Below are 71,215 nucleotides of genomic sequence, written 5' to 3'. Positions count from 1 at the left end.
CATAAAGTTGTGCAATCATCACCACTGTCTAATTTGAGAACCTTTCATCAACTCCCCAAAAAACCTCATACTCTTGAACCCGGGAGGCGGAGGTTGCAGTGAGCTGAGATCGTGCCACTGCACTCCAGCCTGGGTGACAGAGCGAAACTCCGTCTCAAAGAAAATAAAAAACAAAAAAAAAAACACCTCATACACATTAGCAGTCACTCCCCATTTCTTCCTCCCCCAGCCCCTGGCAATCACTAATGTACTTTCTGACTCCATGGATTTGCCTATTCTGGACATTTCACATGAATGTAAATGGAGTCATACACTGTTGGCCTTTTGCAACTGGCTTCTTTCGCTTAGCATAATTTGTTTTGTTTTGTTTTTTTAAGACAGAGTGCTCAGGTGATCTTGGCTCACTGTGACCTCCGCCTCCCGGGTTCAAGAGATTCTCGTGCTCCAGCCTCCCAAGTAGCTGGGATTACAGGCGTGTGCCACCATGCCTGGCTAATTTTTGTATTTTCCGTAGAGACGAGGTTTCACCATGTTGACCAGGCTGGTCTCGAACTCCTGATCTCAAGTGATCCACCTGCTTTGGCCTCCCAGAGTGTTGGTATTATAGGCTTGAGCTACCATGCCTACCTGTAGCATAATGTTTTTAAGGCTTATCCACATTGTAGTATGTATCATACCAAATTTGTTTTCATTACTCTGTAATATTCCGTTGTATGAATATACAGGTTGAATAGACTTTACTCAAAATGCTTGGGACCAGAAATGTTTCAAATTTGGGATTTTTTTTTTTTTTTGAGACAGAGTTTCGCTCTTGTTGCCCAGGCTGGAGTGCAATGGCACTATCTTGGCTCACCGCAACCTCCACCTCCCGGGTTCGAGCGATTCTCCTGCCTCAGCCTCCCAAGTAGCTGGGATTACAGGCATGCGCCACCACACCCGGCTAATTTTGTATTTTTAGTAGAGACGGGGTTTCTCCATGTTGGTCAGGCTGGTCTCGAATTCCTGACCTCAGGTGATCCGCCTGCCTTGGCCTCCCAAAGTGCTGGGATTACAGGCGTGAGCCACCGTGTCCGGACTCAAATTTGGGATTTTTTTAAAATTTGGGAATATTTGCATTATACTTACTGGTGGAGCATCCGAAATCCAAAAATCAAAAATTCTAAATGTTCCCAATCAACATTTCCTTTGAGCATCATCACAGTCTCTCCCCAGGGCCCAGCACAAACTAACAACCAGTAGTGGTTTGAGAGATGAGTAAGTGAACAAATAAAAACATAAGAGTCTTTGTGTCACGTCTGAGTCTTAAAGTCACTCCTCACATCATCGAACGGAGGTGTCTCCAGGTCTACTGACATGACTATTATTTTCCTTGTTGCTTAGGAAAAATGTTTTATATTCTTATTAATTAAAATTTGAATAATTGATGCTATTTATTCTCTGAACTTCTTTCCATTTTTGTCTTTTAGGAGGTCATGAATCAATTAATCCATCAAGAATAATGTGATTTGTGGTCACCTCAGAAAATAAAAACATAAGTTATTGATAATTAGATGATGTTGAACAGCAATGTTTGAAAGCATATGTTTATATGTTTATATATTGAATGTTTGAACATTCAACATATAAAAAGAGCATCATGTCCGTGCTCAAAAAGCTTCAGATTTTATATTTCAAATTTTCAAATTCGGAATACTCAACCTGTACTACATTTTATTTATCCATTCATCTGATGATAGACATTTGGGTTGTTTCTACTTGCTGGCTACTGTAAATAATGCTGCTATGAATATTCGTGTTCAAGCTTTTGCGTGGACATAACGTTTTCAGTTCTCATGAACTAAGAGTGGAAGTGCTGCTCTATGCATAGGATTGAATAGTAATTCCATGTTTGACTTTTGAGGCACTGCCATACTTTTTCCAGCATGTAAGTGGCTGCACCATTTTACATTCTCAGCAGCAATGTATGAGAATGTATGATTTTTCCTTGCCTACGCTTACTATTGTCTATATGTCTGCTTATAGCCATCCTGGTGGATGTGAAATGGTAGTCCATTGTAATTTTGATTTACATTTTCCCAATGATTGTGTTGAACATTGTTTGATGTGCTTATTGGACATTTGCATTCTTTATTTATTTAATTTATTTTTTGAGACAGGGACTTGTTCTGTTGCCCAAGCTGGAGTACAGTGGCTCAGTCACAGCCCACTGCAGCCTCGAATTTCTGAACTCAAGCCATCATCCCACCTCAGCCTCCCAAGTAGCGGGAACTACTGGCACCAGCCACCATGCCCAGCTAATTTTTTTCTTTTAGTAAAGATGAGGTCTCACTATGTTGCTCAGGCTGGTCTCAAATTCCTGGTCTCAAGGGTTCGTCTCTCCTCAGCCTCCCAAAGTACTGGGATTACAGGTGTGAGCCACTATGCCCTGCCCCATTTGTATATTTTCTTTGTAGAAATGCCTGTTCAAATCTTTTTAAATCGGATTATCTTTTTTTTTTTTTTTGCCTTGCCTTTGTCAGGCTAGCATTGTTTTTCTACTGTTAAACTGTCATTGTTCTTTATATATTTTGGACACGAGGCCACTGTCTAGTAGATAATGTACAAATATTTTCTCCTATTCTGTGAGTTGTCTCTTCTTGATGCTTATAAATTACAGGATTTGATTTTCCAAGTTCAAGCTAGTTTATATTTGTCAAATTTACTCATGCTATACTGTGTGGTTTGGTTTATCCGATTTTGTGTGGGATTTTTACTTAGGTGCTAATGTGTTTTTCTCTCTTATTTTAAGGGTATCCATTTATCATATCACATAACAAGACATCCAGACATAGATGGGCTTAGAGGCCCTTTCTCTGAAGTTCTCTGGGCTCTTCCGCTTTCCAGGAACACACTTTTCTTTTCTTTTCTTTTTTTTTCTTTCAGCTTCAGACTGTTTGTTGTCAGATAGAAGTACTATCACTCAAGTCTACCCACGAACCACCCGGACACAGCATGGCTGGCAAGCAGATCTCAAGGCTCAGCCAGTGCAGCTGTCACGAGGCATCGATGATCAGGGTAACACCACGCAGGAGAGAGACAGTAAAGGGTGGTGTCACCAATGCACACTTGCTGAGGTCACCAGCATCTTCAGCTTCTGTGAAGGGGCTGGCGGGCAGGCATGCTGCACCTCTGCAGGCTGCCCTGAGTTTGCCCAGGGTGGCAGTGGTGGGAAGTGCCAGCCAGCACAGAATGAGGGGAACCCAGGTAGCAATTAAGTGGGGATAAATAGCCATTACCAAGGAGGCCTGACAACTGCAGGAGACCGCAGTCTATTCACAAGCAACTGCTTATTTTCCCATTGATCCTTGGCGGGATAGGTCCTTGCCTTCTGCAGCGCCCCAAATAACAGGCTCGCAAAGCCCAGTGCTAAGAGGTGGCATCTGAGAAGAATCCGCTCAGGTCTTCCTGTCTGTTTCATCTTAAGGCCTGCCAGGAGAAGAGATAATTACGGGTCTGAGATTTTGTTCCATCATAGACAATGGAGGGATCAACACATGCCTCTCTGAAATCAGATTAAAAATTTTTTAAAAGGTTTCAGCTCAGGAAGATACCAGCATTTCCCACAGGTTTCAGTTGGATGAAAAAGGAGAGATTGAGAAAAAAGAAAGGAAAGAAGGGAGGGAGGAAGGAAGGAAAGGAAACTTGACAATTCTAAAAATAGAAATCATCAACATGGAGGGTGCTAAAGAGACTTTGCTTTCCTATTGTCCCATCCCCTCCCCCCAGAATATCTTTCCCTTGGTTTGTCACCCAACCCGAAAGGCACCCATTCAGGACTTATTCCACCTGGAGCCAAGGATCCCTAGTGAAGCCCAAGCTCTCCAGGGAGGTTTCCCTGGATGTTAGACCCTCTGCTGGACCTGCCTTTATCCTTCAAGGTCGCTACAAGGCATGGTTTGGGCCTCTTTAGGGAGGCGGTACAGTCTAGAGTTAAATGCACAGGGTTCAGAATCAATTTTCTACATTTGACTAGAGTCCTGTATTCATTAGTGTTGACCTTGCACAGACTACATGACCTTGAGCTTCAACTCCCCATGCCCTTATCTGAAAAATAAGGAGAGCAGTGCCTTTCCTCTAAGGCTAGTCCCTGGGATCTGATGACATACTACATGGAAAGGCACTTAGTTCATAGCAGGGACCTGTAAATGCCAGCTGGAATTTTCCTCCACCCCAATGAGGGGAGTAACCAGTCCAAGGATGAGGACTGAGCGTACAGAAGGGGTTGTAAACTCACATGGCTTCAGGGGTCCAGTGATGATGGAGACTAGTTAAGCAGGCAGGATGTCACTTTTTCTTTCTTTCTTTTTTTTTTTGAGATGGACTCTTGCTCTCTCACCCAGGCTGGAGTGCAGTGGTGCGATCTCAGCTCACTGCAACCTCTGCCTCCTGGGTTCAAGCAATTCTCCTGCCTCAGCCTCCTGAGTAGCTGGGACTACAGGCATGCACCACCACACCCGGCTAATTTTTGTATTTTTAGTAGAGACAGGGTTTCGCCATGTTGGCCAGGATGGTCTCAATCTCTTGACCTCGTCATCCGCCTGCCTCTGCCTCCCAAAGTGCTGGGATTACAGGAGTGAGCCACCAGACCCAGCCAGGTGTCACTTTTTCAACAACAACAACACTTTTTACAGCAATATCATGTAATTTGTTTCCATTGTAAATGACTCCCTATGAAATCAGAGGCATTTACCACTCCAAATCTAAGTCATAAATGTTTATATTTCTTTGGTTTGGTTTTGTTTCTACAATAAGAATGTATACTTTTACAATAATTTTTAAAAAACCAGTGAAGATTTAGGCTTGCTTCCACAGCACATATACTGAAAATTAGAACAATACAGAGAAAATTAGCATGGCCTCTACGCCAGGATGACATGCAAATTCCTGGAGTGTTCCATTAAAATAAATAAATAAATAAAGATTTGGGGTAATGAGAGAGAGAGAGAAGGGGAAATTGAGATGAATAAAACCTAGTTTAAGCCAGAAAGGAAAAGTCTTTTCTGTTTCTTTTCTTTCCTTTTCTTTCCCTCCCTCCCTCCCTCCCTCCCTCTCTCTCTCTTTCTTTCTTTACTTTTTTTGAGACAGGGTCTTGCTCTGTCACCCAGGCTGGAGTGCAGTGGCATGATCTCGGCTCACTGCAGCCTTGACCTCCTGGGCTTAGAAGATACTCTCACCTCAGCCTCCTGAGTAGCTCAACTACAGACTCAAGCCACAATGTCCAGGTAATTTTTGTATTTTTTTGTAGAGACATAGTTTTGCTATGTTGCCCAGGCTGGTCTCAAACTCCTGGGCTCAGGGGATCCATCTGCCTCGGCCTCCCAAAGTCCTGGAATTACAGGCATGAGCCACCATGCCCAGTCAGAAAAGTCCTTTCATATTAAATGATTGTTTTCAGCTTTATTGAGGCATAATTGAAAAATAAATATTGTATATATTTTAGGTGTACGATGTGATGTTTTTATATATGTATACATTGTGAAATGATCACCATAATCAAGCTAATTAGCATATCCATCACCACTCATATTTACTTTTTTTTGTTTTCGACAGTTTTTTTTGTTTGTTTGTTTGAGACAGAGTCTCGCTCTGTCGCCCAGGCTGGAGTGCAGTGGCGCCATCTCGGCTCACTGCAAGCTCCACCTTCCCGGGTTCACGCCATTCTCCTGTCTCAGCCTCCCAAGTAGCTGGGACTACAGGTGCCCACCACCACGCCCGGCTAATTTTTTGTATTTTTAGTAGAGACGGGGTTTCACCATGTTAGCCAGGATGGTCTCGATCTCCTGACCTCGTGATCCGCCCACCTGAGCCTCCCAAAGTGCTGGGATTACAGGCGTGAGCCACTGAGCCCGGCCTGTTTTTGACAGTTGAAAGGAGTTGGCGGGGTGCTGTGGCTCATATCTGTAATCCCAGCACTTTGAGAGGCCGAGGCGGATGGATCACTTGAGCTTAGGAGTCAAGACCAGCCTGGCCAACATATTGAGTGTCCCTCTCTACAAAAAAACAAAAACAAAAACAAAATTAGCTGGGCATTGTGATATGTGTTTGTGGTCCCAGCTACTTGGGAAGCTGAGGTGGGAGGATCCCTTGAGCCCTGGAGGTCGAGGCTGCAGCTATTGCATTCCAGCCTGAGCAACAGAGTGAGACCCTGTCTCAAAAAAAAAAAAAAAAAGAGAGAAAAGAGTGAAAGGAGTTCGCCGGATGTGGTGGTTCATCTTAGCAGGTTTTTTGGGGGTGATGTCCAGTCTACTCAGTGTACTGGGAAGTGCATTGGTTGTGGAACAGGTAAAATGTAACAAGAATAAATGACTTTTATTTGTATTATTTCCATCAGAATTGCTGCACTATCTCGCACAATGCCTTGCCCCAACAGCTATTTGGTGAATTAAAATGATTCTGATTAATTTCATCCTATCACTCTCTGGTAAGCAACTATGGTGGTTTCTTACTGGCTGCAGGATACAACACAAGCTCCTCTTCAATCTTCACACCTCTTTCTAATCTGGTCCCACCCATGTAAAAATTAATAAATAAAACTTGAAGCCCAGGTGCAGTGACTCACGCCTGTAATCCCAGCACTTTGGGAGGCCGAGGCAGGTGGATCACCTGAGGTCAGGAGTTCGAGACCAGCCTGACCAACACAGTGAAACCCTGTCCCTACTAAAAATGCAAAAATCAGCCAGGCGTGGTGGCACACGCCTGTAATCCCAGCTACTTGGGAGGCTGAGGCAGGAGAATTGCTTGAACCTGGGAGGCAGAGGTTGCAGGGAGCCGAGATAACGCCATTGCACTCCAGCCTGGGCAACAGAGCAAGACTCCATCTCAAAACAAACAAACAAAAAACAACCAACCAACCAACCAAACAAAAAAAACCTTGATTGAGGTATAGTTATGTATAGGACAGGGACCCGTTTTGGTAGTCAGTTGGCTATGTTTTGGTACTTATAAAGCCATTTACCCACCACCTATTCAAGATGTAGAACACTTCCTTCACCTCACAGAGCTCCCTCCTGCCCCTTTGTGGTGACTGTTCACCCAGCTCATGACAGATCTTATTTCTGTCACCACAGATCAGTTTTGCTTGCTACAGAACTTTATGTAAATGAAATACACAGTGTAGTCTTTTTGTCTGGCTTCTTTCACTCAGCATGATAATTGTGAGATTCATCTGTGTTATTGCATGTATCAATAATTCAGTGTTTTTTTTTCTTGCTGAGTAATATTCTACTGTGTAGATGTACGTCAGATTCTTTATCAAGTCCCCCATTGATGGACATTTGGTTGATTTCCAGTTTTTGGCTATTATGAATAAAGCTACTGTTTAATCTGTTTTTGCTGCTATAATATTAGAATGCTAGACTGGGTAACTTATAAAGAACAGAAGTTTATTTCTCAGGGTTCTGGAGGCTGGAAAGTCCATGATCAAGGCATCAGCATCTGGTGAGAGCTGCTCTCTGCTTCCAAGAGGGAGCCTTGAACACTGCATCTTCCAGAGGGGAGGAACACTGTGTCCTCACATGGTGGAAAGTGGAAAGGAAAAAACGGGTCCAATTTCCTCCATCAAGCCCATTTATAACAGCATTAATCTACTCATGCAAGCAGAGCTCTCCTGATCTAATCACCTCCCCAAAGGCCCTACCTCTCAACACTGTTGCATTAGGGATTAAGTTTCCAAAACATGGCCAGGCATGGTGGCTCACACCTGTAATCTCAGCACTTTGGGGGGCCTAGGCGGGAGGATGGCTTGAGCCCAGGAGCTCAAGACCAGCCCAGGCAATATAGTGAGAACCTATCTTTACAAAAATTAAACAACTAGCCAGGCACAGTGGTGTGTACTTGTGGTCGCAGCTACTCAGGAGCCTGAGGCAGGAAGATTGCTTGAGCCCCAGAGGTGAAGGCTACACTGAGCCATGATGGTGCCACTGCACTCCAACCTGGGCAACAGGGCGAGATCCTGTCTTTAAAAAATAATGATAAAATAAAATAAGTTTCCAATACATGAATTTTGGAGGGACACATTCAGAACATGGCAGCTACAATTATATAAACATTTATATAGAAGTGATTTTGTGGACATCCGCTGCTACCTAGAAGTGGAATTTGCTGGATCGTAATATAGGTGTTTTTGTCTTTTTTTTTTTTTTGAGACAGAATCTCTCTCTGTTGCCCAGGCTGGAGTGCAGTGGTGCAATCTCAGCCTACTGCAACCTCCATCTCCCAGGTTCGAGCAATTCTGTTTGAGCAATTCTCTGCCTCAGCCTCCCAAGTAGCTGGGATTACAGGCACCTACTACCATTCCCGGCTAATTTTTGTATTTTTAGTAGAGACGGGGTTTCACCATTTTGGCCAGGCTGGTCTTGAACTCCTGACCTCGTGATCCACCCACCTTGGCCTCCCAAGTCCTGGGATTCCAGGTGTGAGCCACAGCACCCGGCCGTGTCATTTTTATATGAAACTTACAATCGGTGTTCAAAGGTGGTTGTACCATTTTACCCTCCCATGATCTGTGTATGAAGTTCTCATTGTTCCACATCCTTGTCAACTCTTGTAATTATCGGTCTTTTAACACTTAGCTATTATTGTGGTTTTCATATGCATTTCCTTGATGACTCATGATGTCAAACATAACTTCATGTGTTTATGGGCCATTTGCATATCTTTTTTGGTGGTTTCTAGTCAAAATTTTGACCATTTAAAAATTGGGTTGGGGGCTGGGCATGGTGGCACACGCCTGTAATCCCAGCACTTTGGGAGGGATTCTTGAGACATTCTCTGAACCTTTTTGAATCTCACTTTCTTTGTCTCCAGGATGAGAATACAAGCAGACACCTCACGGAATGGTTGGGAATATTAAATGGATTATATGCGTGGAAATCACACATATAATATCCGCAGAAGCTCAAGTGATCCTCTGGCCTCCACAGCTACTTGGGAGGCTGAGGTGGGAGGATCCCTTGAGCCCTGGAGGTCAAGGCTACAGCTACTGCACTGCAGCCTGAGCTGATCACTTGCAAGGCAAGCAGATCACTTGAGCTCAGGAGTTCCAAAACAGCCTGGGCAACATAGCAAGACCTCATCTCAAAAAAAAAGGGTTGGTTTTCTTATTATTAATTTGCATGAATTATTATTATGAATTAATTTACTTATTTATTTTTGAGACAGAGTTTTGCTCTTGTCACCCAGGCTGGAGTGTAATGGCATGGTCTTTGTTCACTGCAAACTCTGCCTCCCAGGTTTAAGCAACTCACCTGCCTCAGCCTCCCGAGTACCTGGGATTACAGATGCCCACCACCACACCCGGCTAATTTTTGTATTTTTAGTAGAGACAGAGTTTCACCATGTTGGTCAGGCTGGTCTCAAAATCCTGACCTCAGGTGATCTTCCCGCCTCAGCCTCCCAAAGTGCTGGGATTACAGACATGGGCCGTGCGCCCAGCCTGAACTATTTCTTATTGGGATTAAAGACATTTGCTACATATGCACGTTGTGAATATTTTCTCCCAGTCTGTGGCTTGCCCTTTTATTATCTCTGGAGAATAGAAGTATCTATAAAGTCAAATTTATTTATTTCTTCTTTAACATTTTTTGTGTCCTGTTCAGGAAATCTTTGATAACTTCAAGATTGCTTTTTGTTGTGTTTTGTTTCTGGAAGCTTTCTGGTTTTGGTTTTTATGTTTTGTCTGTGATTAATTTCAAATTAATTTTACATGTGGAGTGAGATGGGGTTGGGATTAAATTTTTTTCCTTAAAAGATACACAGTTTCAGCACTGCTTTTTAGAAATAACGGTCTTGACCAGGCCCAGTGGCTCATGCCTGTAATCCCAGCACTTTAGCAGGCTGAGGCGGGTGGATCTTCTGAGATCAGGAGTTCAAAACTAGCCTGGCCAACATGGTGAAACCCCAGCTCTACTAAACATACAAAAATTAGCCGGGCGTGGTAGCAGGCGCCTGTAATCCCAGCTACTCAGGAGGCTGAGGCAGGAGAATCACTTGAACCCGAGAGGCGGAGGCTGCGGTGAGCCAAGATCATGCCACTGCACTCACTCAAGCCTGGGTGACAAAGCGAGACTGTCTCAAAAAATAATAATAACAATTCAACATATTTAATAGATATGAAGCTATTTGGATTTTAAAATTTCTCCTTGGGTTAGTTTTGATAAGTTACTTTTTTCTTTTAATTTTTTATAATTTTTATTCTTTTAATTCTAATCTTATGACAGATAAGATAAATTATGTTTTTAAAGGAACCCATCCATTTTATCTAGGTTGTTGAACATATTGGCATGCAGTTGTTTATAAGATTCTCTTATTATTTGTTTATATGTGTAAGATCTATAGTAAATAAAAAGAACACTCCTGCACTGAATAGGAGTTGGCAGAAAATCTCTAAGAATCTTTCTAATGGGAGACTTCAAGATTGATAACCTGTCATGCCTTCTCTGCAGTCCTCTGCTTCTAGATTTTCTTAGTTCTTCAGCTGTCGACCAAAAATAGGAATTGTGTTCTCACCAGTAACATCCTTTCCTCTTTACTTCATCTTCCTTTCTCTCTCTCCCTTTTAGAGGAGTTGCTCCAATCTTTTGCTCTATTGCAAATGAACCTAAAATGGCAATTTAAATTTGCAATGGTAATTTGAATGCAGTGGTTTCCTTAGCAACAAAAACTTATTTGTGGTTCAGACTTTGGAATTTAAAAAATCTCAGAGGTCTAATTAGTACTTTTCCTGAGCAAGCCATTTACAACCAATATTTTAAAAACCCAACATAATTTTAAAACAGTAAATTAAGATTATTTTATCACAGCAGGTACATGGGGCATTGGATTTCCCAACACTCTTCCCACAAACTTCCTGGAACTAAAACTTAACAAAAATTCATAAGGACACAGTGCCAGCTTCTACAATCCAGCAAGTCCAGCATGGATGAAATACTGACCACAAAAAAAGACAGCCATTCTTGCCAAATCCCTGACCATTTTAACCCAGTAACAGGCATAGCTTAGTATTAGAAAGATTTCATTCCTGGGTGGCACAGGCATATGGGGTCAAATCCTCCTCCCAAACCACCTGCTATCTCATACCTCCAACACACACACACACACACACACACACACACACACACAGCAGTGTTCTGTACTGTTTCTTCTCCAAATTATCAAATTATCCAGTGGTCAAAAGGTATTTGGTCCCATCCAGTCTCTCTCAGTTTGTGGTACGACTAATTTGTTAATGGGGCTCCAGAAGGAAAGTGCCTAATGTTTCTTCTAATTGAACATGACTGCTTCAAAATGACTGCGGCTGCCAGCCAGTTCTCACTGTCCCCGAGGCTGGATAATAAGCTTCTGCCATCGGGCCCTGGGTCCTGACCAGGACCATCTGCGGTAATGAACTTGGAAGGCTCATTGTAGATTGCAAAAAAGGAAAAGAGAGAGAAAAGCACAGTCCAGCTCTTGTCAGGAGGCTCAATTATGGCTTCTGTCAGCTTAACAAAAGAAATTCAGAAAAGCTAGGATTGGAAGGGGTGGGAGGGAGCAGGCAAAGAAGGATGGGTGATGGGAGAGACCCATGATGGCAGAACAAGACTGAAATTCCTCCAGGACCAAGGTTTCTGGAAGGAGTAGCTCAGAGGTCACCACAATAGGGATTCAGTTCCCAGAGTCCAAACGTGAGGCTCTGCAGCCATGGGCACCAGGGGTCAGGGTTCACTGCGTGTCACTGATTTGAGGGTACAAGCTTCTCCCTACTCGCTGCAAATCCCCATCACCCATACTGCAGAGGGATGGGGCCTACGTGCACATTATAGGCTGATTATTATTATCATCATTGTTGATTGTTTTCTAAGACAGGATCTTGGAGCATTAAGATTTTTTTTAAAAGCCCTTTTATTGTGAAATGATACATATAAATAAAAGTGCCCAGCACGTAAATCTATGGCTTAAGGTATTATTTAAAAGGAAACACTTGTAATCAGCACTCAGACAAAGAAATAAAACTTTGTCAGAAGCTTCATCCTGCCCCTTCCTGATTGTAACGCCTTCCATCACCCCAAAAAAGAAGTCACTCCCCTGAGTTTTATGCTGATAAGTTCATTGTTTTATTTATAGTTTTATCACCTAAGTAGGCAGCCCTGAACAGTTTAGTTTAGATTTGAGTGTTTTAAGCTTTATCTAACTGGGAACTAATACAGTATATATTGGTCTGGCTTCTTTTGTTCAACATTGTGAGATTCATCTAGGTTGTTGCATATGGTCATAGTTGGTTAATCATGATAGTGGGTTTATAGTTGGAGTATTATGTCATATAAATATAGCACAATTTATGTGGTTAATTGCTGAATAGTGTTTGGGCTATCAAATATCTTTTGTCCAAGAACAATGCTTTTAGGGATATTCTTGTCCATTAGTACACATATCTCCAGAGAATACAGCTAGAAGAGAAACTGCTGAGCTGAGTGATAAGCATCCCAGAGAGATTTGACAAGACTAATTCTTGAGTCACTGTAAACATCTAGAGAAGAGACCACTCATCAGAAATTTATCTGTTAGACCAGGTGAGGTGTTTGTAATCCCAGCACTTTGGGAGGCTGAGGTGGGAGGGTTGCTTGAGCCCAGGAGTTCGAGACCAGCCTGGGCAACATAGCGAGATTTTGTTTCTACTAAAATAAAATAAAATTAGCTAGGCATGGTGGTGAGCATCTATAGTCCAAATTATCTGGGAGGCTGAGGTGGGGAGATCACTTGAGCCCAGCAGGTTGCGGCTGCTGTCAGCCATGATTGTGCCACTGTACTCCAGCCTAGGTGACAGTGAGCAGTAAGACTCTGTCTCAAAAAAAAGAATTTTTTCTTCTGCCTTGTGTGATTACCAGTCTCCAAGATGGCCTTGAATGATCCCCAGATTCTGATATTCATGTTGTTCTGTAGTTCCCTTCCACACTGTATAAAAGGTGGGTATGGTCAACTGAATAGGGTAGAAGTGATGGTCTGTGACTTCCAAGGTAAGTCATAAAAGACACTGTGACTTCTACCTTGCTCTCTTGGATCACTCCTTCTGGGGGAAGCTTGCTGCCATGTCATGAGGATACTCAAGCAGTCCTACAGACAGGCCCAGCTGGCAAGGAGCTGAGGCCTGTAGTCAGTGTAGATGAAGCATCTGATTCTCTAGCCCCAGTCAAGCCTTCAGATGACTGCAGCCCTGGCTGTATCTTGACTTCAACCTCATGAGAAACTCTGAGCCAGAATTACCCAGCTAAGAAACCCTTGGATTCCTGATTCTTACAAACTGTGTGAGATAATACATGTTTGTTGCTTTAAGCTACTAAGTTTTGGGCTAATTTGTTATGCAGCAATAGACACCTTGGTTTATTTAGACTGGCAGAGGTCGGAAAGCAAAGCATTCCCAAATATCAGCTGTTCAAAAACAACCTATGGTGTATATTTATCTTCTCCTCCTACTTGGCTTAGAAATTAAAATAGTAGTCACCATCAGGTTGAGTTTTCATTCTTTTTCTCTCTTCCTTTTTGTCTTCCCTTCTTTCTTTCCATCCTTTCTCAACTGCCCCTCTTTGACCTAAAATTTGAGTGATAAGAATTCCTCTCCTCTCCTCCTCTCCCCTCATATTTCCTCCTTTCCTTTTCCTTCCTTTCCCTTCACATTTCCTCTCCACCTTCTTCTCCTCTTCTCTGCTCTTGCCTGTCCCATCCCATTCCCTTCTCTCTTCTTCCATCTTCTCCCCTTTGTTCTTCTCCTCTCTTCTTTATTCTCCTGATTCATTTATTCTTCCATTTCTATTGTCTCATCTCCTGGCCCCTGCCACTCTCCCCATTTCCCTCTCTTGCCCCAGGGAAGAAAAACAAGCTTTGCCTTGGCTGGGAACCCCAGCAAGAAGAAATGAACCATTTCTAACTGTAGGGTTTGGATGTTGTCCTTGCTAAACCTCATGTTGAATTGTAATTCCCAAAGTTGGAGGTGGGGCCTGGTGGAAGGTGATTGGACCATGGGGATGATTTCTCATGAATGGTTTAGTGCCATCCCTTTGGTGCTGTCCTTGAGATAGCGAGTTCTCTTGAGATCTGGTTGTTTAAAAGTGTGCAGAGCTTCCCCCCCCACCACCACTTGCTCCTGCTGTTACCATGTGAGACACTTGCTCCCCACTTCACCTTCAGCCAGTAAGTACTTATTAGGTGGGTGCAAAAGTAATACTTTTACTTGCCATTAAAAGTAATGGCAAAAACAGCAATTACTTTTGCACCACATAATACTTCAAGAAGTAAGCTTCCTGAGGCCCTCACCAGAAATGAATGCTGGCACCAGCCTTCTTGTACTGCCTGCAGACCGTGAGCCAATTAAACTTCTTTTTATTACAAGTTACTAGCCTCAGGTATTTCCTTACAACAATGCAAGAATGGCCTAACACACTAACCATGATGACATCCATGCACATGGTGGCCCCGCCTGTGCCATCCAACAGCTTTATGTCAAAAGATGTGATCCTGTTCTGGACGATAAGCGTTTTTTTGTTTTGTTTTGTTTTGTTTTGTTTTGTTTTTTGAGACAGAGTCTTGCTCAGTCGCCCAGGCTGGAGTGCAGTGGCACGATCCCAGCTCACTGCAACCTCTGCCTCCCGGGCTTAAGCAATTCCCCCGCCTCAGCCTCCTTCAGCCTCCCAAGTAGCTGGGATTACAGGTGCCCACCACCACGTCCAGCTAATTTTTTGTATTTTTAGTAGAGATGGGGCCTCACCATGTTGACCAGGCCGGTCTCAAACTCCTGGCCTCAAGTGATCCACCCGCCTCGGCCTCCAAAGGTGCTGGGTTTACAGGCATAAGCCACCGTGCCTGGCCATGGACAATAGGCATCAAGCTGACAATTCTAGCACCAAGGCAATGGGTCACATCTTACCTGCTCAGCTCAAGGCAGGTGCCAGGGAGGTTGCTTTAAACTTTTGGTATCTCTTTGGAAGGTTATATTTCCCTAGCATGACACCAATTTGCAGATAGCTCCTTGCCTTCAAATTCACCTCAAATTTATATTAGTACATAAACACACAGTTACTGTAAAGTGCTCACACAAAATAGAAATAAGTAGAGGAAAAGAAAAATGCCCTTTCTCCTATTCTTCCACTCCTGCTTGGTGTGAGGCTTTCTGGAACTTTTTCTATATCCACACAGGCTGGTAGCTTTGTGGTATTTACATGAATGGGACTACACACTCTATATGTGCTGTGATTTTCTTCTTTTACATGCAATATTCAGTACCACGGACCTCTACCCATGCCAGGACTTATTGATCTACTTCACTCTTTTTAATGGCTGCATATGTACAACCATTTTACCATTCCTTTCTTAAAGGGTGTTTAAATTCTTAACAATTTTTTTCTCTTAAAAAACGGCCAGGCTGGGCCTGGTGGCTCATGCCTATAATCTCAGCGCTTTGGGAGGTAGAGGTAGGAGGACTGCTTGAGCCTAGGAATTCGAGACAAGCCTGGGCACCACAGCGAAATCCCTTATCTATTAAAAAAGAAAAAAAAAAAAAGGCCGGTGTGGTGGCTTTCACCTGTAATCCCAGCACTTTGGGAGGCCAGGGCAGGAGAATCGCTTGAGCCCAGGAGTTCAAGATCAGCCTGAGCAGCATGGTGAGACCCCCCCAAGTCTATAAAAAAAGTTAAAAATTAGCTCGGCGTGGTGGCACATGCCTGTAGTCCCAGCTACACAGGAGGCTGAGGTGGGAGGATTGCTTGAGCCTGGGGAAATCAAGGCTGCAACAAGTCATGATTGTTTCACTGCACTTCAGCCTGTGCAACAGAACAAGACCCTGTCTCAAACAAACAAACAAAAAAATGCTGAGCTGGGTGTGGTAACTCATGTCTGTGATCCCAGTGCTTTGGAAAGCCAAGGCAGGAGGATTTCTTGAGTACAGGTGTTCAAGATCAGCCTTGGCAACATACTTAGACCCATCTCTATAAAAAATAAAAATAAATAAAAAAATTAGTGAGGAGTGGTGGCACGCCTATAGTTCCAGCTACCAGGGAGGCTAAGGTGGAAGTATCACTTGAGTTCAAGAATTCAAGGCTGCAGTGAGCTATGATTGCACCACTGTACTCCAGCCTGGGTGACACAGCGAGACTCTGTGTAAAAAATAAAAATAAAAGATGTTGCAATAATCATTCTTTTAATGTTATGGGCTACTATATGAATATTTCTTCATATGGGCTCATAGGTAACTATCTTACATCTTGACAGTTACTGTCAAATTGCAACAAACCCGAAGAGAAAGAGGCAGCCAATCACTGAAGGAGTCTGGAAAACACTTCAGGCTAAAGGACCTTGAAGGTGAAGGCAGAGGAGAGGGGCACAAGAGAGCTAGACCTGTACCAGAGGCTTAAGGACAGTGGGGTGATTGAGTTTAGTGAGAAAGGAGAGGAGGAAAGTGACCTTAACTGAGTTCAGTAAGATAAGGTTGGCCCAGTCAAGGAGGGAAATTGGGAGATTGCATTCTGTTTTCCACAGTATTTGGCACCATTGAGAGGTATTAAACAAGAGTGGCCTGAAGGGCTGTGATAACTGGTGTCTTCAGGCACTCACCTCGAGGTCAAAGTCAGCCTTCAGCCTTAGGTCACTCATAGACAAAAATACAGGAGGCTACATGGACTGTTCTGGATATAACCTGAATGATTCAAGGTCCAATACAGTCAGATCTCTGTTTCTGTGGGTTCTGCATTGGTGGATTCAACCAACTGCAGATTGGAAATATTTGGATCAACACTGACACTGGAGAAAGAAAAAAGAAAAAAAAATTGGAGAAAAAAATTGCCTCTGTCCGTGTGTGGTGGCTCACGCATGTAATCGCAGCACTTTGGAAGACGGAGTTGAGAGGACCGCTTGAGCTCACGAGAGTTCAAGACCAGCCTGGGTAACATGACAAAACCCACCTTTACAAAAAAATACAAAAATTAGCTGGCTGTGGTAGTGTGCACCTGTAGTCCCAGCTACCAACTACTCAGGAGGCTGAGATGGGAGGATGGTTTGAGCCTGGGAGGTGGACGTTGCAGTGAGCCGAGATTGCGCCACTGAACTCCAGCCTGGGCGATAGAGCCAGATCTTGTCTCAGAAAAAGAAAAAAAATCTGTACTGAACATGCACAGACTTTTTTCCTGTCATTATTCCCTAAACAATACAGTACAACAATGGTTTACATAGCATTTACATTGTATTAGGTACTATAAATAATCTAAAGATGATTTAGAATATACAGGAGGATGTGTGTAGGTTATATGCAAAATACTATGCCATTTTATATAAAGGACTTGAGCATCCACAGATTTTGGTATTTGAGGGAGTTCCCGGAGCCAGTCCCTCCCGGATACCAAGGGACAAATGTACTTTTCAATTAAGTGACTTAGATGATGGCAGTAAAAGTTCATTTTAGTCATGGAGGTATAAATCCTTTCAGGTTTACAGGCAGCTCAGAGCTCCAACCAGGCTGAGAGGGTCTTGGGCTTTAGGATGATGGGAAGGGAGTTTGGGGAAGGGTAGGAGAAATGGAGGCAGGGACGGGTCCACTGTTGAACGAGAAAGGGAAGAGGGCCTAAGGTTGATGGGGTGGATCAAGTGGCTCATTGTGGTAGGAAATCTTGAAAAAAAAGAATTTTAAAAATCAGTAAATATTTCAAGGCAGATGTTAGGGGAGAGGAGTTCCCAAGATTCTATGCTTTCCTGAAGACAGGCCATCTAGAGGAATGGCTTCCAACATTTTTGGCTCGTGTACCCTGTGGTAGAATTTTTTAAAACTATATGCTATTTCATATAACAGACATTACAATTTTTTAATTTGTTTAGTTTGAAAAATGTGATTTTTGAATACATAAACACATATACATACATACATAATTTTAAAATATGATTGTTTCCCCAATTTGTATTTATCCAATGTAATCTAAATTCCACAGTGACTTTTGTATTTATCAGCCACTGACAAATACATAAACAATTTTGAAAAATTGGAAATTTTATATTTCTTTTTTTCTCCCAGAATCTTATCCTAATATAATTTTGCTTGAAAGTCTTTTATTGACCAGACATATGGCTCATGCCTGTCATCCCAGGACTTTGGGTGGCCAAGATGGGAGGATCGCTTGAGCCCAGGAGTTCCAGACCAGCGTGAGCAACATGGTAAGACCCTGTCTTTATGAAAAAGTTTAAAAATTAGCTGGATGTGGTGGTGCACGCACTTGTAGTCCCATCTACTCTGAGGACTGAGGTGGGAGGATCATTTGAGCCCTGGAGGTTGAGGCTGTAGTGAGCTATGACCACGCCACTGTACTCCAGCCTGTGTGACAGAGCGAGACCCTGTGTCAAAAAAAAAAAAAGAAGTTTATTATAATAATGAAGTCTTGAGGTCATCACGGCTTGGACCAGACAGGTGGCAATTTTGGATACTACCTCTTTGTTGAAGGGGATAGAACTTAGAGAGACAACCATACCAATTATACAATGCTGAAACATGATGGAGTGGGATTCTCAATAGCCCTTGGGTAGGTTGTGAGGATTAAAGCAAGTCAACAAATGAAAAGAAAAAAAAATTCAAAGAAATAGAAACCATTCAATGAAGAAAACAATGTGTTCCAAGTTATTAGTGTTATTCCCTCTCTCAGTTCCTGAGAAATATATCATAAAGCCTTTTACAAAGTTAACAAATAATTTTTAATTATATCTGTTACTCTTTCTCTTAGAGACACCTTGTTGATGAAACCAGGTTAAAAGCTATTTCAAATGGGTAATGGTGCATTTTATAATTTTTCCTGACATCTGTGAACAAAGTTCCAAACATACATGCCACCTTTTATTTTATTTTAATTAATTAATTACCTTAAAAAGAAAATAGAGATGATATATTGCTATGTTGTCCAGGCCAGTCTTGAACTCCTGGCTTCAAGTGATCCTCCCACCTAGGCCTCCCAAAGTGCTGGTATTAAAAGTGTGAGTTACTGTGCCGAGCCCACATTTTATTTTTAAAGATAATTTTGGAATATCTTCAATGAGCATGATATACAAACATGTATAATGGACACCTGAGAATTGAAGTTTGGTAATCTCATTTTATAATGGAACATGATTATGTTTAATAATAAAATATTTACAAATAAACTGATACAATGTCCAGGTTTTATTTCAAAATAATGAGAGTAAAGAAGTAGGTGACAGTATAGATGAAAGAGATTGTCCATTACTTGAAATTTGTTGAAGCTGGATGTTGTATACATGAGATTTCATTACACCATTCCTTCTAACTGAGCATATTTATAATTTTCCAAAACAAAAAGTTAGAGGCCAGGCGTGGTGGCTCACACATGTAATCCCAACACTTTGGGAGGCCAAGGCAGGAGGATCATTTGAGCTCAGGAGTTTGAGACTAGCCTGGGCAATATAGTGAGCCCTCATCTCTATTAAAAATTAAAAAAAGAAAAAAAAATTAGCCATCTGTGACAGTCTGTGCCTGTGATCCTAGCTACTCCAGAGACTGAGGCAGGAGGATCACATCGGCCTGGGAGTTCAAGGCTGCAGTGAGCTATGATCATGCCAGCCTGGGTTACAAAGTGAGACCCTGTCTCTAAATAAATAAATAAATATTAAAAATACAGAAATAAAAAGTTAGAAAAAAGAGACAAAAAACAAGTTATGTTTAAAAATCATGGTTAAAGGCCGGGTGCAGTGGCTCACGCCTGTAATCACAGCACTTTGGGAGACCAAGGCAGGTGGATCACTTGAGGTCAGGAGTTCAAGACTAACATGGTAAAATCCTGTCTCTGCTAAAAATACAAAAATTAGCCAGGGGTGGTGGCATGTGCCTGTAGTCCCAGCTGCTCAGAAGGCTGAGGCAGGAGCTTGAACCTTGGGAGGCAGAGGTTGCAGTGAGCCAATATTGCACCACTGCCCTCCAGCCTGGGCAACAGAGCAAGACTCTGTCTCAAAAAATAATAATACAATAACATCATGGTTAGGACAGAATTAATGAGCATGTCAACAGTTTAAAAGGATGAATTAATCTTAATAAACTAAAACTCATTTTTAAAACTTCTGTTCATTATGTCTTAGATTGCATTTAAAGGAATGGGAGAGGCCAGGTGTGATGGCTCATGCCTATAATCCCAGCACTTTGGGAGGCCAAGGTGGGTGGATTGTTTGAGCCCAGGAGTTTGAGACCAGCCTGGGCAACATGGTGGAAGCCCCCTCTCTACAAAATATACAAAAAACTCGCCAGGCATGGTGGTGCGTGCCTGCAGTCCCACCTACTTGGGAGGCTAAGGTGGTAAGATCACTTGAACCTAAAAGTTTAAGGCTGTAGTGAGCCAAGAATTGCTTGAACCGGGAGGCAGAGGTTGCTGTGAGCCGAGAACACACCACTGCACTCCAGCCTGGGTGATAAAGCAAGACCCTATCTCTACAAAGAATATTTAAAAATACATAAATAAAAGAATAGAAGGAAAAATGAAAAGAGCAAACAAAAGGCATTGGTTAATAAAGCTTATAAAAGTTATGTAGTATCTGCTTCAGCAGCACATACAGTAAAATTAGAATGATGCCAAGAATATTAGCATGGCCGTTGTGCAAGGATTTTTTTGTTTTGTTTTTTGAGACGTAGTTTCGCTCTTGTTGCCCAGACTGGAGTGCAATGGCGCCATCTCGGCTCACCGTAACCTCTGCCTCCCGGGTTCAAGCGATTCTCCTGCCTCAGCCTCTCGAGTAGCTGGGATTACAGGCATGCACCACCACGCCCGGCTAATTTTGTATTTTTAGTAGAGACGGGTTTCTCCATGTTGGTCAGGCTGGTCTCAAACTCCCAACCTCAGGTGATCTGCCTGCCTCAGCCTCCCAAAGTGCTGGGATTATAGGCGTGAGCTACTGCGCCCGGCCAAGGATATTTTAAAAATAAATTTTAAAAATTTAAAAGTTATACTCATAATGGTTATTGAGAGCATTATTTACAGTCAAACCCACCACATAAGGCAGAGGTTCAAAGGTAGTATTTCACTCTCCTGCTCAGACCCATCAAAATCTTCCTAAGGCCCCTTAAGATAGTTCAAACCCCGTGATAGACTCTTACCATGACTGGTTTTTGCCCATTTTCTCCAGCCCACCTTTCACCAAGCACCACCCCATCCCACACTCTGCTCTCCAGCCATTAAAACTTTTTCTGACATTTCCACTCAACTACACATTTGGGTATTGGAACATTTGGAAGAATTCACTTGTAAATCCACTTGGGTTTAGTGTATTCTTTGTGGAAAGATTCTCAAATAGTCATTCAATTTCTTTCTTTCTTTTTTTCTTTTTCTTTCTTTTTTTTTTTTTTTTGAGACGGAGTCTGGCTCTGTTGCCCAGGCTGGAGTGCAGTGGCGCAATCTGGCTCACGCAAGCTCCGCCTCCCGGGTTCACGCCATTCTCCTGCCTCAGCCTCCAGAGTAGCTGGGACTACAGTCGCATGCCACCACGGCTGGCTAATTTTTTTGTATTTTTAGTAGAGACGGGGTTTCACCGTGTTAGCCAGGATGGTCTCCATCTCCTGACCTCGTGATCTGCCCACCTGGGTCTTCCAAAGTGCTGGAATTACAGGCTTGAGCCACCGCGCCCGGCCCGTCATTCAATTTCTTTAGTCGTTACAGTCTCCATGGTTTGTCTTTATTCTCAAGTATTTATTTATCTCTCTTTTTCAATCCCAACTAATGTGTAGCATCAAGTAAGTTTTTTTTTAACTTGAGGTAAAATTCACATAATATAAAATTAACCATTTTAAAGTGTATGATTCAGTGGCATTTAGTATATTCATAATGTTGTACAACCACCACCTCTATCTAGTTCCAAAGTATTTTAATTACCCGCAAAGGAGATTTCATTCCCATTAGCAGTCACTCTCTATCTTCCCTTCTGCTCAGGCCCTGGTAAACCACTAATCTGCTGTCTGACTTTATGGGTTTGCCTATTCTGGATATTTCATATAAATGGAATCATGTAATATGTGACCTTTTGTGTCTGGCTTCCTTCATTTAGCATGTTTTAGAGGTTCATCTGCATTGTAGCATGTATAAGTTCTTCCTTTTTTTTTTTTTTTTTTCTTTTTTGAGACAGGGTCTCACTTTGTAGCCCAGGCTGGAGTGCAGTGGCGTGATCACAGCTCATTGCAGCCTCCATCTCCTGGGCTCAAGTGATCCTCCCACCTCAGCCTCCCAAGTAGCTGGGACCAGGAGCATGTGCCACCACACCCAGCTAATTATTATTATTATTTTTTAAGAAACAGGTTCTTCCTATGTTGCCCAGTCTGGTTGCAAACTCCTGGGCTCAAGTGATCCTTCCGCCTCAGCCTCCCAAAGTGTTAGGATTACAAGTGTGAACCACCATGCCTGGCCCTTCATTCCTTTTTAAAAATTGTGATAAAATATACAGAACATTGGCCGGGCATGGTGGCTCATGCCTGTCATCCCAACACTTTTGGACGCCAAGGTGGGTGGATTATCTGAGATCATGAGTTTGAGGCCAGCCTGGTCAACATAGCGAAACCCCGTCTCTACTAAAAATACAAAAAAAATTAGCTGGGCGTGGTGGCAGGCACCTCTAGTCCCAGCTACTCAGGAGGCTGAGGCAGGAAAGTGGCGTAAACCCGGGAGGTGGAGATTGCAGTGAGCCGAGATCGTGCCACTGCACTGCAGCCTGGGCGACAGAGCGAGACTCCGTCTAAAAAAACCAAAACCAAAACCAAAACCAAACAAACAAAAACCTTCCCAGCAGCATTTGCGTGAACAAAATGGCAGCCCCCATATCTCAGGGGTTGTCTCTTTTATCAAGGGTTTTGGGCTGGTGATCTCCGCAGCCAGTTCTGGTGAGTCAGTCTGCAGCTATAGTTCCAGTAAGAACTAAAAAACGTTTCACACCTCCTATTTATCAACCTAAATACAAAACAGAAAAGGAGTTTATGAAACACGCCTGGAAAGCAGGACTGGTTATTCCTCCAGAACGTCTGGATCATCCCATACATCTGTCCTGTACAGCTGGTATCTTTGATGCCTATGTTCCTCCTGAGGGTGATGCTCACATGCCATCTCTTTCAAAGGAAGGACTGAAACAGAGAACTGAACAAATGAAGAAGAATGTGGCATCACAATTTTCAATCCAGAAGATAAAAGAGGATGACGACAATTTTGAAACAAAGGACTTTCCTGAAAAAGCTAAGGATATATTTACTGAAGTTCACCTTTGTCTAAACAACTCACACATGACTGACTGCATACCTTGGTAACTGAGCACTGTTTTCCAGACATGATCTGAGACATCAAATATAAGACCATCCGCTGGAGCTTCCTGGAATCTTTAGAGCCCCACCATGTGGTTCAAGTTCGCTGTTCAAGTCTGATGAACCAGGGCAACATATACGGCTAGTCACCGTAGGCATGCACACCCAGCAGACTCTGGCCATCTGTGACTGGTTTGGCCGGTTGATGTATGGACAGGAAGATGTACCCAAGAATGTCCTGGAGTATGTTGTATTTGAAAAGCACCTGACAAACCCCTATGGAAGCTGGAGAATGCATGGCAAGATCGTTCCCCCATGGGCACCCGCTAAGCACCATCCTTAAGATGGTTATGATCCCTGGCCCTCAGCTGAAACCAGGGGAAGAATATGAAGAGGCACAAGGAGAGGCCCAGAAGCCTCAGCTAGCCTGATGGCAAGAATAACTTCTGGGGTGAAGCCTGGGTGATGAGGCTTCTGGAAGCTTTAAAGTCTTCCATCTCCATCATGCTATAGAAAGAAATACCTTTGTTCTCTCCCGTCCTGCTCGGGTCTTTTCAGCAGTCTCACCGTCAACAACCATGGCTGATGGCTGGCCCCAGGCAGGTGGCAGGTATAACACGGCCTTGGATCCTCTTCTTTTTTAAATTGTGTATCTAGCTTCTGAGTCTAGATGAAAGGCAGTATGTTTCAGAGAATGTCGGATACCAGTTTTTCCCACAGCAGGGGCTGTGGGAGATAACCAGCAGTATTCTGTTTGTAATCACAGGGCAGGGATCAGAGTTTAAAATAAAACACTGTCAGAGTGTGTGGGGGCGAGGGGGGTGGGCAGAACAGAACATAAAATTCACAATTTAACTTTTTTTTTTTTTTTTTGAGATGGAGTCTCACTCTGTCGCCCAGGCTGGAGTGCAGTGGCACCATCTCAGCTCACTGCAACCTCTGCCTCCTGGGTTCAAGCGATTCTCCTGCTTCAGCCTCCCAAGTAGCTGGGATGATAGATGTGCATCACCACGCCCAGCTAATTTTTGTATTTTTATTAGAGACGGGGTTTCAACATTTTGACCAGGCTGGTCTCGAACTCCTGACCTCAGGTGATCCGCCCTCTTCAGCCTTCCAAAGTGCTGGGATTACAGGTGTGAGTCACCACGCCCGGCCCAATTTAATCACTTTTAAGTATACAATTAAGAGTACATTGTATACAATGTATACAATTAAGTATACATTGAGTACATCCACATTGTTGGGTAACCTTCACCACCATCTATTTCCAGAACTTTTTCATTATCCCAAACTGGAAGTCTGTACTCATTAAGCAGTAACTCCTCATTTCCCCCTTGATAACCACTATTCTACTTCCTGTCTCTATGAATTGGACTATTCTAGGTTTTCCATATAAGTGGAATCATACAATGTTTGTCCATTTGTGTCTGGCTTATTTCACTTTTAAGTTTCATCCCTGTTGTAGTATGTATCAAAATTTTCTTTCTTTGTAAGGCTGAATTATATTCCATTTTATGTATATACCACATTTGTTTATCCATTCATTTGTTGATGGACATTTAGGTTGTAACTACCTTTTGGCTATTGTAAATAATACTGCTATTGGCTGGGCACGGTGGCTCACACCTGTAATCCCAGCACTTTGGGAGGCCGAGGCAGGCGGATCACCAGAGGTCAGGAGTTCAAGACCAGCCTGGCCAACATGGTGAAACCCCGTCTCTACTAAAAATACAAAAATTAGTCGGGGGTGGTGGCAGGCGCCTGTAATCTCAGCTACTCCAGAGTCTGAGGCAGGAGAATCGCTTGAACCCAGGAGGTGGAGGTTGCAGTGAGCCGAGATCACCCCATTGCACTCCAGCCTGGGGTACAAGAGCGAGACTTCGTCTCAAAAAAAAAATAATAATAATAATACTGCTATTAACCTGGGTATACAAATATCTGTTTGAGTTCCTATTTTCAATTATTTTGGGTATATGCCCAAAGTGGAATTTCTGAGTTCTATGGTAATTCTACATAGTTTGTTTGTTTTTTTAAATTTATTTTGTATTTCAATAGGATTTTGGGGAACAGGTGGTATTTGGTTACATGAATAAGTTCTTTAGTGGTGATTTCTGAGATTGTGGTGCACCCATCACCCAAGAAGTGTAGACTGTACCCAAATGTGTAGTGTTTTATCCTTCACCCCCGCCCACCCTTTTCCCCAAGTCCCCAAAGTCCATTGTATCATTCTTATGCCTTTGCGTCTTCATAGCTTAGCTCTCAATTATGAGTGAGAACATACAATGGTTGGTTTTCCATTTCTGAATTACTTCATTTAGAATAATAGTCTCCAATTCCATCCAATTTGCTGCGAATGCCATTATTTCATTCCTTTTTTATGGCTGAGTAGTATTCCATGGTAGATATATCTACCACATTTTCTTTATCCACACATTGATTTAACTTTCTGTGGAACCACTGGACTGTTTTCCACAGCTGCTGCACCATTTTAAATTCCTACCAGCAGTGCCTAAGGGTTTCAATTTCTCCACATCCTAATCAACACTTGTTATTTTCTGTTTGTTTGTTTTGAGACGGATTTTTGCTCTTGTCGCCCAGGCTGGAGTGCAATGGCATGATCTCGGCTCACTGCAACCTCCGTCTCCCAGGTTCAAGAGATGATTCCCCTGCCTCAGCCTCCCGAGTAGCTGAGATTACAGGCACCTCCACCATGCCCAGCTTTTTTTTGTATTTTTAGTAGAGATGGGGTTTCACCATGTTGGCCAGGCTGGTCTCGAACTCCTGACCTCAGGAGATCCACCTGCCTTGGCCTCCCAAAGTGCTGGGATTACAGGCATGAGCCACTGTCCCTGGCCTCTTTGTTTGTTTTCAGTAATAGCCATCCTAATGTGTGTGAAGTGTGTGGTTTCAATTTGCATTTCCTTAATGATTAGTAATGTTAAATATCTTTAAGAATACAGAAAATTAGAACAAAACCTATTGACAAGGTTGATCTGATGGGCACGTATAGAAATGATTGGAGAATATAACATCTCTTGAGGGACATTAGAAAGCTTTATGAACTAGGGCCAGGCACAGTGGCTCAAGCCTGTAATCCCAGCACTTTGGGAGGCCGAGGCGGGTGGATCACGAGGTCAGGAGATCGAGACCATCCTGGCTTACACAGTGAAACCCCGTCTGTAGTAAAAATGCAAAAAATTAGCCGGGTGTGGTGGCGGGTACCTGTAGTCCCAGCTACTCGGGAGGCTGAGGCAGGAGAATGGCGTGAACTCAGGAGGCAGAGGTTGCAGTGAGCTGAGATGGCACCACTGCACTCCAGCCTGGGCAACAGAGCAAGACTCCATCTCAAAAAAAAAAAAAAAAAAAGAGAAAGCTTTATGAACTTGACTAGGCACTATGCCATAATATAAAACTAAACTTCAAAAATCTGGTCTAGACTTTATGTTCTTTGTCAATAAAGGTTTTCAGTAAGACATCATTAATAAATAACTAAAAAAATCACCTGGAACCTTAAAAACACACTTCAAATTATCTCATGGTGCAAGAAACAAATCTTTGAATTGAAAGAAATGTTGATTTCCAAAACTGTTGAATATTAGAAATCATTTATAATTTAATTTTAGCAAAAATATAAACTATCATGAGATGCAGCGAAAGCTCTAATCAGCTAAAGCTCTCCTGCTGAAGCAGGAGAATTGCTTGAGCCCGGGAGGTGGAGGTTGCAGCGAGCCGAGATTGCGCTACGGCACTCCAGCCTGGGCGACAGTACGAGACTCTGTCTCAAAAAAAAAAAAAAAAAAAAAAAAAAGAAAAAAAAATTTAGATCTTCAAATGCTTGTATTAGAAACTAAGAAAAATTGGCCAGGCATAGTGGCTAACACCTGTAATCCCAGTACTTTGGGAGGCCAAGGTGGGCGGATCACCTGAGGTCAGGAGTTTGAGACCAGCCTGGACAACATAGTGAAACCCTGTATCTACTAAAAATACAAAAAATTAGCTGGGCATGGTGACAGGTGCCTGTAATCCCAGCTACTCAGGAGAATTGCTTGAACCTGGGAGGTGAAGGTTGCAGTGAGCTGAGATTGCACCACTGCACTCCAGCCTGGGCAGTAAGAGCGAAACTCCTCAAAAAAAAAAAAAAAAAAAGAAAGAAACTAAGAAAAATGAAAATTAATGTAATAAGCATCCTACTAAAAGTTAGGAAAAGAATACTATCTAACTTGCTGTGCATTAGTCTCTGAGTTTGTAATTTCAATTATTGGAATTTTCCTGTCTACCATTTCCATCTTTTTTTTTTAAGTTTACCTCTTTATTTCTGATGTTTTCCTATGTTATGCTCATCTTTGTGATTGCATCTTTTATTTCTTTAACCATCTCACACACAGCCTTTTTGTATTCTCTACCTGACATTTCCACCTCTTTATAGTTGGGGATCTAAATCTATTGTCTTGTTTCTATAAACTGCCTCACAGCGGCTTTCTTTCTTACATGTTGTGAGTTCTTTGTTTTTTAGTTTATTCCTGATTTTCATTTATGACAGTGCTATAGGCCTGCTTTGGGAACGTTTTTCAGATTGGAGTTGGCTTTGCTTCTGCAGGGGGTTGGGTACACCCCTACCCTTCTTGTTATTTCAAAAAATCAGTATACTATTTTAGCGCTGGGATAGTAAGGGCATTATTAAGAATGGAATGTTTGTGTTCTCCCAAATTCATATGTTGGAATCCTAACCCTCAAATTGATGATATTCAGAGTTGGAGCCCTTGAGAGGTGATTAGGTCATGAGCTTGAAGCCCTCATGAATAGGATTAATGCCCTCATAAAAGGAAATCCCAGCGAGCTCTCATCCCTCTCTGCCATGTAAGAGCACAACTAGAAGTTGGCCATCAGCAACTCAGAAGAGGGTCCTCATCGGAACCTGACCATGCTGGCACCCTGATCTTAGACTTCCAGTTTCAGAACTGTGAGAAATAAATTTCTGTTGTTTATAAGCTACACAATCAATGGTACTATGTTATAGCAGCCTGAACAGACTGATGTAGACACCGTGCTATCCTTGCTGCCAGCTTGTTAGGTCTGACTTCCTGACTCTCCCACGGCTCTCCTCCTGCTCTCTGCCATTCTGGCCCTGATCTCCTGCCACCATGGCCTCACCTACCTACATGTATAGAGCTGGCTTCTGACACCCTAGGCCCCAGGGCCCAGATTTTCCAAGCCCCCTATTCCTCCCTCACCCAGGATTTAGCTTTTTAAATTATTTTGTTTCGTTAGTTAATTTTAGGGGGTTGTCTTTGGGGATCTCTAATAACTCCTATAAGATTGAGAGATTGATCAGCATTTCCTACCAAAGTGCATCATTTCTGGAGTCTTACTGTTTTGGAACAGAATTCCTTTTTTTTTTTTGAGACGGAGTCTCACTCTGTCACCAGGCTGGAGTGCAATGGTGTGATCTCAGCTCACTGCAACCTCTACCTCCCAGGTTCAAGCAATTCTCCTGCCTCAGCCTCCCAAGTAGCTGGGACTACAGGTGCACACCACCACACCCAGCTAATTTTTGTATTTTTAGTAGAGACGGGGTTTCACCATGTTGGCCAGGATGGTCTCCATCTCTTGACCTCATGATCCACCTGCCTCAGCCTCCCAAAGTGCTGGGATTACAGGTGTGAGCCACCACACCCAGCCTGGAACACAATTTCTTGGAGCTCCTACTCACTCATGATTCTTGAGGTAGAGAAGCTGGATTAGTCTTCTTCTTATCTACTATAATATCTGTTTACATCATTTTACTTTCAACCTTTCTAAGGTTTTTTGGTTTTATTTTTAGGTGTATTTCCTAATAACATATACTCTGACAAATTATGCCCCTTAACTGGAGGGCTTAATCTGTTTCCACGTATTGTTACACATTTAGATTTATTTCTACCATATATTTTCCACCTTTTGTTTTTCTTACCTTTTCTGCATTGTGATTTTATTTATTTATTTATTTATTTATGAAATATGGTCTTGCCATGTTGCCCACCTGGCCTCAAAGCGATCCTCCCACCTTGGCCTCCTGAAGTGCTGGGATTACCAGCATGAGCCACCATGGCTGGCCTAATTTGCATTTTTAACTTAAAGGCTAAAGTTGAGTTATTATCTTCAGGCTGGTCCTGAACTATTCAAATGTGTCTGGAAGCCTTAACTCTAATCACCAAGCTTCCAGCTTATATGCTATTATTTGTTGTCCACTGTTTTACCACTACTTACTTTTATTTTTATTATTATCATTTTTTGAGATGGAGTCTTGCTCTTTCATCCAGGCTGGAGTGCAGTGGCATGATCTCAGCTCACTGCAACCTCTGCCTCCCAGGTTCAAGTGATTCTCCTATCTCAGCCTCCCGAGTAGTTGGCATTACAGGCGTGCACCACCAAACCTGGCTAATTTTTGTATTTTTAATAGAGAAGGGGTTTCACCATGTTGGCCAAGCTGGTCTTGAACTCCTGACCTCAGGTGACCCACACACCTCAGCCTCCCAAAGTGCTGTGATTACAGGCGTGAGCCATCACACCCCACCTCTAGTATTGTTTTATAGTGGAAATGTTTGTTCAACAATTCCCCTCGTTTACCATTTTCTTTGCTGAAATTGCTCCTTGAATCTCAAGTCATCCTTTGACATCAAAATTTGGTTTCTTGAAATACACACTTTAGGAATTCCACTAGTGAAGTTTTATTGCTATAAACTCACTCAGTTTTTTCTTATCTAACAAAGGTCTTCATTGTTTCAATGTGAAGATAGCTTCACATTGAAGATATTTTCTACTGTCTTCGATATTCATTTGTTCCTGTTGGGAAGCTAGCTTCCAGTGCAATTCTTATTACTATATAGAGTTTCTTTTTTTTCTTAGTTACTTTTTTTTTTTCTAATCTCATGTCCATCTCTGATCCATTCTTAGTTACTTTTCAATAATCTTGCTGTCTTCAATGTTCTTCAGATTTATTAAGCTATGTCTCAGTATGGAGTTCTTTTTATATGTTATGCATGAGAGTTTTTATCTTTTCAATGTTTATCATCAATTTTGAAAAATTCTAGCAATCATCTTTTTTTTTTTTTTTTTTTGAGACAGAGTCTCACTCTGTCACCTAGGCTGGAGTGCAATGGCACAATCTCAGCTCACTGCAACTTCTGCCTCCCAGGTTTAAGTGATTATTCTGCCTCAGCCTCCCGAGTAGCTGGAATTACAGGTGCCCACCACCATGCTTGGCTAATTTTTGTATTTTTGTAGAGATGGGGTTTCACCATGTTGGCCAGGCTGGGCTCGAACTCCTGACCTCAGGTGATCTGCCCGCCTCGGTTTCCCAAAGTGCTGGGATTACAGGCATGAGCCACCGTGCCCGGCCGCAATCATCTTTTTCAATACCACCTCTCCTTCATTGTTTCTATTCTCTTTTCTAAGAGTTTGTTTTAATATATGGTAAAACTTATTCTATCATTTCTTTTTTTTTTTTTTTTGAGATGGCATCTCACTCTGTCGCCCAGGCTAGAGTGCAGTGGCGAAATCTCGACTCACTGCAACCTCCACCTCCCTGGTTCAAGCAATTCCCCTGCCTCAGCCTCCTGAGTAGCTGGGATTACAGGCGCACACCACCAGGCCTGTCTAATTTTTTTGTATTTTTAGTAGAAACAGGGTTTCACCATGTTGGCCAGACTGGTCTTCAACTCCTGACCTCAGACAATCCACCCACCTTGGCCTCCCAAAGTGCTGAGTTTACAGGCATGAGCTACCGCACGCAGCCATCTATCATTTCTTTTACTTAACCTCTTTATTATATTTTCCACCTTTTTTTCTCCAAGTCACATTTTTCATAATTTCTTTATATTTATCTCCCTTTCATCAGTTTTCATTTTAATGTATATTCTCCTATTTAATTCTTCTATTGAGTCTTAAAAATCAACTGTAATTCTTGTTTATAGAAATATACTGTGTATTCATAGTAATTCTTATTTATAGAAATACATAAATAAGTGTATTCATACTAAGAGAACATTTATATATGAGTCTGTTTCTGAACTCTTCATTTTGTTCCATCAGTCTATTTGCTTATCCTTTGCCAACACCACAATTCTATCACAATTGCTTTAAAATAAGTTTTGATATCAGCAAAAGTGGTCTTCCTACTTTGTCTTTTTCCTTAAGATTGTCAGTTATTCTTGACCCTAAGCAATTATAAACACACACAGGCACACACACAGTTGAGATTTTGATTGTAATTGCATCAAATCTATAGATTATGTTGGGGGAAACTGACATCTTTATGAACTTGAGTGTTCAAATCTATGAAGGAGGTATGTCTTTGTATTTATTTAGATTTTAATTTTACTCAATAATGATTTTAGTTTTCTCTGTAATGCTCTGTTCTTCTTTTGTTAGATTTTTCTTAGGTATTTGGTGTTTTTCAATGCTACTGGAAATGATATTTTTAAAATTTGATTTTTGAATTGTATATTTCTAGTATCTAGGAATGCAGTTACGTTTTCTAAAAAGATTTTGTATCCAGCAATTTTGCTAAGGCCATTTATTAATTCTTTTGTATTTCTGTCCCTAATAATATTCAAGTAATGAATATTTTATTTCATATTTATTTATTTTGAGATGGAGTCTGCCTTTATCTCCCAGGCTGGAGTGCATTGGTGCGATCTTAGCTCACTACAGCTTCTGCCTCCTGGGTTCAAGTGATTCTCCTGCCTCAGCCTCCCGAGTAGCTGGGATTACAGGCATGCGTCACCACTCCCGGTTAATTTTTTTGTATTTTTAGTAGAGACGGGGTTTCACCATGTTGGTCAGGCTGGTCCCAAACTCCTGACCTCAAATGATCCACCCGCCTTGGCCTCCCAAAGTGCTGGGATTTCAGGCGTGAGCCACTGTGCCTGGCCTTCCATTTAATATTTTTAAACCATGTGAACTCATGATAGAAATTTTCAAACATATGCAAAATTGGAATAGTATAACATTCCATCTCTCCATCACCCAGCTTCAATAATTGTCAACTCATGGACATTCTAGTTTCCACTGATAGCCTCTATCCATATCCTCCTCACTTATCATTACATGTAAATTACAACAACTTATAATTGTACCTATAAATATTTCACTGTGTACATCTAATAGATAAGTACTTTATTAAAAGCCCCAAACCACATTACCATTATCACACCTAAAGAAACTCAGGCCTTTGACTATGAGTTTTCTGAGAAGACTCTCCCTGAACCTACCTAGAGCCACGGCCAAGATAAACTCTTTTCCATGCTGTCTTCTTCCTATACAGATTTTTTTTTTTTTTCCTGTCTCACTGTTTCCCTATGGTGTAGCCCTTTGTGGAGGTCCAGCTTTAAAAGCGGGTCTCTGATCTTACTCCTGGCTCTTTGTCTGGTTCCCAGCAAGTGGTCTAAACTCTAGGCACCAGGGGTGAAATGGTGCCCTCAGGGCAGCTGAGGATTCAGAGCTGATGATTACCCAGCATTGCCTCTTCTCACAAGGATTTCCCTTTGTTGTTGTTTGACTTTCTTTTTGTAAGCTCATCCAGGCATTGTAAAGGGTGAAGCTGTTGTGCACTGGAGGATTTCAGTATATTTAGGTTACCTTCTTCCTGGAAATCCTGAACTCATACTTAATCATATAGTTTTAGAATTATCATTTAACGATCCCTTATCTAGAATTTTGAGCAGAAATAATGGGGTGTCACATGGAGAATTCCTCCATAAAATGATGTTAAACCTGAGACTCGAAGGATGCGTATAAGAGGGGGCTGGGTAAGGAGCAGGGGAGACACAGTGTTTTGAAAACTGGGAAGAGTATTTTAAACAGAGGTGGCAATCATATGAAGCCTTTGTGGTAGGAAGGGGAGGCACAAAGGAAGAAGGCTCAGTATGAACCAACCCAGAAAGACCTGCTCCATCCAGCCTATTAGGCTGGGTTGGAGCAATGAGATTCCCACTGCAGTTGAAATCTTTGGTGTGATTTCCGTAGGCAGCCTCTCTTATCTTTATAAAGGTTCCAGGATGTACAGAGGACCTTCCCCACTCTCTTCAACAGCAAGAGGTTATTCTCATTGTATCATTTAGGACACTGTGGATGGAAAACCTAAACTGCCCACAAGCTTGGGTCCATGCTTAATAGATGAGATTACCCTGTACATTTATTAAGACTTAAAGCAAATGGCTGGTCTGGGTGGCAAATACCACACCCTCAGACTCCTTTACTCAATGTCCCACCTTCCTTTTCTTGTGCTGTTTGGGAGGCATTTTCCTCAGCAGGTAACTGCATCCCCAAACTAACGCAGGAAGCTTGGGTGGCTTTCCCTTGGGGGGCAGCTGCCTGGGAAGGCAGCCAACTTGCCTTTTGGTCTTCTGAGGGAAAGCCAGGGTACAGGTTGGGGCTGGGGAGAGGGGGGCTCAGCCCTCTCATATGCCTGCCAATAGCCTTGCACACTTATGTTACCAGCATCACTTTATTAAAAATACAAGTAGAATGACTCCATTAAATATCATTTACTTGGTGGTTAGTAGACTTTAAAAGAACTCACTCAAATAATGCATGAACTGTATTTCTCTTTTTTTAGAGAATGCATTGGTTTCCCAGGGTTGCTGCAGCAAAGTACCACAAATTGGAGGACTTAAAACAGGAGAAAGTTCTTCTCACACAGTTTTGGAGGTTCAAAGTCCAGAATCAAGGTGTTGGCAGGGTTGGCTCCTTCGGAGGGCTCCCAGGGAGAATCTGTTCCATGGCCCTTTCCTAGCTACTGGTGTTGCTGGCAGCCCTTGGCATTCCTTGGCTTGTAGGTGCATCATTCCAATCTGTGCTTCCATCTACACATGGCTTCTCCTTGTGTGCATTTTTTTTTTTTCTTTTCAGATGGGGTTTCGCTCTTGTTGCCCAGGCTGGAGTGCAATGGCACCATCTGGGCTCACTGCAACCTCCGCCTCCCAGGTTCCAGCGATTCTCCTACCTCAGCCTCCCAAGTAGCTGGGATTACAGGCATGTGCCACCATGCTCGGCTAATTTTGTATTTTTAGTAGGCACGGGGTTTCTCCATGTTGGTCAGGCTTGTCTTGAACTCCTGACCTCAGATGATCCGCCTGCCTCAGCCTCCCAAAGTGCTGGGATTATAGGCGTGAGCCAGTGAGTCACTGTGCCCGGCCCCTTGTGTGCTGCTTCTTTTGTTTTTGATATGGAGTCTCGCTCTGTTGCCCAGGCTGGAGTGCAGTGGCATGATCTCGGCTCACTGCAAGCTCCACCTCCCGGGTTCACTCCAGTCTCCTGTCCCAGCCTCCCGAGTAGCTGGGACTACAGGCGCCCGCTACCATGCCCCGCTAATTTCTTTGTATTTTTTTAGTAGAGATGGGGTTTCACCATGTTAGCCAGGATGGTCTTGATCTCCTGACCTCTTGATCCACCCGCCTCGGCCTCGCAAAGAGCTGGGAGCCACCACGCCCGGCCCCTTGTGTGCTTCTTATACAGACAACAGTCATATTGAATTAAGGACCCAGTGTAATTGAGTATGACCTCATTTTAGCTTAACTAATTACATCTGTAATGATTCTATTTCTAAATGAACTTACCATCTTTTCTTTTCTTTTCTTTTCTTTTTTGAGATGGAGTCTGGCTCTGTCACCCAGGCTGGAGTGCAGTGGTGAGATCCTGGCTCACTGCAACTTCCACCTCCTGGGTTCAACTGATTCTCCTGCCTCAGCCTCCCAAGTAGCTGGGATTACAGGCGCCTGCCACCACGCCTGGCTAACTTTTGTATTTTTAGTAGATACGGGGTTTCATCATGTTGGCCAGGCTGGTCTCGAACTCCTGACCTCAGGTGATCTGCCCGCCTCGGCCTCCCAAAGTGCTAGGATTATAGGCATGAGCCACTGCGCCTGGCTAAAGTTACCTTCTGAATGAAGTATTGGGGGTTAGGACTTCAACATATCTTTTTGGGGCATGCAACTCAACCCATAACAGAGAAAGACAATATATGTGAAATACAGTACTATGATCTCTGTGGTACAAAGTTCTCTCCTCAGCAATCTGGCAGAATGTCATCTGCTGGTTTTAACCTCTGGTATTCTAGGCTTCTGTGTCAGGATATAACAGCCTGACTCCTCAAAGAAGGCAAATACTTTCTCCTCATTTTCCTTACTCATGAACTCAGGCAGAGTCTGGGTTTGCCAGAGTCAGTGTCCATGGGTTTCCGTCATTTATGAGGCCTTTACCTACAGACGCAAGGCCTGGCTCATGAGAACTCTGGCAAGAAGATTTAAAGTCACAAGCAAGGGGTGAGAAATACTAGAATCTTTTTGGAACCGATTTTGGAGTGTGATGGGATCTTATTTTATAATTATTCCAAATGATTATCCAGTTCTCTCTCTATTCTTTTTAGGGAATAGATGCATAGCATGTTGATTTGAAAGTGCCTCCCCTTATTACACACTAAAGTTTTATGTATATTTGTGTCTTTCCATTTAGAGTTGTAAGTGTCCTTCAGAAAGTGCTGAAGTTTTAGCCTAGGCAGCAGAGTGGGACCCCATCTCTATAAAGATTTTTTTTTTTTTAATTGACAGGAGTGGTGGCATGCCCCTGTCGTTCTTGTTTGCTCGGGAAGTTGAGGCAGGAGGATTGTTTGAGCCCAGGAGTTCAAGACTGCCATGAGCAATAATTGAGCTATCATGCCACTGCACTCCGGCCTGGGTGACAGAACAAAATGGCTAAAAAAATACAAAGTGCTGGGGCCAGGCGCGGTGGCTCATGCCTATAATCCCAGCACTTTGGGAAGCGGAGGCAGGTGGATCACGAGGTCAGGAGATCGAGACTATCCTGGCTAACACGGTGAAACCCCGTCTCTACTAAAAAATATAAAAAATTAGCCGGGCGTGGTGGCGGGCGCCTGTAGTCCCAGCTACTCAGGAGGCTGAGGCAGGAGAATGTCGTGAACCCGTGAGGCGGAGATTGTAGTGAGCCGAGATTGCTCCACTGCACTCCAGCCTGGGCGACAGAGCGAGACTCCATCTCAAAAAAAAAAAAAAAAAAGCTGAAATTTTGTTCATCTACATTCTGCACCTTTATTTCTTGCTCTTTTGCTTGTTGTTGCTATTGTTACCAAAAGGAAAACCTTTTTGCTCATTGCTTACTTCTAGAATAAAAAAAAAATTCAAACGATTTTTTTCCGGTTATTTTGTAATCAGGTCTAATTAGCTCTAATACTTTTTCAGATGATTCTTTTTGTGTTCTCAGTGTAGATCTTCACATCTTCTGAAAATAGTAATACCATTCTTCAATTATTGTCTGCACTTTCTTGCTTCAAGGTCTTTGATTCTGAAGTTATTGTCTGAATTTCTATCATTCCTGTCGTTCAAACGCCTACTCTTCATCAGGACCCAGTTCCTCTGTGAAACCTCGTTTAACGTCCCAGGAAGAGTTAATTTCCCTCTCCTTGAACTTCCAGAAAACTTGGTACATGCCTTTTATTATAACCGTATCATACTGCATTGTAATTATCTGCTTATAAAACTGCTTTCCCCAAGAAAACTCAAAACAACACACGTTTCTTCTCTAGGCCATGAGTCAAGCTGGAGGTGTTCTCTGTGGAAGAGGGAGGAGTGATGCTCTCTTATTCATCCAGGTGTTCCCTGTTCAGCAGTTTGGTACCGACAGAGAAGAGAGAGGGCGGGGGTGCACTAGGAAATCAATGAGTAGACAAGGGAGCCCACCAGTAGGGGACATGCTGGAACCAGATCTAGGACCCTGGCTTTTCTGCCCCACTGTTATGCCTCTCCAGATGCTGAAATCCAGTTCGGGGACCTATCGTCTCTGGGCTGCCTTTTAGCTCTTGTGGGACTTGATTAACTTGGAAAAGTGGCGCCACTCTGTGCCCTGTACCCTTCCCACGCCTCACTATGCCACAGCCGCAGGCCCAGCCAGGGTTTCACCCACGCGTCCCCGGGAAGAATCGCGCCACCTAGAGGTCCAACATGGAACTCCTCTTCCTGCAAGTTGGTTCGCGGCCTGAATTCCAATCCCCCAGCCGGCGCCGCCGTGGCGCAGGTCCATCTCCTCCCGCGCAGTGCTAGGTGTTTGAGGCGCGGTCTCCTGGCTAGAGGCTGCCCAGGCGTTATGGGGCCACACTTGCTGAGGTAGAAGCTGGGTCTGATCTTCCTCTGCTCCCCACTGCGAATTCTCAGGTGGGCCAGAACAAGTGGCAGGAAGAAGGCTCGCGGCTCGCGGTGATTCAGCCGGGTCGCCGCTCTGGGATCCTCCCTCTCACCAAGAAAGCCTCCGGGAAGCCCGGGGTTACCAGGCGCGGGAAACAAGGCGGCTTTATTTTGCATAATGCCTTCGGACAAACGGCCCGGGAAGGCGGCGGGGGAGGCGGCTGGCAGGCCTGGAATGCACACACCTGTACCTGAGAAGGCTCCTTTGAATTCCTTCTGCTCTGTGGTCTCCTGGGGGCTTCGCCGGCGGCAGTGGGTGGGAGTTTGGCAGCCTGTGCCCTCGGGAGGAGCACCCCACCCAGACCTCCAAGTGGGGCGGCCACCGGGGGAGGGGAGGGGTGGCGCCAGCCTGTTTATGAACTTCCCTCCCCCACTCCCTCTCCACCTGCAGTTCCCACCCCTCCTCCTCCCCAGACCCACTGGAAGCAAAGCTTTCGGGAAAGAAATAGTTCGATGACAGTTTCCTGAAGGGATTTCAGGTCGGGAACGGGGCGTCCAGCGCATGCGGCGGGGCCCTTTGTCCTGCCAGCCTGAGTCTGGCTTGTCCTTTTTCTTGCTTCCCAGTGCTTCACCTGACAGGTGAGGAAACTGAAGCCCAGGAAAGTCGGCTTTCCAGCGATGGGTGGCAGAGCAGCATTCGTATCTGTTTACCTTTTCTAGCCTGTTCTGTAAAATTATTTCATAGCTTAGCCTTGCTTGACATTATCAGGTTAGTACTGCGCACAAATCAATAGTTGGGAAACTCCACCTGAAAGGCACTCTAAGGTGGTCATCGGAAATATTGTATTCTTTGAACCTGGCCTAGTCCTCCAGAAGGCGGCCCCACCCCATCTGCAAGGAGAAGTCCATCAGGTGTCACTCAAGAGAGGAGGGAGGCGAGGACCTCCTTCCCTTCACCCTGGTCTCATCAGCCCCTGCACGTGCCTACCTTCAGCCAGAAGGTGGCCAAAGTAGGAGGGAAACACATCAATTACATAAAGTTGTTCAGGCTATCCTTCTAGCAGTTGCTTTCCTTTAAATCTGCAGAGATCCTTTCAAAAAGTTCAAGGACAAAGCGGGTTGTTGTTGTTGTTTTGAGATGGAGTCTCACTCTGTCGCCCAGGCTGGAGTGCAGTGGTGGGATCTCGGCTCACTGCCACCTCCGCCCACCGGGTTCAAGCGATTCTCCTGCCTCAGCCTCCCGAGTAGCTGGGATTACAAGGCGCCTGCCACCGCGCCCGGCTAATTTTTGTGGTTTTAGTAGAGGAGGGGTTCACCATGTTGGCCCAACTCCTGACCTCGTGATCCACCGGCCTTGGCCTCCCAAAGTGCTGGGATTACAGGCGTGAGTCACCGCGCCTGGCCCAAAGCGGGTTTTCTTCTGAGTCAGGGCAGGCAGAGGTGAGAGACAGTGCTCAGGGACCCAGAGCCAGTCACAGTTCAAGCAGAGCCCCAGGAGAAAGGGAACCAGAGCGGGTGGCGGCCCCTATGGCCCCAGGCCACCACCTCTCCTAGAATGGGGAGGTTGTATCTCACTTCCGGTGGATCCCTCTGCAGCTAGAACAGAAAGACTCAAGGCTGCATTCCGTTTTTTTCTTTCTTTTTTTTTTTTTTTGAGACGGAGTCTTGCTCTGTTGCCTAGACTGGAGTGCAGTGGCATGATCTTGGCTCACTGCGACCTCTGCCTCCGGGGTTCAAGCGATTCTCCTGCCTCAGCCTCCCGAGTAGCTGGGACTACAGGCGTCCGCCACCACGCCCACCTAATTTTTGTATTTTTAGTAGAGACAGGGTTTCACCAAGTTGGCCAGGCTGCTCTCATGATCCACCTGCCTCAGCCTTCCAAAGTGCTGTGCTGGGATTACTGGTGTGAGCCACCGCGCCTGGCCTTTTTTTTTTCTTTTCTAACTTTTATTTTAGATTTAGGGGGTACATGTGTGAGTTTGTTACCTGGTTATATATTGCATGATGCTGAGGTATGAGGCATGCATGAGCCCACCACCCAGGTACTGAGCATAGTACCCAACAGCTTTTCAACACTTACCCTCCTCCCTCCCCCCACCAGTAGTTCCCAGTGTTTGTTGTTCCCATCTTTGCATCCGTGTGTAACGTTTAGCTCCCACTTATAAGGGAGAACACGCAGTATTTGATTTTCTGTTCCTGCATTAATTCGCTTAGAATAATGGCCTCCAGCTGCATCCATGTTGCTGCAAAGGACACGACTTCATTCTTTTTTATGGCTGCACGGTAAGGCTCCATTCTTGAACAAGGCCTGGTGCAGAATGAGAAAGTGAGTGAGGAAGAGAGGAAAGCAAGAGAAGGAAGAAGGGGAGGAGACGGCATGGCCACAGGAGCCACTAGGTCTCTCATTAAAAGGGCATTTGTTTGAGGCAGAGGACCCTGTGCAAGATATGGCGAGCTGGCTGGTGATGATGGAGTTGAGCATGGGGGCTCAGGAGGGTCCCCTGGCTAAAGCAGGGGAAGGAGAGATTTGCTCGTGGCTGAGCACAGGACTCCCGCTGAGGGTGTGGAAAGTCCTGGGCTACAGTTCCAGCCCTTAGGCCAACACAGACAGGCCCACATCTTTCAGATGGGATATCCATGTTGACCAGAGACAGGGGAATGAGAAACTGTAGCTAGAAAACGATCCTAGATGTTTCTTATCCCTCAAAGCCTTCTGAATGAACAGCAGTGTGACAAACCACAGGAACTCCAAGAAGGCAAACAGACGTGAGATCACTGGTTCTAGAGCTAGAAACCTTTCCCTATGTCTTTTGGGCCCAGCCAGGCAGGTGGTCGGGGACAGCTATGAGACTTCACTGCTCTCATGAGGAACAGAAAGCCCACCAAGGGCCGGGGTTACAATCTGGACACTGAGTCCAAAACAAGTCACATTTTGACTCCTGTAGCACATTGTGTTTTCCAGAAATTGCTCCAACAGTATTTTCAGTCTCACGTGCCTTATCTCTCCCCCATAAAGAGGTGGAGACTATTTCCCCTCCCCTTGAACCCGGGCAGGCCTTTGTGACCGCCTCAGCTGATAGAATGCAGGGTAGTGATGATCCCTGACTTCCAAGGCTTGGTCTTAAAGGTGATAGGTATCGCTTCCACCTGGTTTTCTCTCTTGAGATGTGTGTATTGAAGTTTAAGAAGTCTGGCTATCCTGAGGCCATTTTCTACAGAAACAAGAGAGACGGAGAGAGACGGGGTGAGGGGTGGGGGGTAGAGAGAGAGAGAGAGAAACAGAAACGAGAGACGGGGAGAGAAGAGGTGAGATGGGGTGAGAGAGAGAGAGAGAGACATTGAACTCCAGTTGTTCCAGTCCTGAGATGTTCAAATGTTCTCAGCTTCGGTGTCAAACATGGGAGAGAGTGAGCTTCAGAGGACTCCAGCCCCCAACCCCTCCAGATGATGCTAAATGGAGCAGAGATGACCTGTCCCTGCCAATCCCTGCCCAGACCACAGACTCATGAACAAAAATGCTGTTTTAGGGCCAGTCGTGGTGCCTCACACCTGTAATCTCAACACTTTGGGAGGCTGATGCAGGTGGATCACTTGAGGTCAAGAGTTTGAGACCAGTCTGGGTAACATGGCAAAACCCCATCTCTACTAAAAATACAAAAATTAGCCAAATGTGGTAGTGTGCACCTGTAATCCCAGTTACTTGGGTGGCTGAGTCAGGAGAATCACTTGAACCCAGGAGGCAGAGGTTGCAGTGAGCCGAGATTGTGCCACTGCACACCAGCCTGGGTGACAGAGTGAGACTCTGTCTAAAAAAAAATTAAATAAAAATAAAATGCTGTTTTAATTCACTAGGTTTTTAGGTTTTTGGGTAGCTTGCTGTACAGTATCGAATAATCAGAACACATAAAGTTTCTTGGCCCTATTTATGCTCTCAGTAACTATGAAGAGGAGTGAGTTACCATCCTTAATTTACAGGCAAGACCACCAAAGCACAGTGGGCATTAGTCACAAGATTTTATGGACTGAATTGTGTCCCAAAATTCGTATGTTGAGGCTCTAACTCCCACTGTGACTATTTGGAGATAGGGCCTTTAGGGAGGTCATTAAAGTTAAATGAAGGCATTAGGGAGGGGTCCTAGTCCAATGGGACTAGTGTCCTTGTAAGAAGAGAGAGACACCAGAGCTCGTTCTTTCTACACCATGTGAGGACACAGGGAGAAGGTGGCTGTCTGCAAGCCAGGAAGAGAGACCTCACTAGAAACTAACCCTGATGGCACCTTGATCTTGGACTTCTGTCTTCCAGAACTGTGAGAAAATGAATTTCTGTTGTTTAAGCCACCAGTCTGTGGCATTCTGTTATGACAGCCTGAGAAGACTAAGACACAAGATAAGTGGCACAGCCTTGATTCATAACACAGTTCTCTGACTCCAAAACTGGCAGCCTACTCAGCACTCTGCTGAAAGTCAGAACAGGACCCTGTCCACAAGCAATGATGCTCCTGGGTCCAGACTCACGCAACAGGGTCATTATCGAAGCGTCAGCAGAACCAGATTCTGCCTGCTCTACTAAGAGTTCAAGGGCAAAGCCAAGAAACAACACCAAGAAGTAGTTTCAGAAGCCAAGGGAGGCATTCAATTATGACCTGGAATATGACAGGCCTGGGGTAAAGCCTGGATGATGTTAGGGACCCTGGAACCGGGGACATAGCCAGGCTATTTTCTCTGGCTTCCTCTCCTTCACGGGCATTTATTGCATGTCAGTGATCTGCCAGGCACTCTTCCAGGCATTGAGAAAAGAGCAGCCAACAAGCCAGACAGGGCCCCTGATCTCATGGAACTTACATTCCAAGGGGGACAGAAGGCAAGTGAATAAACACAAAGTGAATTCCCTTCTAATTGTAATAAGTGCTGTGAAGCGAATGAACAGCGACCTAACAGAGAACATCTTGGGGAAAAGGGGATCTGTGGCGGTGACGTTTGAGCTGGGATGTAAAGAATGAGAAGCAGCCACCCATGAAGAACAGGGAGATTGTTCCAGGCAGAGGGATGATAGGTGCAAAGGCCCTGCAGTGGGAAATCATGAGAGTCATCCGGAAAATATACAGGAGGGAGTTGCTGAGATTCGAGCATAACGATGAGGTGAGGAGAGGTCAGAAGGAAACTTGGTGAGGCAGACCAGACTTTACAGGCCTTGTAGGCCACAGCAAGGAGGAGTCTCACTTTAATAAATTAAAGGTAGATGTTTTGTCACTGTGGTGCAGAACAAGGGGGATCAATGCCCAGATGTTCCCAGGAAGGAAATGGAGCTCAGGTGAGCTGAGGAGACACTGTTGTTGAAAAGCATGCTTGGCCGGGCATGGTGGCTCACGCCTGTAATCCCAGCACTTTGGGAGGCCGAGTTGGGCAGATCACTTGAGATCAGGAGTTCGAGACTAGCCTGGCCAACAAGGTGAAACTCCAACTCTACTAAAAATATAAAAATTAGCCGGGCATGGTGGCAGGTGCCGGTAATTCCAGCTACTCAGGAGGCTGAGGCAGGAGAATCGCCTGAACCCGGCAGGTGGAGATTGCGCTGAGCCAAGATTGTGCCACTGCACTCTGGCCTGGGCGACAGAGCAAGACTCCATTTCAAAAAAAGAAAAGCATGCTCATCCCTTTGAGGTCATCACAAGGCCTGGTGATGAGCCCTTTGAGTCCCTGTTTGCCTGCTCAGCTGGGACTCTCTCCCACTGCTGGGGACATGGGAAAAAAGTAACCATTTGCTTAATTCCAAAATTGATTCCCAGGGTATAGGGACATCAGAGCACTGAGTGCTCAGTGCTGAGATTAGGGACTTATCCCCAAGTGTAGCCAGGAAGAGAGCAAAGGGAACTACAATGCTTGCATTAGTTTTCTATTGTTAAACTTCTGACATACTTAGTGGCTTCAAACAACACAAGTTTATTATCGTACAGTTCTGTAGGTTGAAATTCCAACACAGGTGTCATCAGGCAGGGTCTAGCTGTCATCAGGGCTGCATCCCTCTCTGGAGCTCTTTGGGACAATCGATTTTCATTTCCTTGACTTTCAGCTCCTGAAGACTGTCTGCATTTCTTGGTTCATGGCTCCTTCTTATGTCTTCCAAGCTGGCAGTGGCAGGTTAAGTCCTTCTCACACTGCCATATCTCTGGCTCTTTAGTTATCACATGTGCCTCTGATCACAGCCTGGGAGGGCTCTCCATTTTGAAGGACTCATGTAATCAGTTGGGCCCACCTGGATAATCCAAGATACCTTCCCCCTCTCAGGATCCTTAATCACATCTGCAATGTCCCTTTTGCTATGTAAAATGACTTACAGATTCCAGAGATTAGGATGTGAACATCTTTTGGGATCATTATTCTGCCTACCACAATGCAAGTTCATGGCTAAAGGAAGGATAAAAGTGGATGGATCTGGGGTTCTTCAGATTGACACATCCAAAGATTCTACTAAATATATATTTTTAAAATTTCAATTTATATTTTAGATCCAGGTAGTACATGTGCAGGTTTGTTACAAGGATATATTGGCTAGGTGCAGTAGCTCATGCCTGTAATCCTAGCACTTTGGGAGGCTGAGGCAGGAGGATTGCTTGAGGCCAGGAGTTCAAGACCAGCCTGGGCAACCAAGTGAGACCCCCATCTTTACAAAAAATTAAAAAATTAGCCAGGTGTGATGGTGCATGCCTGTGATCCCAACTACTTGGGAGTCTGAGGTGGGAGGATTGTTTGAGCCTAGGAGGTTGAGGTTGCGGTGAGCTGTGAACATGCCACTGCACTCCAGCCACGGTGACAGAGTGAAACCCTGTTTCAAAGAAAAAAGAAAGATATATTTCGTGGTGCTGAAGTTTGGGCTTCTATCAATCTCATCAGCCAGAGAGTGAACATAGTACCTAATAGGAAGTTTTTCAGCCCTTTCCCCCCTCCCTTTGGAGTCCTCAGTATCTATTGTTCCCATCTTTATGTCCACGTGAACCCAAGATTTAGCTTCCACTTTTAAGTGAGAACACACAATACCTGTTTTTTTTTTTCCTTTTTTAGATTTTATTTATTTATTTTTAGATACAAGGTCTCACTCACTATGTTGCCCAGTCTGGTCTTGAACTCCTGGGCTCAAGCAATCCTGCTGCAGCTTCTCAAAGTGTTGGGATTACAGCCATGAGCCACTGCACCCATCGATATTTGGTTTTCTGTTTCTGCATTAGTTCGCTTAGGATAACACCCTCCAACTGCATCCACATTGCTGTAAAGGACATGATTTCATTCCTTTTTATGGCTGTATAAATCCTTTTGGTGGGCTCTTTTTTCTAAAGTTTTATGCTCTGTCATATACAGATACGAACAGTAGGAATAATCTTCATTTACTGGGAGCCTGTCTGGTACCAGGTACTTTTCTATAACTTCTACTATTTACTACTTATAGTAATAAATAGTATTTTATGTTTGTCGAGTACTTGCTACATGCCAAGCATTGTGAGAAGTGCTTTGCATGTGTCATAAGAATGAAAACAACTTACATGTTAACAATTTGTCTCTTTTTCCATCCCTCCAGCAGCTGAAGAAACTTTTGCCTTTGCCCACTTGTCTTCTCCCACTTCCCTGCTGCTCAAAGGATATTTCGTCTTTGTAAACTATGTTCTTAAACTTCTGGGGTTCAAAATCAGAAGAATGGGTAAACAGAGACTGCACTGTTACCTTGGAGCTTCCCTTCACTGTCATTTCAGAAATGCTTTCCCAAGTTTCCTATATTGGGTCTCCTGTGTTCCCATTTATTTAGCTGCTGTTGCTCATTTTCAATGCACCTGTCTATACTCTGCTCTGGGAGCTGGGCCTGAGACCTTGCACACCACATGTCTGCTTTGCCAGCTGGCTCTCCATTAGACTTTGCCCAGAGGGGTGCCAGTGGGAGGCTGGGAGGCTGAAGGAAGGGAAGGGATCTGCTCCTTCCTGTTTGCTCCTTTTTCCTGTCAGCGTCATCACGACAGCATTTTCTCACAGTTGGTTCCAGTGGCAGTGGTTGGTTTTCAGTTTCATTTTCCCCCATATTCTCAGAATCAGCTTCATTGTGCCCATGAAGTGACACCAGCAAGTCCCAGGTGATGGATGCATCGTCTTCAGAAATCTGAGTCTCAGCCCCTCGTGGTTCCTTCTCTGAGGTCTTGAGGCACCAGCACCAGAACAGCAATCCTTCTTTCTCAGACATCTTGGTGCCAGCTCTATAGAACTCTTCTTCAAATTTGCACATCCCAGTACTAATACTCTTCCTTTAATTATCCCATTCCTAGGTGGTTGCTGCTTTCTGGAGCTATTACTTTCTTTTTTTTTTTTCTTTTATTATTATACTTTAAGTTCTAGGGTACATGTGCACAACATGCAGGTTTGTTACGTAAGTATACATGTGCCATGTTGGTGTGCTGCACCCATTAACTCGTCATTTACATTAGGTATATCTCCTAATGCTATCCCTCCCCGCTCCCGCCACCCCACAACAGGCCCCGGTGCATGATGTTCCCTACCCTGTGTCCAAGTGTTCTTATTGTTCATTCCCACCTATAAGTGAGAACATGCGGTGTTTGGTTTTCTGTCCTTGCGATAGTTTGCTCAGAATGATGGTTTCCAGCTTCATCCATGTCCCTACAAAGGACACGAACTCATCCTTTTTTATGGCTGCATAGTATTCCATGGTGTATATGTGCCACATTTTCTTTATGCAGTCTATCATTGATGGACATTTGAGTTGGTTCCAAGTCTTTGCTATTGTGAATAGTGCCGCAATAAACATACATGTACATGTGTCTTTACAGCAGCATGATTTGTAATCCTTTGGGTGTATACCCAGTAATGGGATGGCTTGGTCAAATGGTATTTCTAGTTCTAGATCCTTGAGGAATCGCCACACTGTCTTCCACAATGGTTGAACTAGTTTACAGTCCCACCAACAGTGTAAAAGTGTTCCTATTTCTCCACATCCTCTCCAGCACCTGTTGTTTCCTGACTTTTTAATGATCGCCATTCTAACTGGTGTGAGATGGTATCTCATTGTGGTTTTGATTTGCATTTCTCTGATGGCCAGTGATGATGAGCATTTTTTCATGTGTCTGTTGGCTGCATAAATGTCTTCTTTTGAGAAGTGTCTGTTCATATCCTTTGCCCACTTTTTGATGGGGTTGTTTGATTTTTTCTTGTAAATTTGTTTAAGTTCTTTGTAGATTCTGGATATTAGCCCTTTGTCAGATGGGTAGCTTGCAAAAATTTTCTCCCATTCTGTAGGTTGCCTGTTCACTCTGATGGTAGTTTCTTTTGTTGTGCAGAAGCTCTTTAGTTTAATTAGATGCTGTTTGTCTATTTTGGCTTTTGTTGCCATTGCTTTTGGTGTTTTAGTCATCAAGTCCTTGCCCATGCCTATGTCCTGAATGGTATGGCCTAGGTTTTCTTCTAGGGTTTTTATGGTTTTAGGTCTAACATTTAAGTCTTTAATCTATCTTGAATTAATTTTTGTATAAGTTATAAGGAAGGGATCCAGTTTCAGCTTTTACATTTGGCTAGCCAGTTTTCCCAGCACAATTTATTAAATAGGGAATCCTTTCCCCATTTCTTGTTTTTGTCAGGTTTGTCAAAGATCAGATGGTTGTAGATGTGTGGTATTATTTCTGAGGGCTCTGTTCTGTTCCATTGGTCTATATCTCTGTTTTAGTACCAGTACCATGCTGTTTTGTTTACTGTAGCCTTGTAGTATAGTTTGAAGTCAGGTAGCATGATGCCTCCAGCTTTGTTCTTTTGGCAATGTGGGCTCTTTTTTTGTTCCATATGAACTTTAAAGTAGTTTTTTTCCAATTCTGTGAAGAAAATCATTGGTAGCTTGATGGGGATGGCATTGAATCTATAAATTACCTTGGGCAGTATGGCCATTTTCACGATATTGATTCTTCCTATCTATGAGCATGGAATGTTCTTCCATTTGTTTGTGTCCTCTTTTATTTCGCTGAGCAGTGGTCTGTAGTTCTCTGGAGCTACTACTTTCATGATACCTCAGTGTGTCCTTTTTGCCTTTTCAGTTCTCCAATACTTGGTTAGCAATTCTTTATATTAAATTCTCCCTGCCAAAATAACTGGTATGGTTTCTGTTTCCAGGAATGGTCCCAGAAAGCAAACTTTCAAAGATACGATATTGTTTGGGTCCTGTTCTTGAACTTGAATGCAGTGCTGAGGTCCTTGCCAGTGAGAAATGGGAAGAAGGTAATTCACAGCGTGTAGTGGTAATGCAAATAATCCAACTATCATCTGTGTTTGTTGTCAGTGCTTACTAACAATTACAGTACTTGACATTTATGATGGTAATAATGGCTACAAAGACTATGGAGTAGGATGGTTGCTTCAGAGTATATTGGAATGCTTATAGAAAGAAAATAACAGGTTTAGGGCTATGAACTCCCAGATCAAGTTATAGTGACACAACCAGAAAGTTTCTATGGCAGCCTTAAGGAATCTCATTTCTTGCACACTGACAATCATGTGAATAACAATACATTTTAAAAAGGAATCTCATTTCTTATAGTCACAGGACTAACTTCCATGAAAACTGATGCAAAATTGAATAGTGCAGTTTGAAGAATTATTATGTAACTATAAACTACAGCCTTATCCAATCTCTTGCATGAATATCAGGGCATTGGTTGGAAAGTAGGAGGACCCTGAGACTTGGAAGGGGGATATCTTGGTAGAGATGAAGCTGAGAATCTTGAACCTCTAAGCCATTCTGATCTTCTGTTTACCAGTTGATATAACCTGCACTCTCATATCTGAGGAGAATCACTTATCATTGCTTGAAGACACTGTAACAATATCATGACACATCCCAACTATCCTTTGTTTCTTCTACCTATAATAAGGGTCATATCTCTTAATGCTCTAGGGGACAAACATGAAGTTTGACTTATAAGCTATAATTCCAAAAAACTGCAATATTTTGCAAATATAAATTGACAGTAACATGAAGAATATATGTGGGAATTATTCCAAGGGATAGATTGCAAATTTATATCAGGCTAAATTTGATATGAGTACTCTTACCCGAGATTCTGTATTTTATCTGTCTACTTAAGTAGCTGAAAGTGGCTCTAACAGTTTACTTAGTTCATTGAATTTTGGACTCAACAATAATTTTATGAGTTTGAGATGCTACAGCATCTATGATGACATAATGCCAAAAAAAAAAAAAGGAATACAAAGAGGACGAGAGTGTTGATATCTCCCTCTTTTACTGCATCACCCTAGAAAGCCAGGGGACACAATTTTCACCAAGAAATTAAGAAAGATATGCATGAGGGGAACACCGGTGTTTAAAACTTTATGGTATGTATGACAATAGAACTTGCACAGTTGAGATTTCAGTAAGATGATGAGATTTGGGTATAGTAGATACCAAGTGGCAGACTTTAACTACCAGAGATAAGGTAGGCACATTTATAGCAATGGGAAACAGTAGTAGAGCAAGCATCAAGGTATTTTGACTCCTTTTTGTTAGTGGCTGATTGATCACAGTATCCCCAGGAATGAAACAGATGAAGAGCCTACTAGAAAATTATTTAATCTGGCTGGGTGTGGTGCCTCATGCCTGTAATCCTAGCACTTTGGGAGGCAGAGGTGGGTGCATCACTTGAGCCCAGGGTTTGAGACCAGCCTGGGCAACATGGTGAAACCCTGTATCTACAAAAAATACAAACATAGTTGGGTGTGGTGGCATGCGCCTGTAGTCCCAGCTACTCAGGAGGCTGAGATGAAAGGATCGCTTGAGCCTGGGAGGTTGAGACTGCAGTGAGCCATGGTCGTGCCACTGCACTCCAGCACTCCAGCACTGGGTGGCAGAGCCAGACCCTGTCTCAAAACAAAACAAAATAAAACAAAACAAAAATTACTTAATCCATACAATAGGGAAAACTCCAAGTCAGGAATAATGAAAGGAAGAAGTTGGGATTATTACAACAGCAGCAGCTAAATCTAGTTTGCAGTTTTTCTAATACTTGCAGAACCAGCTTTATCATATCTCATTCAGAAACACCAGCACCAGCTGTCTGGTGTCCCCTCCTTAAAGGTCTAGTTCCTGTGCTCACAGGGACCCTCCTCTGAGCTAAGAGATATCAACACCAGCTAGGTAGTACCTCTTCAGAGCTTTGAGTTTCGGCTCTTTGGTGCCTTTCTTCTAAGTTTCTAAGCATTAATATTTCCAGCCTCTTTTTTATGCTCATTCAGCCCTGAGAATGATAGGAGCTTTCTGTAATTCTTACATTTTTTATGCCTTTAACGTTAGGATTTACCCTTCTAGTTACCTACTTAACAAATGTACACCTACATAGCATTTTTAACATTATCTTTTTTCTATTTAAGTAATGGTGCAGATTGTGTCATCTGGATGGTCACTGACATACAGAAATTGGTAGCAAAAGTGGCCTCAGGAAACAGACTCTCAAAGATGGTATTCTGGGATTGGTTCAGTCACAGCCTTGCATTTCTTGCCAATGGAAAATTGGATGCTAGTATCCAGGCACACAGTGGCATCATGTGTGTTGGATTACGCTGAAGTACCTACTGGAGACTTCTCCCAAAAAACTTTCTGCCATTTCCTAGAATGATTATAAGAATCATTTAATAGAATTTCTCACTTACTAAGAAAAGGGAATTACCCAGAGCTTTCAGGAATTACTAGGCGCTAGCTCTAAATTGATGCTGACTCCTAGAGACTCAAAATGCCACAGTGCCACCAATAAAATAAGGGCTATTGTGGCCAGGTGACATATGGACTCTTAAATCAATTTCAAATCACAGATGGTACAATATGTCCATGGACCAATTGTATAGTTATTTCCCCAGTTAATTAATGTAAATTGGATAGACACATTTAGTAACTAGAAGAATACCAATCTTGGCTGTCTGACCCATAGAGTAAGGACCACGATGGTTGGAAGAATCGAATGGAAGCCACTGGAACTTACTCTGTCAGGATAGTAATCGCAAAAACAATACCATATTCCTGAGAGAATTACAGAGATTATCACCACCATCAAAGACTTAAAAGATGCTGAGGTGGTGAAGCCACATCTAACTTTCCTGTTTGCCCATGCAGAAGGCAGATAGATATTGGAGAATGACTGTACATTATCATAAACTTTATCAGGCAGTTATTCCAAGTTGTGGTTTAATATATAGAAACTTCACCAGAAACAAAAATCAATATAGCTCCTATTACCTGGCATGTAGCTACTGACCTAGCAAATACTTTTCTCTCTATACCAATTTGTAAGGACCATCAGAAGCAGCTTGCTTCTATCCCACAGGGCCAACAGCATACCTTCACAAATTTGCCTCAGGGCTTCACCAGTTTTGCTCTGTGCCATAATACATGCTGGAGACAATCTCGATCCTCTTGATACCACACTGGTCTACAATCTTGTTAACATTATGTTGATCTGATCTGGTGAACTAGAATTAGCATTAATTTAGATGCCTTAATAAGACTTATGCAAATCAGAGAGTAGGAAATAAACCTCATGGAAATTCAGGGCTTGTCACTCCAGTGAAGGTTCTGGGTATCTAATGGTCTGGAGCACATCAGGCTATCCCTGAGGTGAAAGATGAGTTGCTATACTATGTACCACCTACCACAATAAAAGAGACGCAATGCTTTGTAGGCTTTTCTGAGTGTTACAAATAACATCTACCATATTTGAATGTGCTATTTAGACACACTTACCAAGTAATATGGAAGGCTATAAATTTTGAATGATGATCAAAGCAAGCAAAGGCTCTGCAGGAAGTCTAGTCAGCTCTTCAAACTGCTTTTCCTTTTGAGGCTTTTGATCCCCAGACTCTTTCCAACATCAGTTTCTGCTGCATTGCCTTCTCTCCATCAGTATACTCTAGTGGTTTCATGCGCTCCTTATAACCAGTTAACCAAGGAGAGAAAAAAACTCTTCTACACATAAATACATAAAACAGATAGGATTATATATTATAGAAAGAGTTATATGCTTTGAATTGGAGATAAATTTATGTTTCTACCACTCCCATGGCCAGGATACATGGGTCTGAAAATCAAGAGGTAGAAATGGGAGTGAGTCCTCTTACTATCACATCTAACAGCCCACTTGTAGAATTTGTTTCTCATTCCCAATTTTTTCTTTCTTTTTTTTTTTTTTTGAGATGGAGTTTTGTTCTTGTCTCCCAGGCTGGAGTGCAATGGCACAATTTCAACTCACTGCAACCTCTGCCTCCCGGGTTCAGGCAATTCTCCTGCCTCAGCCTCCCGAGTAGCTGGGATTATAGGCACACACCACCACGCCTGGCTCATTTTTGTATTTTTAGTAGAGACGGGGTTTCACTGCGTCTGCCAGGCTGGTCTCGAACTCCTGACCTCAGGTGATCCACCCGCCTCAGTCTCCCAAAGTGCTAGGGTTACAGGCGTGAGCCACCATGCCTGGCCTGAGATCTGTTGACTTTGAAATTTTTATTCCCCCTAAAAGAATGCTTCTACCAGGAGACACATCTATAGTTCCACTGGTTTCCTAGATGAAACTGTTTGGCCACTTTGAGTTTCTCATACCAAAGACCCAAGAGACAAGGAAGGGTATTACTCTTCTTTGTGGAGATAGAGTAATTGATCTTGGTTACCAAGAAGGAATTAAATTGTGGCTACACAACAGGAACATGAAGGTCAATGTTTGGAACATAAAAGATACATTGAGGTATCTCTAAGTACAGGTTGTGTGTTGCTTAAGATGGGGATACATTCTGAGAAATTTGTCAGGCAATTTCATGCTTGTGTGAACGTAACAGAGTGTACTTACATCAACCTAGATGTTATAGCCTAATACACCTATGTACCCAGGCTATATGGTATAGCCTATTGCTCCTGGGCTACAAACCTGTAAGAATGTTACTGTATTCGGCCGGGCGCAGTGGCTCACGCCTATAATCCCAGCACTTTGGGAGGCCAAGGTGGGCAGATCATGAGGTCAGGAGATCGAGACCATCCTGGCCAACATGGTGAAACCCTGTCTCTACTAAAAATACAAAAATTTGCCAGGCATGGTGGCATGTGCCTGTAATCCCAACTACGCTGGAGGCTGAGGCAGGAGAATCGCTTGAACCAGGGAGTCGGAGGTTGCAGTGAGCCAAGATCGCACCACTGCACTCCAGCCTGGTGACAGCGCAAGACTCTGTCTCAAAAAAAAAAAAAAAGTTACTGTACTCAATACCATAGGCAATTGCAACACAAGGGTATTTGTGTGTCTAGACATATCTAACCATAGAATAAAGTAGAGTAAAAATACCATATTATAATTTTATGGAACCTCTGTCATATATGCAATCCGTTGCTGACGAAAATGTTATTATGTGGCACGTGACTTTACTTTCATGTTCATTAGTAAAAGGTAATAGAAAACTTCAGCAACCAAAAATGTCAAAGACACTGAAGATTCAGACCTTTCAAGAATGAAGATCTGTGCTATTCTACCAGGTAAAGGACCCTGATCAGCTGAGGTTCTGGCTGAAGACAAAACAGGATGGGTAGTGGAAGAAGGAAGTTCGTGAACATCAGCTGCAGCCTTGTGACCATTTGCAGAATTCAGACTGTAACAGCTGTGCGCATTTGCTTTCTCATTGGTGTGTGTGTGTAACATATTATTTTCCTCTTCTTTCTCCTCCTTTCCTTTAGTATTTTTATTTATTTATTCATTCATTCATTCATTCATTTATTTATTAGAGATGGGATCCCATTATGCTATCCAGGCTGGTCTCAAACTCCTAGGCTCAAGCAATCCTCTCACCTCAGTCTCCCAAAGTGCTGGGATTACAAGCAGGAACCACCACGCCCGGCCTCCCTTACTATTGTATACAAATTTTGTTAGAAGCTAACTTCACAATTTAGTACTTAGATAACAGAATATTCAAATGAGATTTTGAATACATTTGAGAAGTAATTAACATATGTCAGAGAAGAATATCGTGACCATTGGGCTTTGCATCTCTTTCTTTGGGGTAGTGAGAAGATCTGTCTATCTGGATAGTTGCTGTGAGGAACGAAACACAGAATTATTTTGTTGTATGAATATTCATATATGTGTAGAAGAGTGCCTGTGAGTAAGTTATTGTCTCTCAGCTCCTTCTCTACTCAGCTTTGTGATAGTAGCATTGGGAATCTGGAAACTACATTTTTTGCTTTGCCTACTGGCTCCCTTGTTAGGCTCTACCAATATAAAGCACTAGAGCTGGTTTTCTTCTGACGCCTGCGAGCATCATCCCAGGGAGGCTTCTTCATCCCGGCAGCAGCAATTCCTTCTGTTGGCAGAAGCTGACTCTAGTTTGCACTTTGTCCAGTATTTGAAGAACAAGCCTCATTGTACCCACCTCAGAGATACCAGCCCTACTAGGGCAGGAACATCAGCTCAGAGGCCTGAGTTTTAGCTCTGTGGAGCCCCTTATCTAAGCTTCTAAGTTTTCAATATTCCAGTGTCTTCTTTTGGTTCCCTAAGTCTTTGAGGTGGCAGTTGCTTACTGCAGTTGCTATATCTGTGCTAACTTAATGTTGGTATCTGTACCCTTTTTGTAAGCTAATTGACAACAGTGTGTCTAGTTAACAGTTCTTTATATCACGTTCTATCTATTTAAATAATGAGTGTGGTTTTGTTCTCTCAAATGGACCCTGGCCGATATGGACGCTTTGGTCTGTTTGAAATTTTGGCATGAACCAGAGCTGCAGCCCAAGTTTACATCTCTTTGCTGCCTATACTGTCACTACAGATAATGTAGTTCATAGCTTTAAACCTTACTTATATGCTAATGACCTCAAATTCATACCTCTTACCCTGGCCTATGATGAGAATTACAGACATATATTGTACTATCTACTTGATATCTCCACTTGACAAGTTAAGTATATCTCAAATTTAATATGGCCAAAATGGGACTCATAATTCTCTATGTTCACATCACCCACCCAAGTCTGTCCTCCCTAGGTTTTCTTCATTACAGTAAATTATACCTGCCAGCAGTTCCTCAAGTATAAAAACACAGAAATCACCCTTGATTTCTTTCTTCCTCACTCTTCATATCCAATCCATCAGCAAGTCTAATAAAAATATCTCAAAATATTTCCACATCTCACCACTCTGGTCGAAGCCACCAGACTCTCCAGCCTGGACATCTGTAAAGGCTTCTTTCATTTTTTTTTGAGACAGTCTTGCTCTGTCGCCCAGGCTGGAGTGCAGTGGTGCGGTCTTGGCTCATTGCAACCTGTCTCCTGGGTTCAAGTTATTTTCCTGCTTCAGCCTCCCTAGTAGCTGGGATGACAGGCATGAGCCACCATACCCAGCTAATTTTTTTGTATTTTTAGTAGAGACAGGGTTTCGCCATGTTTGCCAAGCTGATCTCAAACTCCTGACCTCAGGTGGTCTACCCTCCTTGGTTTCCCAAAGTGCTGGGATTACAGGCGTGAGCCACCATGCCCAGCCCATGCCTTCTAAAAGGTATCCCTTCTCCTGCTCTTGCCAATCCCCTATACTGTATCCTCTATGCAGCAGCCAGATATTCTTTTAGAAACATAAATCAGAGCACATTAAATCCCTCTGAAGCTTTACTAACACAAATATTATAAGGTGAACATGCTTTATCCTAGTCTAAAGGTCTTATCAAATGAGGTCCCTGTTCATCCCTCTGAATCACCCCCTGCCACTCTCCTCAGCTTTCCTCTTGAGGCTGATGCATTTGTGAAAGTCCTAGAGTTTCATAGAAAGGAGCATGAACCTAAATAGGCGGAGATGCATAGACAAAACTCTAAGGCTCAGGCTGGGAGCGGTGGCTCAAGCCTGTAATCTCAGCGCTTTGGAAGGCCGAGGCAGGCAGATCACGAGGTCAGGAGTTTGAGACCAGCCTGGCCAGCACAGTGAAACCCCATCTCTACTAAAAATACAAAAATTAGCTGGGCGTGGTGGCACGTGCCTGTAATCCCAGCTACTTGTGAGGCTGAGGCAGGAGAATCACTTGAACCCGTGAGGCAGAGGTTGCAGTGAGCCGAGATCGCGCCACTGCACTCCAGCCTGGCAACAGAGTGAGACTCCGTCTCAAACAAAAAACAAAAACTCTAAGGCTTGACATCTCATGGCCTGGCAAATGTTAGTCTCAGCCACAATGAACTGAGTATGTACTACCTACCCATTCCCACCCTTACCTGCAGCCTATTCTTTAAGATAAATTTCACTCCTGGAAATCAACCTCTCTCCAACCCACCTCCATACACCTCACTACAGACCCTCAATACCTGACAAATTCCTTCCAATCCGTTCGCAAGAAGTTACAACACAGAGAAAACGGAGAAGCAGCTTTCTTACGTCCTATGTCATGCATCCGGCTGTTGCTCTCCCTGACTTCTGCTATTAAAGCTTTTGTCAGAGTGGATAAATTAAACTCTCTGAGCTTGAGTATAGATTGTCTTTGGCTCTGGCTGTTGCAATTTGAAACGTTACCCAAGTTTCCAGTAAAAAATCAGGGCCTAGAAGAGGGAGCCTGTGGGTTTCTTTTTTCTGTCAAGATTTATCCTCTTTGGTACTTGTGGTTGTTCAGGTAAACTTAATAGTGAGATAATAACTAGATACATCCGTTTCACTTGGTATTGGAGACACAAGCAAGGAGATCTATGTCATTTGGTCTGTCAATCCATTAGGAATAATCAGGTAAATTTAGAAAGAAAAATCTCTAAGCCCTGCCTCAAAACCGTGGCATCAGAATTTTCTGGAATGGAGCAATGTTTATGTGAAATTAAGTTTTAAAAACTTCATGAGTGATTCTGATGCACATCCTGGATAAGAATGGATGATGCTTTACTAAGCTTCCCTGGTGATTTAAATGTCCCTGCCCTCCAAGGAGTCACATGAAACTCCAACTAGAGTTACAGTCTTAACAATTCCCTCACAGCTCATCATCTGAAAGTTGAGAAAAAGAGTCAAGGAGGGTAAGCAGCCCTCATCCCCATCCCACACAGCTTCCCAGTGGCAGCGCCAGAGCCTCAACCCATGTCTTTGAATGAATGGTACAGAGGGAAGGCAGAATTGATCATGGCAGGACCAATCAGAGAGAGAGAACTTCCAGCAATAAGGAAAGTCCTGAACAGGCTTTAAAAAAGGAAACAAATATGGATAGTTCCAAGGCAGACAGGTCTATATGGAGGAAAAAGTAAGGCATCCCCTCCTCCAACGTGCCGCCTCCATAGCTATGATGAATTTTTCCAGTGAAGGTAAACTCTACCTGGCAGGATTGCTGGAAGAATGGGAGGGTAACATCTGGTGAAGGATAAAAATAGAAAGTATTATTGGGCTTTCTGAGGCTGCTTACTTGAAAGAAGAGCATAAATAATTCCTTTGCCCAGAGCCCTTATCTGTTCTTTATGCCTTTGACTGTGGGTGTGCAGCAGGTGGGGAGAGAGAAGGGGCTGGTGAGGAAATTTCTCATCAGTGGAAATCCCCTCTTGGTCATGCATCCATTTGAGGGAGTTGGGGGGGTTGCAGCCATAGTATCTATGGCAGGGGAGCATATCCAGAGGATAAGAGAGTGACAGACACGAATGAGAAAGAGGGAGAGGATCAAGACAGGCAGACATGGGTGGATACAATGATAGAAACAGAAAGTCCTACAGGGAAGTAGGAAATGAGAAAAGAGAAGAAAGGAACAGGATGGAGCCTATCATACTGTAAGATGTATCTTATATGCCTCACTGAAGTTGTTTGTGACCCTTTGGTTCCCTGGGTCCCCTGGCACGTTGCCTCCATGTCTCCCAGGGCTTAGCCCTTCTTTGTGTTCAGTGCTTGTGGTGAGTTTCCTCCTAGGGTTTCAGTCAAGAATTTGGGAGGAAGGGCAGGCGCGGTGGCTCAGGTCTGTAATCCCAGCACTTTGGGAGGCCAAGGCAGGTGGATCACCTGAGGTCAGGAGTTCGAGACCAGCCTGGCCAAAATGGTGAAACCCCGTCTCTACTAAAAATACAAAAATCAGCTGGGCTTGGTGGCAGGCACCTGTAATCCCAGCTACTCAGGAGGCTGAGGCAGGAGAATCGCTTGAACCCAGGAGGCAGAGGTTGAAGTGAGCTGAGATGGTGCCATTGCACTCCAACATGGGCGACAGAGTGGGACTCCATCTAAAAAATAAAAAATAAAAAGTCTGGGAGGAGAATGGAGGCAGGGGCCAGGGTAACTCTGGTAGTCCTCAGCCGACTACTCCTAACCAACAGGGACCCTAAAGGTCCCTATGCCTTGACTTCTCCCTATAGGCTGAAAACCTGGCATTCTTATTCACCTTTGACTTCTAGCCCTCTCTCACTGCGAGCAGCCAGGCTGCTGAGATATTCTTTTCATTTGCTTCTCCTCTTAGTCAGCACAAAGGCCTCTATTCTGTTCAACTGATACCCTGCTCCTCTCCCTACAGTCAACATTTCTTTAGCCCTAATCCCTTAAAATCCCCTTAAACAACTCAAAAGCAATAAAGAGATAGTTCTTGGTTACATTTCTCCCCCTTGCTTTGTTCTTCCTAAACCTCTTCTCAGATTGCAGGCCAGAAGGTCTTTGTGTGAATGTTGACTCATCTCATTCATTCTAATGAGCTCACCGACAGCATAAACTGGGTGGCTGGCCGCTCCCAGGCTGGGTGTTGGGTAACAGAGAGCTGTCTGGCTATGGGACTGAGCTTCCTGGAAGAGAGGAGGTGGGGAGGACCTGCTAAGCCTGGGACTTTTCAACATCAGTTACTCCCAGGAGCCTAAAGGCATGTTCTTCAGATGCGGCAGGGTGGCTTATCCCTGAGTGACTGGAACTTCTGTCCTCCCACTACGGTCCCCAAACACCTACACCTGTAATGTGGTCAGCAAATCATCTTCCGTCTCACTCCCTGGGGATTAGTATTTCATCCTCATGTGAAAATGCACGTTACTCATTAAACTATTAGTTTTAATTCTGCTTCATAGCACAAAAGTGTTTGACAGAATTAGCTAGGACAGACACGTTTTGATGAAGGAAAATGGTTTTGGTCTATAGCTGAGGAGGACAAGCCTTGGTTGAATGTTGGAAGAGAGAATACAGCATGCAGTCCACAGGGGCCTAGGTGCGGTGCCTACTAGTGAATGGTAGATTTGGGCAAAGGCCACTGCTTCTCTTAACCTAGGAACCTCATCTGTAAAATAAGAAACATAGAATGTTGTTAGGCTGGCTGACATTGGCAGGTAGAGACAAACAAAAATGAAATGGATCAGTATATTGGCTATAAGACAGTAACTGGTAGGTCAGGTAATGAAACAAATTATGAAGGGAGTGTTATCACCTGGATGTTGTGTGTGCATGCATGAGTGTGCACAATTAACTCCAATCATGCAGCATGGAGATCCGCAGCCATGGGTACAGGGAGGGAAGCAGGCAGAGAAGGGGAAGGGCAGAATTCTACCCAAATCAAGCAATAGAAAGGTAATTAACATAAAATAAAAATGTATATATTTACATACACATATATACATATACAATACACACTTATGTATATGTATGTGTATGTATGTGCATGAATATGTACGTATGTGCATATAAATATATTTCCCTAGATTTGCAACATTTCTTACCAATAAAAAGGACTGCATTTAGCATTTAGGCTGAGATTCTTGGGTTGAAGATTCCGGTCCATGACATGGTCAAATATTAGGTTATTGGTTAAAGGCATGAGGCCAACGTACAGATATGGGTACCACATCCAGGATGATGCTACCCAACTACCCAAGACACAGGTTAATATGCAGAGCCCCTTCTTATTTTGGGGATTTTTTTTTCAAGCCCACATATTTTTGTACATCATGTTCACAAATCCCTTGTGGTGCCCATAGTTTTTATATTACATATGGAAGGGGATGAATGGATATCCATTCTCTTCTGATGGTTGATAGAACTCATAAGTACAGTAGTCCCCGCTTATCCATGGTTTCACTTTCTGTGGTTTCAGTTACCCATGGCCAACTATGATCTGAAAATATTAAATGGAAAATTCCAGAGGTAAATAATTCATAAGTTTTAAATTGTATGCTATTTTAAGAAGCATGATGAAATCTCTGGCCATCCCGCTCCATCCCACCTGGGATGTGAATTAGCTCTTTGTCCAGCATATCCACTCTTTATACACTGTTAGTCACTTAGAAGCCATCTTGATTATCAGATAGAGAAAACATACTATATATAGGGTTCAGTACTATCTATGGTTTTAGGCACCCTCTGGGGTCTTGGAATGTATCCCCCAAAGATAAGAGAGGACTACTCTAAAACCATTTGGGCCTAGGATTTTTACAGTGAGAAAGTTCTCAATTATGAAGTCAAAATGTTTATATGATATTAAGCTATTCAAATTTTCTATTTCTTCTTGAGGAAGTTTTGTAAATTTGTGTCTTTCAAGAAGTTGGTCTATTTATTCAAGTTTTCAATTATATTGGCATAAAGTTCTAGAAGTTTTTTGTTTTGTTTTGTTTTTTTGAGCTAGGATCTTGCTCTGTCACCCAGGCTGGAGTGCAGAGGCATGAACATGGCTCACTGCAACCTCAACCTCCTGGGCTCAAACAATCCTCCCACCTCAGCCTCCTGAGTAGCTGGGACTACAGGTGTGCATCACCATGCCCATCTAATTAAAAAAAATAATTGTAGAGATGGAGTCTTACCATATTGCCCAGGCTGGTCTTGAACTTTGGACTCAAGCAATCCTCCTGCCTCACCTCCCAAAGTGCTGGAATAACAGGTGTGAGCCACTGTGCCTGGCCTAAAATATTTTAAAATTCTTTTTATAATTTTTAAAATATCCAGTGGTGTCCTCTTTCATTTCTCATTTTGGTAATTTGTGTCTTCTCTCTATTTTTCTTGACTAGCCTTGCTAAAGTTTTACCAGTTTTATTGATCCTTTCAAAGGATGAGCCTTTTTTTTCTCTATTCTTTGTTAATTTTGCTTTTCATTGATTTCTGCTCTTATTTTTACTATTTCTTCCTTCAATTTATTTTGGGTTTAATTTGCTCTTCTTTCTCTAATTTCTTAGGATGGGAGCTTAAATCATTCATTTTAGGTCTTTCTTCTTTTCTAAAATAAGCATTTAGTTTAATGCTATATATTTCTCATTAAGCATAGCTTTAGCTACATTCCACAAATGTCAATTCAAAATATTTTCTAATTTCTAATGTGATTACTTTTTCAATCTATAAATTACTTAGAATGATGGTTCTCAACTGGGGTGATTTGTCCCCCAGGGAATAGTTGGCAATGTCTAGGGACATTTTTGGTTTTCACAATTAGAAGGGTACAACTGGCATCTAGTAGGAATAGACAAGGATGCTACTGAGCTTCCTAAGTGCATAGGATAGCTCCCCACAACAAGAAATTGTCCAGCCCAGGGTGGTAAACACTGTCTGTAAAACTATGTTGCTTAATTTCCAGATGTATGTTTTTTTCCTAGTTATTTGTATGGTCATTGATTTCTAATTAATTCCATTGTGGCCAGAGAGCATAGCTGATATGATTTTAGTCTTTTTTCTTTCTTTCTTTTTATAGAGATGGGGTCTTGATATGTTGTCAGGCTGGTCTTGGACTCCTGACCTCAAGCAATCTTCCCCCTTCAGCCTCCCAAAGTGCTGCAATTACAGGTGTGAGCCACCACACCAGGTCTATTCTAATCTTTTAAAATTTATTGAGACTTATTGTATGGCACAGTGTGTATTCTATTCTGGTGAACATACCTCGTGCACTTGAAAAGAATGTGTTCTGCAGTTGATAGGTGGACTGTTCAAAGTGGTTGATGGTGTTACTCGTTTTGTCTATGTGTTTGCTGATGGTTTTTTTGTTTTGGTCTGATTTTTATATACTTGCTGATAAGGGAGAGAAGTGTTAACATTTTAAAATATGATTGCAAAATTGTGTCTTTCTCTCTTTAATTCTGGGAAGTTTTACTTCATGTATTTTGAAACTCTGTTATTTGGTGTATACATATTTATGACTACTGTCTTCCTGATGAATTTTTCTTTCTACTATTATCAAATGTTCCTCTATCTCTAGTAGTACTTTTTGTCTTGAAATCTATTTTATCTGATATTACTATAGTCACTTCAGCTTTATTCTCTGCTCGCTGTTAGAATAGTATGCACTTTCTTGTCTATTGACTTTCAACCTCAATGTGTCTTCTAAAGAAAGAAGATAATTGTTGTCTTAGTTAGCTCGGGGGCTGCCATAACAAAATACTATAAATTGGATGGCTTAAACAATGAAAATTTGTATTCTCACAGCTCTGGAGGCCAGGAAGCCCAGGGTCAAAGCTCTGAGCAATTCAGTTTCTTGTGAGGGTTCCCTTCTGGCTTGCAGGTGGCTGCCTGTCCCTGTGTTCTCACATAGTGGAGAGAAAGAGTAAACTCTCTGGTGTCTCCTCTTGAAGGACACCAGTGTTATTGGATCAGGGTTCCACTCTAATGATCTCGCTTAATCCTATTTCCTGACTCCAAATACAGCTACACTGGGAGTTAGGGCTTCAATATACTAATTTGGGGTGACACAGTTCAGTCCATAGCACTGGGTCTGGCTTTTTAATTCATTTTTACAATTTCTGCCCTTAGTGGTTGGCCTGGGGATTACAATATACATTTTTATCTTTTTACAGTTTACTTACAGTTACTCTTGTTCTACTTCATGAAAAAATACAGAAACCTTGGAACTGTATAGGTTCCTATCGCCATCATCTCCTTTATGTTATGACTGTCATGGTTTTTTGTTTGTTTTGTTTTGTTTTTCTGAGACGGGGGTCTCACTCTGTCACCCAGGTTGGAGTGCACATTACACCCTCCACCTCCCAGGCTCAAGCAGTCCTCCCATCTCAGCCTCCTGAGTAGCTGGGACTACAGGCATGAACCACCACACCCAGCTAGTTTTTTTTTTTTTTTTTTTTGTAGAGACAGGGTTTCCCCATGTTGCCCAGGCTGGTCTCGAACTCCTGAGCTCAAACAATTTGCCTGCCTCAGCCTCTCAGAGTGCTGGGATTACAGGCACGAGCCACTGCGCCCAAACTGTTTTTTGTTTGTTTGTTTTTGTTTTTGTTTTTGTTTTGTTTTGTTTTGAGACAGTGTCTTGCTCTGTTGTCCAGGCTGGAGTGCAGTGGCATGATCATAGCTCACTGCAGCTTCAATCTCCTGGGCTCAAGGGATCCTCCCACCTCAGCCTCTTGATTAGTTGGGACTATAGGCATGCACCACCACACACACCTGTTTTGTTTTTTTTTTTTAATCTTATTTTTAGTAGAAATGAGGTCTTGCTGTGTTGCCCAGGCTTGTTATATGTTGTATATCTGTATAGGTTATAAATCCCACAAGAAAATGCTTCAATTTTTGCTTTTAATAGCCATATGTATTATAAAGAAATTAAGAAGCAAAAAAACTTAGTATTTTTATTTACCCAGATATTTACCATTTCCAATGCTTTCTACTTATTTTTAATAATGTTTGTTTATATCTGGTAATATTTTCATTTAGCATAAATAATTCCTTTGGCATTTTGTTTTGTAGTGAGAGTTACTGGCGAAGAAGTCTTCATTTTACCTTTATTTGTGAAGGATATTTTTTGCCAGATATAAAATTCTGGTCTGGCAGTTTTTTCTTTAAGTACTTTAAAGATGCTTTTCTTACTCTTTCCTGGTCTGTGTAGTTTCTGATGATAAGTCCACTGTCATCATTGTTCCACTGCATATAATTTGTCATTTCTCGCTGCTTTCCAGATTTGCTCTTTATCTTAGGTTTTCAAAAGTTTAACTATGATGTGCCTCGGTATGGCCTTTCTCATGTTGATTCTGCTTAGTGTTCATTGAGCATTTTGAATCTGTAAATTTACATTCTCCATAAAATTTGACAGATTTTTAGCCATTATTTTAAAAATATTTTTTATGCTTCCTTTTCTCTTTTTTTCCTTGGGGTTACTACACTTACATATATATGAAACCAGTTGATATTATCTAACAGTTACCTAAGGCTCTATTCAGCTTTTTGCTATTTTTTTTCCTCTGTGTTTCTTATATTGGATAATGTTTAATGTGTAATTTTTGGTTGCTTTTTGTTTTTTCCCTAATGTCTATTGATCTATCTTCAAGTTCACTTACTGTTTCCTCTATTACCTCAACTTGGCTGTTAATCATTTTGAACATGTAAATTTTAGATATTACGTATTTTAGTTCTAGAATTTCCATTTGGTTCTTTTACGCTGTATTTTTCTCTGCTCTTTTCATTTGTTGTGAGCAAAATTTACCTTACTTCATTAGGGATAGCAATAGTAGCTGCTTTAAGATTCTTAATACCTTTGTATAGGAAACAACATTTAACAGATTAATGTTGGAAATGGGTGCATGGTACTCCCGTACCCTTGCCTCCTGTGAGGGATGACTATGAGGCACACACTTAGCACTGGTTCTCAGAGTTTCCTCCAGGGTCCTTGAGTTCCAGGTGGCCACAGTGGTAACTGACTTGATAATACATGTTTATTGGCTGCCTTGTTGCCTCTGTTTCACTGTCTCACTTTCTTTCCTTTTTTTTTTTTTTTTTTGAGACAGGATTTCGCTCTGTTACCCAGGCTGGAGTGCAGCGGCTTGATCTCAGCTCACTGCAACTTCCACCTCCCGGGTTCAAGTGATTCTCATGCCTCAGCCTCCCGAATATCTGGAATTACAGGCACTCACCACCACGCCTGGGTAATTTTTGCATTTTTAGTAGAGATGGGGTTTCATCATGTTGCCCAGGCTGGTCTTGAACTCCTGAGCCCAAGTGGTATGCCCGCCTTGGCCTCCCAAACTGCTGGGATTAAAGGTGTGAGCCATAGCACCCAGCCCACTGCCACACTTTCTAACTGGTGTTTCCTTCACCCAGAGAGTAAACCACTGGTTCTTGAACCTTTGACTTAGGGTCTATTTGTATGGGAACTCTGACTAAAGCAGGAGTTGTGGTTGAAGTATATTGTCTGTAATTCTTGCTACACAAAGTGTAGTCTGCAAACCAGCATCATCAGATGTCTGTTTTCTCTGTGAATCTAATCACAGATGTTCTCTAATTTCCACCAAATCTCTTAAAATTTCTGGGCTGTTGATGGCACCATGTCTTGTTTTCAAAGCTGTTATAAATGTATTTTAAAATTATGCATTTCATTATTTCACTTAAGCACATATGCTCAGTCATGTTGAACTAGATATTTTATCACTTTCTAAGTTTAGATTTGTAAATTCCAACTGAATTTACTCTTAAATTATCTATTATTGGCTGGGCACAGTGGCTCATGCCTGTAATCCCAGCACTTTGGGGACTGAGGCTGGTGGATCATTTGAGGTCAGGACTTTGAGACCAGCCTGGCCAATATGGTGAAACCCAGTCTCTACTAAAAATAAAAAAATTAGTTGGGTGTGGTGGCGTACACCTATAATCCCAGCAGAGGCAGGAGAATTGCTTGAGCCTGGGAGGGGAGGTTGCAGTGATCTGAGATCGCACTACTGCACTTCAGCCTGGGCAACGGAGTGAGATTTTGTTTCAAAAAAAAAAAAAACTATTCTATTTGTCTACCTCAACAAAATATATTTTGATAACCCTATAAAATTGTTTTAATCACATTATGTTAAAAAGATGTTTCCTTTAGGACAGTGAAAGAAAACCATTCAACTCCCCATTTTACTAACTAGAATAATTATTCCTATGAACAGACTTGATTTTAAATATTTCTTTGCAATTCAATTAGTCATATATTTTCCCCAAACTTCCAGCATTTTACTTTTTAAATTATTAGTATTTTTTCTTTTTTTCTTTTTTATTTGAGATGAAGTCTTGCTCTGTCGCCCAGGCTGTAGTGCAGTGGCGGGATCTCGGCTCACTGCAAGCTCCGCCTCCAGGTTCATGCCATTCTCCTGCCTCAGCCTCCTGAGTAGCTGGGACTGCAGGCGCCCGCCACCACGCCCGGCTAATTTTTTTTTGTATATTTTTAGTAGAGACGGGGTTTCACGTGTTAGCCAGGATGGTCTCACTCGTGATCCGCCTGCCTCGCTGGGATTACAGGTATGAGCCACCACGCTCGGCCAGTATTTTTTCTTTTTTGCTCCTGTCATCTAATCAGAATAAATGCTTTAATTTCCTTTTCCAGTTTCCCAAAGATAGAGGAGATAAGGGAAATTACCATCACGTTCTCTACACTATTATGCATGTGAAGCTATAAATTTTCCTAAATCACAATGTCCCCGATAACTTAGCTTTGCTGAAGAGGAGATACCAATTTAACTTTTTGCTTTCCATAGCCAGAACTAATAAAAGCTGAAGTTTATATATAACAACTGTAAATTTTACAAGCTAATCATTACTCTGGAAACTTTTTTAGAGAACTTCATTTCACCAGATTATTTCTGCTTTCTATGAAAAGACTGTAGTCTTTTAGTTAGAACACAAACTTTGGAGAAAGAGAAATCCACACACTTAAACAGAAAACTCAAGTTTTGTAGAAAGACTTTAAATGGTTCCAAGACACACTGACATAAATATGCAAATATCTCAAGGCACACACTTATGTCCAGGGCTGCCCATGATGAGTGACCGTCAGGAGGAGAACCCGGTGCTTCTGGGGCCTTAGGCTGAGTTTCCTGGGGAGCTGTTCATAGTAGTCCTTTCCTCCATGCAGGGAATTGTGCTGGCATTCTACATGGCACTGGACATTTATTCTCTGAAGTATTTCCACCAGGCTCTTCCATGTCATTCCAAGAGATGCTAAAAGGTAAGAGACCTGTTCCAGTCCTTCCTCTGATCTAGGGTATGAATCTGTGTGTGCACTGGGAAAGAAGGAGGGATTATCTTTGCAGATGTGCAGGATAGGAAGGGGAAGTGTGGACGCCTGTCACAAATCACCTTTTCCTCTTACTGTAAAGTAATAAAAACAAACAGCATCCTAACCTCTCTGCCAGGGAGTGGGGCTGCTGTTTACAGATAAACAGAGACCTGCTGCCTGTTAGGATCCTGGTAACAAAATTCAGTGAGAAGACTGAAAACACAATTGTGTTTACAGATCAGCAGCGACATGCCAATGTCATGTTGGCGGTGGAAGGCAAAGGTCATGTTTACTGCAAGCAGAGGTGCCTGAGCTGCCACAGGGGCTGCTGGCGGGGGATTTTGAGGAGGAGGAGGAGGGCTGCAGCAGCAGTGGATCTGCAGTCGCCTGACGTGGGTAGCCTCAAACCTAAAACCACATGACACAGGATCACAAAAGCAAAGCCCCGATCCCATTGTGCATTATAGCACTGCAGCACCATGTGGTCTGAAATGGGCCCAGTGAGCTGGCTCTGATTTATTCCAATCCCCAGAAACTTTGCTTCTGGCTAGGGAAGAAGACTCCTCTCAGAAAAATAGGTTGGGCAGCAGAGGAACACAAATCCCATAAAAAGGGCATCCATCTTATATACATATAACTGTGGTCACAGCAAGACATAAGCTCGCATCCCCAAGGACAGGTACTGTCCATCCAGTGAATCAGTCCTTTTTGAAGGCAGAATGGCATGATAGTTACACATGCTCTGAGGTCAAAAAGACTTGAGACCTGGCTCTGCCACATGCTTTTATTTTTCATTTTATTTTATTTTTTTCTTTGAGACAGGGTCTCACTCTGTCACCCAGGCTGGAGTGCAGTGGTGCGATCTTGGCTCACTGCAACCTCCGCCTCCCAGGTTCAAGCGATTCTCAAACTTCAGGCTCCTGAGTAGCTGGGATCACAGGCACGTGCCACCATGCTCGGCTAATTTTTGTATTTTTAGTAGAGACAGGGCTCCACCTTGTTGGCCAGGCTGGTCTCAAACCCCTGACCTCAAGTGATCCACCTGCCTCGGCCTCCCAAAGTGCTGGGATTACAGGTGTGAGCCACCATGCCCGGCCTGCCACGTGCTTTTGATGTGATCTCGAGCAATTACTGAAGCCCTTGTAACCCAAGTTTCATCATCTACAAAATAAGAATAAAGTTGCTCATCTCTTAAGATTAATAAGAGGATTAATAGAAATAATAATTGGAGAGTGTTTTTCGCAGCTCCTGGTGGTAAGCACTCAATAAATGGTAGCTAATGATACTACAGGGAAATCTAGGGGAAAGGGTTTGTATCTAAGACAACTGGGTATAAATTGGTGACTCCCAGGAGTTACAGCAGCTTGGGGAAAGAGTGCAGCTGGTCTTTGTTTTGGTGTCACAGCTGGAGGGCATTGAGGTAAAGAGGTGGAGTGACCCTCTCTTTCTGATGTGCCTGGGACTTTCTCAATTTTAACATTACATGACCTGGGAAACCCCTCAGTCCTGGGCAAACCAGATGGTTGGTCACCCTAGAGGCCTAACTGGACTTGGTTAGAGAGTGATTGCAAGTAAAGTGTGTTCTGGAATATTTCCTCCTAAGCTGGCCCACTGTGTCTTAAACCCGAGACTTTTTTTGGTGAGGTTGGGGTGGGGGATGGTGGGAAATGGGCTGTTTATTTGGGCATAGCTCTGCTGAGTGGAAAGTGGGTGCTGGCCCCATTAACGCTTGCTGGCTGGAGGCTTTCACAGCACTCCCCCTCCTCAAGGATCAGCTCTGCTAGCTCAGACTTCTGGTGGAAGGGGCCCAACAGGGGATATGGTCCTTGGCTTCATCCTGTTTAATGGCTTTAATTGAAGCTGGAGTTCTCTGGCAGGGCAGCTTCCACCCAGCATGCTGAGCAAATCCCCTCCCCACTGGGCCCAGTCATCAAGCAGATTTGTGTGGGGTGGCAGGGACACCACTTTCTCTAGCTCTTTTCCAAGGAAAATCTATGCAGAATGTTCAGGTGACATTGCCGGCCACCTGTGAACGCACACTGGACTTCCGGGGCAGAACCACTAGATTAAAGCTGGGTTTCCATTTACCATGATCCACCTGAATAGTTAACCAGCCTACCCTGGAGCTCACGTCTGTGGCCTCTCCTAGACCTTGTCTTGGCAGCAGGGAAAGGCTAGAGTCAAATGTTCAAATAGTAAAAAAGGGCTAGGTGCAGTGGCTCACACATGTAATCCCAACACTTTGGGAGGCTGAGGCGGGAGGATCGCTTAAGTCCGGGAGTTTCAGGTTACAGTGAGATGTGATCATGCCCTATGCACTCCAGCCTGGGTGACAGAGTGTGACCCCCATCTCAGGACAGAAAAAAAAAAGGTAAAATATTTTAATGCATCCAGGTTAAGTGCTGCAGCTTGTGATTTCCAAGCACACACAGCCAATCCTGGCTTGTAGGAGCCACAGATCGGCATCTCCAGGATCCTTACTGTCCTATCTTCCTCCACCAAGCTCCAGGCAAAGAGTGCTTGTTAATATCAATATTTGGGGGGCATTCAATATATATGTATTAATTGAAAGACATGATTTAACACTTGTAATACTTAATTTCAGCATATTGATTTATATGCATATGTTATTTCTGACTATATAATAATTGCAAAGTGTCACGAACAAAAGAATGAATGAATGAATGAAAATTGTGGTGGTGGATAGAATTCTCCACACTTCGGTTTCAAAGTAGGATACCAGAGTTTCGTTTTTTGAAAGAATGAATGATGTTTTAAAAAATGTAACTTAGATCATGCTACTGCTGAAGAGTCTCCAACGGCTTTCTGTTGCACTCAGGAGTCAAATCCAAGTTGTTCAGCATATCCTTATATGATCTGGCCCCCATCTGCCTCTCCATCGTTACTTTGCACCCTGAGATCTTTCCATGCTAGCCACATGGTCTTTCTTCCTGTGTCATTGACATGCCAATGTTATCCCATGATATTCGTGATTCCCTCTGCTTGGAGCATGCTGCCCACAGTTGCTGGCCCAGATGCCTCCTTCCAGTTAGTCCAGCCTCAGAAAGTTGTTATGTTCCCAGAAAGGCCTTCCTTGACCGATGTATATAAACAGCATCCTCCTTGTAACCCATGCATACAGGTTTTATCTTATGTATTTGTTTATGTGTCTAAATCCTCCCCCGACAACACTCCAACTGAAATGCAAACTCTATGGCAACAGAAACCCCATCTGTATGATTCACCATTGTAAACCCAGTATTCAGCATATGGAGCATACTTCATAAATGTCTGTAAGTGATGAATATGTATGTGGCAGATTGCATTTCCCAAAGATGGCTGCAACAATGTGTCCCATCCCATGTGTTCTACATCCATGTTCCCCACCTGCCGTCTCACCCCTTGAATCTGGTTGGGATTGTGACAGTTGGGAAGGTAGCACTATGTGACTTCTGTGCTGAGACTTAAAAGGTAACACAACTTTGGATGGGTCTCTTGAGATGCTCACCCTTGGAACCCAGCCACCATTTTGGAAGGAAGCCAAGTGCCACCTGGAGAAGACACATGTATGTGTTCTGGCCCCGGCCCCAGCTCAGGTCCCAGCTGGCAACCAGCATGGTAGTGATTGGGACTTCAGATGACACCAGCCCTAAGCATTTGAGCTGTCCCAGCTGATGCCAAGTAGATCAGACACAAGCTGTCCCTGCTGAGGCCTGCCCAAATTGCAGAGCTCACGAGCAAGATAAATATTGTTGTATTAAGCCACTACATTTTGGAAGTAGTTTATTACACAGCAATAGATAAGTGGAACAATATGTCAAGATGTACTATTCCCTCAACAAATATTTTTCAAGAGCCTACTTTGTGCCAGGCCCCATGACAGGTTTTTGGGCTGTAGTGGGTAACCAGATGGACAAGGACACTGGAGATAGGCACAATAGTAGATGCGACAGCCAAGGAGCCTGCTTTCTAACAGTCTGGTAGGGAAGCCAAACTTAGAAGAAGTAGGTTAAAATAAAATGACTGGATTGTTCTAAGGAAAACTCATTCATACATAAGCATGTATTATAAGGAGGCAAATGCTGTCTCTGGGTATATGATTGTATTAGTTTCTATTTTGCTGCTATAACAAATTGCCATGAACTTAGTTAAAACAACACAAGTTAATTATCTTACAGCTCTGGCCATCAGAAGTCCAAAATGGGTTGGCAGAGCTGCTTTCCTTTCTGGAGGCTCTAAAGGAGAATCTGTTTCCCTGACTTTTCCAGCATCTAGAGGATGGTTGTATTGCTTGGTTCATTGCTCTTATCACCCCAACTTCTGCATCTATGCCTCTGACCTTGATGTCTTTGGGGGGGCCATTATTCTGTCTACCATGATGAGAAATGCATCCAGGATGAAAGGCTAAGTGGCTTTTCCTCTCTTGCTAGGGAAAGCAGTGTTGCCCCTCCGTCCTAGAATGAATGCTGCCACTTGGAGGGTAACCCAACATGGCACAGTGCTGACCCTCCAGCATGCTGGCAACAAGGCCGGACCAAGGAGGGAGAATAAATGTCTGCCTGGAATGATACCAGAGTGTCACTCCTCCTTGGACTGTCCAGGTCTTGAGGGAAGACTATGTCCCTTGGTATATAAGTAAAAAATTACATATCCACAAACATTTCCTAAGAAGCTAATCTGAAAGAATAAAAAGAAATGAATAAGAAATAATCCTTGCCTTAAAACAGGGCCTTCCTTATAAGGCAGATAGACATAATAACAGGAAATCAAAACCAATGAGAAAGGTACAATAATCTGCACAAGATGAAGTGTTTTTATGTCTGTATGATGCCATTAATAATAA

At 43.1% G+C, this 71,215-nt stretch overlaps 2 pseudogenes, besides 8 other annotated features; both read left to right on the top strand.

The window, feature by feature from the left end:
* RNU6-1168P (RNA, U6 small nuclear 1168, pseudogene) lies at nucleotides 4,840–4,943 on the top strand (annotated as a pseudogene).
* MRPL45P1 (mitochondrial ribosomal protein L45 pseudogene 1) lies at nucleotides 22,815–24,042 on the top strand (annotated as a pseudogene).
* Nucleotides 32,450–33,080: an enhancer, noted in NCBI's record as "NANOG hESC enhancer chr2:88654876-88655506 (GRCh37/hg19 assembly coordinates)". NCBI's record gives its function as "activates a minimal SCP1, AML or CMV promoter by ChIP-STARR-seq in naive H9 embryonic stem cells {active_cell/tissue: H9 hESC(naive)}" and the evidence as "EXISTENCE:reporter gene assay evidence [ECO:0000049][PMID:30033119]".
* Nucleotides 34,598–35,098: an enhancer, noted in NCBI's record as "H3K4me1 hESC enhancer chr2:88652858-88653358 (GRCh37/hg19 assembly coordinates)". NCBI's record gives its function as "activates a minimal SCP1, AML or CMV promoter by ChIP-STARR-seq in primed H9 embryonic stem cells {active_cell/tissue: H9 hESC(primed)}" and the evidence as "EXISTENCE:reporter gene assay evidence [ECO:0000049][PMID:30033119]".
* Nucleotides 36,247–36,395: a silencer, noted in NCBI's record as "fragment chr2:88651561-88651709 (GRCh37/hg19 assembly coordinates)". NCBI's record gives its function as "represses an EF-1alpha promoter that drives an FKBP-Casp9 reporter gene in an ReSE screen in HepG2 liver carcinoma cells {active_cell/tissue: HepG2}" and the evidence as "EXISTENCE:reporter gene assay evidence [ECO:0000049][PMID:32094911]".
* Nucleotides 37,213–37,507: an enhancer, noted in NCBI's record as "tiled region #3520; K562 Activating DNase unmatched - State 4:PromP". NCBI's record gives its function as "activates a minimal TATA promoter and a strong SV40 promoter by Sharpr-MPRA in K562 cells {active_cell/tissue: K562}" and the evidence as "EXISTENCE:reporter gene assay evidence [ECO:0000049][PMID:27701403]".
* Nucleotides 37,500–38,129: an enhancer, noted in NCBI's record as "H3K27ac-H3K4me1 hESC enhancer chr2:88649827-88650456 (GRCh37/hg19 assembly coordinates)". NCBI's record gives its function as "activates a minimal SCP1, AML or CMV promoter by ChIP-STARR-seq in naive H9 embryonic stem cells {active_cell/tissue: H9 hESC(naive)}" and the evidence as "EXISTENCE:reporter gene assay evidence [ECO:0000049][PMID:30033119]".
* Nucleotides 57,033–57,540: an enhancer, noted in NCBI's record as "H3K27ac hESC enhancer chr2:88630416-88630923 (GRCh37/hg19 assembly coordinates)". NCBI's record gives its function as "activates a minimal SCP1, AML or CMV promoter by ChIP-STARR-seq in naive H9 embryonic stem cells {active_cell/tissue: H9 hESC(naive)}" and the evidence as "EXISTENCE:reporter gene assay evidence [ECO:0000049][PMID:30033119]".
* Nucleotides 58,050–58,558: an enhancer, noted in NCBI's record as "NANOG-H3K27ac hESC enhancer chr2:88629398-88629906 (GRCh37/hg19 assembly coordinates)". NCBI's record gives its function as "activates a minimal SCP1, AML or CMV promoter by ChIP-STARR-seq in naive and primed H9 embryonic stem cells {active_cell/tissue: H9 hESC(naive and primed)}" and the evidence as "EXISTENCE:reporter gene assay evidence [ECO:0000049][PMID:30033119]".
* Nucleotides 58,230–58,279: a silencer, noted in NCBI's record as "silent region_11730". NCBI's record gives its function as "represses an Ori minimal core promoter by ATAC-STARR-seq in GM12878 lymphoblastoid cells {active_cell/tissue: GM12878}" and the evidence as "EXISTENCE:reporter gene assay evidence [ECO:0000049][PMID:35858748]".

The sequence above is a fragment of the Homo sapiens genome, chromosome 2 (genome assembly GCF_000001405.40).
Source record: "Homo sapiens chromosome 2, GRCh38.p14 Primary Assembly".
Lineage (NCBI taxonomy): Eukaryota > Metazoa > Chordata > Mammalia > Primates > Hominidae > Homo > Homo sapiens.
The sequence above is the reverse complement of the archived record's forward strand: the minus strand, read 5'-3'. Positions and strand labels throughout refer to the sequence as shown.